The 68,432-nt window shown below is 47.5% G+C and overlaps 8 protein-coding genes across 9 annotated transcripts in view; 5 read left to right on the top strand and 3 right to left on the bottom strand.

Moving 5' to 3' along the window:
* tbx15 (T-box transcription factor 15) overlaps positions 1–6,694 on the bottom strand; it is a 21,648-nt gene extending 14,954 nt beyond the window's left edge. Inside the window, exons 1-3 of the mRNA XM_068746323.1 lie at positions 6,462–6,694; positions 2,339–2,546; positions 718–819 (exon numbers count right to left, since the gene is read on the bottom strand). Coding sequence (XP_068602424.1) covers positions 718–819; positions 2,339–2,546; positions 6,462–6,648 — 497 coding nt within the window. The 5' untranslated portion in view covers positions 6,649–6,694. The remainder of the gene's footprint in view (positions 1–717; positions 820–2,338; positions 2,547–6,461) is intronic.
* Positions 6,695–8,949: 2,255 nt separating this feature from the next.
* wars2 (tryptophanyl tRNA synthetase 2, mitochondrial) lies at positions 8,950–18,198 on the bottom strand. The gene is made up of 6 exons (XM_068746565.1): positions 18,094–18,198; positions 12,895–13,155; positions 12,686–12,766; positions 11,861–11,943; positions 11,321–11,439; positions 8,950–10,027 (listed from the first exon to the last, which is right to left on the bottom strand). The coding sequence occupies exons 1-6, from the start codon at positions 18,196–18,198 to the stop codon at positions 9,579–9,581; spliced, it is 1,098 nt and encodes a 365-aa protein (XP_068602666.1). The 3' UTR covers positions 8,950–9,578.
* A 21,435-nt stretch (positions 18,199–39,633) lies between these two features.
* Positions 39,634–43,297, top strand: LOC137902122 (2-Hydroxyacid oxidase 2-like). The gene is made up of 8 exons (XM_068746180.1): positions 39,634–39,650; positions 40,311–40,463; positions 41,006–41,157; positions 41,233–41,516; positions 41,822–42,043; positions 42,529–42,687; positions 42,787–42,856; positions 43,242–43,297. The coding sequence occupies exons 1-8, from the start codon at positions 39,634–39,636 to the stop codon at positions 43,295–43,297; spliced, it is 1,113 nt and encodes a 370-aa protein (XP_068602281.1).
* A 4,102-nt stretch (positions 43,298–47,399) lies between these two features.
* LOC137902114 (2-Hydroxyacid oxidase 2-like) lies at positions 47,400–49,511 on the top strand. The gene is made up of 7 exons (XM_068746173.1): positions 47,400–47,551; positions 47,643–47,794; positions 48,172–48,461; positions 48,554–48,769; positions 48,898–49,056; positions 49,264–49,333; positions 49,432–49,511. The coding sequence occupies exons 1-7, from the start codon at positions 47,421–47,423 to the stop codon at positions 49,485–49,487; spliced, it is 1,074 nt and encodes a 357-aa protein (XP_068602274.1). The 5' UTR covers positions 47,400–47,420; the 3' UTR covers positions 49,488–49,511.
* Positions 49,512–50,473: 962 nt separating this feature from the next.
* On the top strand, positions 50,474–55,546 carry si:rp71-68n21.9 (kelch-like protein 9). Its single transcript, XM_068745964.1, has 12 exons — positions 50,474–50,480; positions 50,574–50,688; positions 51,243–51,296; positions 51,664–51,769; positions 51,942–52,043; positions 52,139–52,271; positions 52,613–52,809; positions 53,007–53,082; positions 53,164–53,721; positions 53,831–54,010; positions 54,098–54,211; positions 54,778–55,546. The coding sequence occupies exons 1-12, from the start codon at positions 50,474–50,476 to the stop codon at positions 55,272–55,274; spliced, it is 2,139 nt and encodes a 712-aa protein (XP_068602065.1). The 3' UTR covers positions 55,275–55,546.
* A 1,903-nt stretch (positions 55,547–57,449) lies between these two features.
* On the top strand, positions 57,450–58,876 carry hsd3b1 (hydroxy-delta-5-steroid dehydrogenase, 3 beta- and steroid delta-isomerase 1). The gene is made up of 3 exons (XM_068746236.1): positions 57,450–57,600; positions 57,775–57,939; positions 58,068–58,876. The coding sequence occupies exons 1-3, from the start codon at positions 57,450–57,452 to the stop codon at positions 58,874–58,876; spliced, it is 1,125 nt and encodes a 374-aa protein (XP_068602337.1).
* Positions 58,877–60,070: 1,194 nt separating this feature from the next.
* On the top strand, positions 60,071–63,454 carry pla1a (phospholipase A1 member A). The gene is made up of 11 exons (XM_068746647.1): positions 60,071–60,137; positions 60,619–60,838; positions 61,186–61,363; positions 61,465–61,573; positions 61,859–61,960; positions 62,058–62,150; positions 62,227–62,391; positions 62,658–62,747; positions 62,919–63,024; positions 63,113–63,268; positions 63,364–63,454. The coding sequence occupies exons 1-11, from the start codon at positions 60,071–60,073 to the stop codon at positions 63,452–63,454; spliced, it is 1,377 nt and encodes a 458-aa protein (XP_068602748.1).
* Positions 63,455–63,768: 314 nt separating this feature from the next.
* Positions 63,769–67,111, bottom strand: popdc2 (popeye domain containing 2). Of its 2 annotated transcripts, none has more exons than XR_011105728.1 (4): positions 66,386–67,111; positions 65,499–65,607; positions 64,816–65,389; positions 63,769–64,141 (listed from the first exon to the last, which is right to left on the bottom strand). XR_011105728.1 is itself a non-coding variant. In XM_068746358.1 (4 exons), the coding sequence occupies exons 1-4, from the start codon at positions 66,877–66,879 to the stop codon at positions 64,059–64,061; spliced, it is 1,116 nt and encodes a 371-aa protein (XP_068602459.1). In that variant the 5' UTR covers positions 66,880–67,111; the 3' UTR covers positions 63,769–64,058. The 2 variants fall into 2 exon arrangements, 1 of the variants encoding a protein (XP_068602459.1); XM_068746358.1 differs by having other exon boundaries at positions 64,960–65,389.
* Between the last annotated feature and the right edge of the window lie 1,321 nt (positions 67,112–68,432).

Below are 68,432 nucleotides of genomic sequence, written 5' to 3'. Positions count from 1 at the left end.
GCGCTGCTCGGGCCGATGGGATGATGAATACATTTCAATCTCCCCTCTCTGGCTCCGACTTCAGGGACCAATACTGCGGGCCAGAATATCAGTCTTATTGCATAGCCAGAGAGATCCATCACAGGCGAGCCGAGGCCTCCGAGCACATGCACGCTTTAATCACACTCACTTCACCGACGCAAATCGTGGCAGTCGATACTTTTCCCCTGCTTTGCCAAGAAGAAGACACCTCTCGTGGAAGTTAGGAGAAATCTGACCAAAGGAAAGAGGCTGGAATATCTTTGTTCGCTCCAACTGCTGTGAATCCGGCATGAAGGACGGCGTCTGGATGAGGAGAGCCTAACTAGGTCAATTTGTTTAAATGCTCGATCGGATAGCGCCGGCTGCAGCAGCAGCAGCAGCAGCGGCGCATGCAGATGCAGCTGCAGATGCAGCTGTGCGTGTGCATACTATGCACAGCTGCGGGTTTTCAGAAGGCCGCTGTTGTCAGGCAGAGGCTGCTCTTTGACGCCGGTGCGCACCACATGTGCGTTTTGACAGTTATAAAGTTACTCGGCGTGTTCAAATCGATCATCGTGGGAGCGCAGGCATTCACGAGGAATGCCGTCAGTTTGGTTCAGCAGCCGTTTGACGGGATGCATTTCTGCCTTTGAACCGCATTCACAGAGAGGGAGCTCCGGCCATGTGTCGGCGTTCACCCGTTTTTGGGGACCGTACCTGTATCGTTTGTTGTCCACCGGCACGATGTCCATGGCGATGTAGTACTGCTGGTGGGGGTCCAGGCCGGCTATTTTCACTCGCATGGCAGGAAACATCCTCCTGAGAGGACAGAGACGGATGAATGTGATGCAGAAAATGTTCATTTCTGCATCTTCTGTTAAAATTAGGCTGGAATAAAAAAAATAAAAAAGTTATAATAATGCTGAACATTCCAGTATTTTTTTTTTACACTACGCTTTTGAACGACGCAACACTGAAAATATCTGTCTGCTGTTTTATATCATGTCACTCTATAAAAATGCAATCCTAAATTTATCTCCAACCCAACGGCCAAAATAATTCAGCATAGTGGAATTAAAACGAGCTGGGAGCTTCGCTCTGAGGAGCAGACTTGATCAGGATTCAGATTCCGATCGGAACAACACAGTTCACGCCTTTTTTAAAATTTAGTTTCTATAGAATAAAAACAAATACAAACTGAATCGTTTGAGAAAGTTGTCAGTAAATACCTTTAAAGCTGCTAAAGTCTCCTTTTTATAATTTGTTTGTCCCATTGATGGTGGTCTTATATGTGACCTTTGACCTTTAGAGACCTTTGGATCATTTGGAGATTTATTTCTGAAGGCATGTCCTCAAAATACTTTCACTGTGCTAGAATAATCATTTATGGCCTATAAACTTATTATCCTTGAAATATTTTTAGCAGAGAGCTCCTCCCATGTTGAGCCTTAAACTCCTGCAACCCTCATGACAAGTAAAGTAAAAAAAAAAAAAAAGACATTTCAACTTAATTCTTTGTTTTGCACTTCAAACACTTCCCTTTTCATTTCAAGCTCGTAAATCCGGTTTGAGAGGGCCGCTCTCCTGCAGTCTGGATTTATGGATTCATTATGAAGGCCGTGAAGGACGCACGGTGCGCCTTCACCTCGCGTCAGGCGCCGTGAAGGACGCACGGTGCGCCTTCACCTCGCGTCAGGCGCCGACTGTCTGATGAGTGAGTTGGAAGACAATTCTTAAAAAACCAAATCTGTTCCAAACGGAGGAAAACGATATTTGATGCGTCGGTGTGACGTCAGAACAGAGAAGCTGGAACAACGGTTCGTTATAGAAATATGAATATCTGCTACAAAATGATTTATTCTATTAACTCAAATCTGTTTTATTTTAAATTAACCATTTACGCAGATTAATAAAACCCTTCTTCCACTCACTGATAAGCAGAAATAAATTATTTCTTATTAACCCTGCAGGAAATGATGGATTCGACTTTAAGAAAAAAATATATATCAAATGTCAAGATCGTGAATTAAATTGAAGAAATAAAAACTCAGATTAAATCCGCTCGTCGCTCGGCGGCACCGCGCTGCGCTGCGCCGTGTCACGAAAGCACCCCAGAGCTCGGAACCGCGCGTGTGTGCGTGTGTGCGTGTGTGCGTGTGAGCTAAAATATTTTTTATGTTAATTTTGCAGCTCATAACGGACATAATAATAATAAAATAATAATTCTGACATCGCTAAAGATGAAAACGTGCATGTGTTTGTTTCCACGCGTAAAAAGGTTGGCCTGCGCGCCTGAATGGCGTCACAGATCCGTCCGGTCGCCCCGCGTCCGGCCTACCTGCCCGCCTTGGTGATGATCATCTCCGTGCCAATGTCGTGGAAGCGCTTCCACAGATCCGCGCACTGAAGCTCCACCTGGATCTCCTCCATGGAGGCCGGGGGCGACGGTTCGCAGGGGCCGGGGGCCAGGTCGCCAGGTGAGCCGAAGGAACACGACGTCCTTTCGGCCAGGCCCTCTCCGTCGGAGCCGGGACTCGCCTCGGAGTCTGAGGGGGAAATGAACAGAACGGTGAGAAGGCAGCTCTGAAACGGCGGAATTAAGAGGATCACGCAGGAAACTTGGCTCCGGGAGGAGGCGCAGTCCGGCCCGACTCCAAGTCACCTGCAGTCTGCGGCCTGTGGGGGGGGGGGGATCGGGTCTGGCGCCCTGGCGCAGCTCGTCACGGAGTTTTGGGATTAAGTCGAAAGCAGAATAAATGCAGCGTGGCGCTTTGAGAAGCAATTTATATAGAATATATATTAAATCCCGAATGACGGGAAGCGTTCCGCAAAGACTCCGTTTCCTAACGTCCCTTCCAGACCAAGCGCGGGGCGGCAAAGCCACCAATCAGAGCAGCGCGTTAGAACGTTAAGCCTCCACCCGGAACCCGATCCAGAACTACAGAGACCGAGTCCAGAACCCAACCGGGATGACCTCAGTCTCCTTTACATTTAAGCCAACAGCCAATCCGCCTGTAGGCGCAGCTGGGGGGTAAGATAACACCAAGCGAGAGAGTCGTCCCCCCCCCCCCCTCCAGTGACCTCTGTGTGGAGCTCTCAGCAAAATCAGGATTTCCAACATGCATTTATCCGAAATCCAGAATTTATTTTAAAAACGGAAAATTGCTTTTTTTGCTATAACAAAAAAAAAAACACTTTCAATTTTAAATATTTCCCCTTGAATAAATATTATTACAGCACCCTTTAAATGTGTGTTCCTTTCTTTATTGACTGAATTATGGGGGGGGGGGGGGGGGGGGGCGACGACTCTCTCGCTTGGTGTTATGCAAATGAGGATCTGAGAGACTGGACAGCATCCCAGCTTTGAGCTATTCACACACACACACACGCACGGCCTCCTCCTCATTTCACACTCAGCAGCCATGAACAAATAATCATTTCAAAATGTGACATTTTATTTACTCTACAGAGGAGATAAATGATAAATGGTTTTCCTCAGGACCTGAATTCAGTGTGAATATTTGCATCTGAAGCCTTCAGAGGAAACAGACACGTTCCAGAGAGCAAAAGCAAAAAGAGGAGGGCGAAGCCTCCACCTGGACGCCCTGTCATCGGGCTGAAGGACCTGTCTACACACACACACATACACACACACACACACACATACACACGCAAATCAGTCCGAAGTAAGCTGAAGAAATGCGTTTTATATACGTTAGCGTGTTTACACGAGGCCTGGTGATGCACATTTTATTACAAGATAAGTTTATTTTTTTTTAACGTGAATGAATTAAAAGAAACAGGTGAGATTCACTGATGTGCAAAAATGTGCCTCCTTCGAGGCTACACATGCAACTCTCACACACAGTATAGTGCCAGGGCCTGAAGCTTGTGGTTGACCCCCCCGACCATGTCTGGCCTCATTAATGTTATGAGATCAATCCACAAACGCGTTAAATAAAAGAAGCTGTGAATGAATTTAGAAACTAATTTTATATTGTCGATTACCTAAATATGTTCTTTCTGTATTTAATAGGATATCTTTTTTTATATAATGCTGTGGCAGCCGGCAGAAATATTACAACATATTTTAATTAAAAAACATCTTTAACAAAGTTTGACCGCTTAAATCTAAAGTCAAGCTTGCAGAACTTTATTTTGTTGCAGAAAGTTTCCAAATATTTAAATATGTGACGCTAAAATGGTGATAAAAATGCACTGTATTTAATTTAAATAATTTTTTTGAAATTTAAAGTGTAGCATTAATTCAAAATACAGAATGAGGCAAAATATTGTTTGTACTTTACAGATTCTAAAAGCAGAATTCAAGCTGATTATCAGAAGTTAGGGGTTTATCTGATGACTGCTATAAAACCAATAAATGACCTTTTATGGAATCTATTAATCTTTTTAGAATGCGAAGGAACGATGAGAATGAAAAATGAGAGCACCTGTTTCCATACTGATTCATTTTCAAAGACGAGAGAAGCAGCAAAAGTTTGTCAAACTGCGCGCGTAAAATCAGCAGAGAAACTTCCTCTGAGAAAAAACCGAATTACTGATCTACAGTAATCCAGATAAATTGCTATTAACGTATATGACTGGCGAGAAATCAAGTGTTTATGTGGATTAATTACATGCGTAATCTGTGCGTAAAAGCGCAAAGTGACACCTTGTAAATCATAGAGTTTGGGTCTTTGATAAATGACATTAAATCTTAAATTAGATGTAGCTCTACGTCGAATAGTAAATAATACGGAGAGGCGGTTGGTCGAGCTGACCCGTCCAGCTCTAAACGCAAGCCGGGGTCGGATCCGGTGCGTTTCTGGGTCCCGTCCTTGTGTTTGAGGCTAATAAACGTGTTATACGACCAACCGGCTTCCAGCCTGGAGTTGAGTAAAAATAAAATCACTCTGTTAAGGGTTCCTCTCAAAACCACATAATCTGACCACAGAGACTCGCTGTTCTTGCCGCCCGACTCCCCGAAGCGGGGGCTTTAGGGGCTCGAGAAGGACCTGCGGAACCTGCCAGGAACCCGCTAATGAGTTGGACCGAGGGGGGGGGGGGGGGGGGGGGGGGGGGGACAGGGAACTGGGCGATTCATTCATTTAACCTCTAATCCTAAAATTCCACGTAAAAAACCTTCGACATGGTGAACAGAAAAACTGTTTGTGACAAAGGAAGAGAAAAAAAAGAAAGGTTGTTAAATAACTTTAATGATCCCAGTCTTTAGTTTTGTAGATTAGCGTTGGCCTTTTAAAACCAGCCTCTCACCGCTGAGAGGCAGCTCGACACCCAGACATCAGCAGCAGCAACAATCCTCCCCTGGGAGCCGCGCGTAAAGGCGCTGCGTCAGGTCAGCGGCCTTCGGAGGAAAGCCTTATTTCAGCTCGTGTCTGCACTAATACTAGGATTTAATGTCATTCACACACAACACAATTTTATATTGCAACCAAATTCAAATTCAGTGATTAAAAAAAAAAAAAAGACGCAATGGAGCTACAAAAACTTCATTTTCCCCCGATAGGCGAGAAAATTAAATTGTGCCACTGTTTAGAAGGAATTACTCTTAAACTTTGAACAAAATTAAATGGCGGTTTAAAATGAGCTTCTTGTGGCGCAGCTCGTTGATTTATAACAGGAGTTTAAAATGTCTCAGACCAGAACAGGATGAAGTCACGTCAGGACAGATAAAGGAAATCCTCCAGGATTACAGTTCGTCTTGTGACCTCTAAAGCAGCCGCCGTGGAACACGCCTGCTTTCACATGTATAAAAATATAAAATACAATAAAATAAAATAATCACTGGATACCCAAGATCTGATATTGGCGCACCTTATCTGATGTTTATATTAAAGAAATAAAAAAATTCTAATTGCTTAAAGGATCAAATGTAAATTTGAACTCAATAAAACTTCTCCTCAATCCCTCGTTTCTCATGTTGTAAATAAATCCGCATTTTATTCCATTTCACTTGTTCTCTTTGTTTTTACGCGACATTCACGCGGAGTTTTTTCGTCTTTAAACCAACTTTGAACGTTTTTTTAAAAAATAAATAGATATTGGGTTCCCGACGCGGGGTGGAAGCCCATCGCTAAGTTACTTGCGATTCCTTCATTCAAAATGTTAGAAAGATGTTTCCCCTCTGAGAATAAGACGCACCAGACCCTTCACGCCGCGCCAGGGAACCTTCTTGCGTCACGCCCGGGCCTCGCTGCAGGCCTGCGGGGCCACAAACACAACTCTGCGTCCTACTCCGGACACCAGATCGGATCTTTCATGCGCAGGCCTGAAGGCTTCGGGTTCTTAAGATGCGCATATAAACAGTGAAACTATTTTTTAGTGTGTGCGCAGCAGATCGGGATCATCCAACGAGCATCTCTCGTTGGATTTAAAACACTCCAGGTTGCGACGCGAGGCCGGCCGTGACATAGCGGTGTGGTGCACGTCTGCGCACTGACCCGGGTCCATATCCAGACAGTGCGCCGGATCCTCTCCCTCCGTGGCGAGGCTCTCCATGGACAACTCCAGCTCCTTCTCCTCCCAGCCCCGGAGCTTCCTCTTCTTGTTGGAGCCGATCAGGGCTTCCACGGAAAAAGCGTGGGCTCGAGAGCTCAGAGCTGCGGCAGATCGCCTCCTCTCACTCATTTCTCTCAAATCCACCCGACGGGGTGGGGGAGGGGGACGCGGCGAAAGCCCGTCTCCGTCCGTCCAACGCAGGCAATCGAAACAGCAGCAAAAAAAAAAAAAAAACCGTCAATACAGCCGGACGCAAACTCACCGAGTGTCCAAAGTAATCCCAACTGAGACTAGAAACGCTGCGGGGAACTTTTGGAGGCAGCCCGGTTCATCTCGGCTGCGCGTTTGGATGCGTCTCTCCGCGTCTTTCTTTTTCTCTTTCTGTCCCTCAACTTCTCTCTGATTGATACTCACTCCTGGAGGAGTGTTTTTTTTCTCCAGGCGCAAGGGGCGGCCCACGTGACCGCTGTCAAACCCCGCGCATCCAATGAGAAGTAAGGAAATACGGCGAAAAGAAAGCGTCTCGTCCAATGAAAGCGGAGACGCGCGCCCAGACGCGCGGTCGCGTCATCCCGACAGCAAAAAGCCGAATAAAATGACTCCAGAATTCATCCTATATGGAAGAAATACATTCATTCTTTATTTATGTGTCGTTATATTTAATATTCATTCGGATTAAAGAATAAAATGCAGGAAAAAAATCTGTCAAAACGTTTTAAATGACGTCACTGGTCCTGGTTTTAGAGCACCCGCAGGTCTCTGAAGGTCTGTCATCCAGGTTTGGGACAGTCCTCCTCGGCCTCCTGAACGTCTCCTAGTCATCTTGACGCAGTCTTTTGGAGGAGGATTGGAGGAAAACGTCACATTCCAGCTTGATTTTGTCCCCCAAATGCTAAAGACCCGACAGTGCCGGGGCGGGACAGGTGGACTGACCTCGGGGCTGCGTTGTCCGACACTCAGGGGAACGCAAAGATTAGAAAGAGAGGACGGAGCAGCGGGACGGGCCTCCAGCGACAACAACCAACCTGTCATCAATTTATTATATTAGTCTGTTTTAGTTTTATATTTAACGATCAGATATTAGTCAGGAAATGAATTAAAGATTAAAAAAAATCACGCAGTAAAATGTCCCTAAAATAATAAATAAACAAGCTCAACAATATTAATTATTCAATAAAAGAATAAAAATAACGAAAGTGTCTAAAAAATTGGAAAAAATATTGTCTTTATTATTATGTTAGGAAAATAAATAAAATATATCTGCCGTAAATGTGAAGAATAACTTCCAATGAAAAATACATTTCGTTTTGTTTATAATTATTGCTAAATATTCATATAAAAAAATTCTGGTAACGAATTTGATCATGGACCCGATAACAGCAACAACAATAACAACAACAACATTTCACTATCTGCAGGCCCGACGCGGAGGAATCTGCAGCACATTTTCCACCAGTGACAAAACGAAGGGATGAGAAGTGAGTGGCGGAGGATGTTCCTGATGGGGGGTCAGTCAGAGGAGGAGAGGCGGCTTTTCACGCCGAGAAGGCATCGCTTCGTCCTGCAGCACATTTTCAAATGCCACCGCTGATCAAACGAATTACCGGCAGACAAAATACAGCTAAGAATATAAAATATGTTAAACTTTAGAAGTCACTTATGTATTTATTGCGTTTTTAATATTTATGAAAGCCTTGCTTACACATAAATTAATACGAATATTCATGAATGGAAACATTCATGAAAGGAACTTTTTCTAACAAGAAAAAAAAAAGTACAAATTAAGGCAAAACTTTTAAACCGTTTAATTATAAAAATGTGTGTCAAGGTGATTTTACTAATTACCGACAGGCTGGAGAAGCAGAAATTAATTAACGTGACTGTTTTCTTTAAATTAGACTATTTAACTATAATCGAGTTTCAAAATATATATTTATAAATACTCACGTTTGGAGTGATTTTTTGTGGGCTAATGTTAACGTGAGACATTTTGAATACTGAATATTTATGTTTATGCTCTTAAATTTACAAAAATCCCACTTTAGTCATAAACCATAAACCTGCCTGAACAATATTTAATTTGATGTTTTCACCGCACGCAGCAGACAGACAGACAGACAGACATGCGCGCTGCGGAAACGGACAAACCTGAATCTAATTTTCAATTAGCGCGTTTTTGACCCCGCGTGACCCCGAAGATAAAAGCCCGCAGCTAGAAGCAAAGCGACCGAACCGCCAGCAGCGCTCCGGTTGTTGCGCCCCCCCACCCGGAGGAGCAGCTGCAGGAGCCGCGGCCCTGCAGGGAAGGGCCGAGGTCCGCGTCGGGCCCGGCCGTCCGTCCCTCCGTCCGTTGGGTCCGGAACGAGAGCGCGGCTGGTGGGTTACATATTTAATTAAAAATGACATGGAATTAAAACCAAGAGAGACGACTGTTATTTCAAATCACAACTTTTATATATATAAAAAAAACCAATGCGTGACAAAGCGGGGCTGATGTGTGCAGAATATTGGGAATAAATTATTTTATAATTATATTTTAAACATTTATATATAAACGTTTTTAGAAATGGGATGGATTTTTAAATCAAGACTTAGTTTAATTAGTTAAATTTAGAGTTCAGCAGTGCCGTAAAACGCAGCTCCAAGTTGTCAATTTAAAAGAAAATTAAATTCACTGCGTGCATTTGTTTTTAAAAATTCTGTAATTGGAAAAGACGAATTAAACATTTTAATCCTGGGATATTCAACAATCCCACCGCATTCACTGATCCTGCAGAAGGACCTCTCAGTGGTTTGTGAGTTACCGTCTGGATACGGTTCCATCCATCTGATCAACTGCAGGTTATCCATTATCTCAGGTATCGATATATTGGGGGCAGCGCCGTGTGTTTAATTCTGGGGGCAGAGAAGGTGCGATGCAGAGTGAGTGAGAGCTGCAGCGGCAGGAGGCGAGTGCATGGGCCCGAGGAAGAACGGAAGATGGAGGAGAGAACTTAAAGGAATAGTCGGTTGGGAGGAATTTATTTGTGTAATCCATAATTATTGTCATTGAAATTTCCTCAGCAGAGCCCCACCCGCTGGCGGACCTCTCTGAGGACCGGTGCAGCCAGTTCCCGGGCTCTGCGGGTCCCCCGGGCCAGGACCCCCTCCAGGTGAGCAGGGTCCAGCCTCAGCCGGTTGATCTCCTCTCTGATGGGCGTCAGCCTCCGGATCACCGCCTCGCTCACGAGCTTCTTGTACACGCCCGTGTCCAACCCCCTGGCCCGGGAGACCGCCTCCTCCACGCCAATCCTCGCCGCGGCAGCGTGGATCGTCACCAGGTTGGACACGCCCGGCCGCGTCTCGGGGTCAAAGGTGACCTCGGAGGTGAGGTCAGTGACGGCGCGGCGGACCTTGAGGGCGATGTCGTCAGGAGAGTCGGCGATGCTGATGGTCGCCATCGCCTGGGAGTCGGATTTAGACATTTTGGAGGAAGGGTCTCGTAGGGACTTGATCTTTCGCGTGGAGCCTGCGGAAGAAAATCAGAGCGAGAAATCAGGCGTTTGAAGAAGTCGACACGTCTTTAAAAAAGAAAATGTCTCTTGGGATGAAGCACAGCGGCAGGATGAGGAGTGGAGAGCGATAGCTGAAATGAAACGTTTGACTACAACAACATACACCAATCAGAGGGAAGCAGGATAACGTATTTGGCCTGCAAGGCTAAACCAGGGGCAAAAAAAATAAATGAATCCCAACGTAAACAGACGAGCGTTTTGATCAGCGGTGAGCTGTTCTCTGGGCTCGAGTAATCGAGTAAATCTAACGGGAAATACTACGAGAGAAAAGTGTCTCCTTCAGACCAGCGCTAGAAATATAGAAATATGATTCCAGTCACTTCCTGGTGAGTTTTTCAGAATAAACCGTGATGTTTTAAAACATCACGATGCATTGAGTCGACTCTGACGTTCTTTTCACTGCAGCTTGAGCTGATCTAAAGTCAGATTGGGATGATTTACAGCAGCAGCCAGGAGTTAAGGGATGGATCCAGGGTCACACTGCGGGATTAGAGTTTCAGAACTTCCGCCTCGTTGGTGTCGGCGCATGAAGGCCTCGCCTCCCAGCGTGCAGCGATGCATCCGGTCCACGTGCCGCAGCGTGATAACCCCCCCCCCTCGAGACATTCCTTACATCCGCTGAATTAAAAAGGCTTCGGTTGGGTTTCAAAGGGAAGGTGGTGCAACGCCAAAAGATGAGAAGTAAGGATGGAATGCCTAGCTTTTGCCCCCCCCCCCCCCCCCAAACACACACACACGGAAGTAATTCTAAAATCAAATCTAAAATCAAAGCTGCACACATGACTGACTCCATTTTGATCTATTATGATTCTAATGATGATGGAGGATGAAACTGAGATCTCTGAAAATGTTGGCCAAGTGTGAGTATGTGTGTGTGTGTGTGTGTGCGTGTGTGTGTTTTGAATAATTTCAAAATAAAACCAGAATAGTTTTCTGTCAGATGGTTCGAAATGTCCCTGACTTTTAGCGGTAGCGGGTGTTTGTTCGTTTTTCTGTGTGGCCCAGCGATGCACTGGCGACTCGTCCGGGGTGTACCCTGCCTCTCGCCCACAGTCGGCCGGGACAGGATCCGAGAACGGCCGCGACTCGCCAAGCAGATAAAACGGCTGCAGACGAGACGAACGAGGTCGACTACAAGAAAATGGACGGATGGAAACTGGAGACATTTAATGAGGATGTAAATCAAATCCAGCAATCAAACGTGTGTGTCTGTATGTGTGTGTGTGTGCGTGCGTGCGTGTTCTTACCGAGTAGGGCGGCGGGTTCTGGGAACAGGAACCCGAAGCGGCCGTTGAAGATCCGAGCGAGATCCTGAGCCAGCTCGAGATGCTGGATCTGATCCTCTCCGACCGGGACGTGAGTGGACCTGAGTTTAAAATGTCTATAATCAATACCGGACGGTTTAATTCATTGTCTGGCGCGAACACACAACGATCAATCTGCTGCTCAGCAGGATGGCCACGCATGTGCCTGCTCTAAAAAACAAAACAAAAAAAAAACGTGCAATCTATAAAGACGTACCGAGTATTTTTTTTACTGCTTCATCCGACCCAAAGCAAAACAACTTCCTGTGAAGCGAAGTGTTCCATGTTTGAGTTACACATTCGTTCATTTATTTTCCTCACGCTTTTCCGCCCTGCTGTTCATGGGAGGCGCTGGAGCCAATCCCGGCTTGCTACGGGCAGAGGCGGGGCCACACGGCATTGATTTACTATAATAAACCCAAAGCAGATTCGAAGCTAAACACCGACACGGTCATGTTCACGATAACGAACGCACACACTCACTTGTAGAGGAGAATATCGGCGGCCTGCAGGACAGGATACGTGTAGAGACCGACGCTGCCTTCGTTCTTCAGCTTGCTCTTCATCTGGGCAAAAATAAAACAGACAAACAGGAAGGAAGGGAGAATAAACGCCGGCAGGCAAAGGGGAAGAATCCGGCTCGTCTTTCAACCAGAAAAAGACACGACCCGTCTCGTAGGACGGGTTCCACCGCCGCGTTAGAGATCAAATAAACGGATAAACGTACAACATGTGGACGTGAATGCAGCTGCGATTTGAAGAAATGATTGGTCGGTGGAATCGACGATCAATAATGCAGGTTGGATAAAAGGCCTTCAAACAGGAATCTTAACTGGCGACTACTAAAAAAAGAACTCAAGCGTCGACATGGAAACGATTAAAGCGGTGAGATTCTGAACCAGAGAGGAAACGAGATGAGATGCAATGAGAATAATAATAAAAAAAAAATCAAAACACAAGCGAACGACCAGAAAAAAGGCAATCATCATTTTCACAGCTTGCTAGCCGGACGTTGAGGCCAAGTTCTCTGTTCGCGTTCATCTCCAGATGATGCTTAACTGCGAACAGGTCGGTCGTAATGAGAAGCAGGGGGTGGGGGTGGGGGGCAGAGCGAGTTCTCAATAGACTCGAGAACCTCCGCGGAGCTGCTAGAGCGAGGGACTCGAGGAATTTAGGCCGATGCCACAGCTGGCCAACAGGGGGCGAGCAAGCTGGACTCCATGTTAATGGAGCGATGGAAGCTAAACCTCTAGCAAAGAGCAGCCGTTCGTGAAACATGTGCGGCCTAAAAGAGCTCAAATGTCCGACCTTCCACTGCGGCAGGTGTCGGAGGCGGGGCATGCTGGTCAGGCAGCCGAGGATCCAGGAGAGTTCGGCGTGCTCCGATACCTGCAGGGTCAAAAAACAAACAAACAGGTGGACTGAAGTAAATGGTGACACCTGCTGGTATTCCACTGGACACTGCAGGCGTACTGGACGCATGTTTAATGTGTGTAACGCGAGGCCAACGGAACCACCTGGGACTGCTGGAAGAGAATCGCCCTCTCCGGGTCGACGCCACAGGCCAGCAGGCTGGCCACCGCGTCCAGGATGTTGCCTCTGAGCCGGGCCGGGTCCTGAGGCTGGGTGATGGCGTGCAGGTCCACAATGCCGTAGAGCACCGAAGGATACTGGTCTTGCAGGGCCACCCAGTTCTCGAGCGCGCCCAGGTAGTTGCCCAGGTGGGGCACCCCGGTTGGCTGGATCCCAGAGAAAACACGTCTACCTGCCGGAGGCTCCTGGGAACAAAAAAAAAGGGGGGGGGGGGGGGGGGGGTCAATCCTCTCCATTTCAGATTGAACTTCATTTATTCAACGCTGACGGTGATGTAAAAGATAGACGACGCGTTCGGAGGATTTCGCTTCCAGTTGCTAACCGTCGAGTCCATCGCCTCTGATCGGACCAACCGTTCAGAGAGCCGACTCGCGATTGGATCGTGGCTAAGTTTGCTCCGGAGAAATCGCCTCCCCCCCCCCCCCCCCCCACCGCTGAGAAACCGGCTAGCTGGGCTACATCACATTCAAGCTGACAGCCCAGCTGCTCTCCCCCCCCACCGGTGTGGACCACAGCCTCTGCATCTCTTCGCCCCGAGGGATCGAATAGCAACTGTTCCTAGGTCAGCCTTGTGCACGGTCTCCATCTACCGGCCCGAGGGAGCCGGCCGCCGGCCCGGCAAGGGAGAAGCAGGAAGGAACTGGGCGCTTATGTCGTTACCGACTGGGTAATTGCGCTGGAGTGCCATTGATGCTCTTAAGAGGTGTCAGGATTGATTTGGGGGGGATGACCCCCCCCACCCCCCACCCTACCCCCGAGTCTGGCTCATGTGTGTTCTCACCTCAAACTGACACGCCAAACGCATGTTCCCCCTCCACTCCGCCCCCCCCCCCCCAGGGGAAGTCATTAGCAATGCAGACATGGTAATAGCGTAACCCGAGCCAATCGCGTATCAAATGGGAGTCGACGCCGCGGCTAACTAGCCATTGGTTGACGCCACGGTGAAGCCGCGGCATCGCTTCACCGCAATGCCAGCTCCAAATGAAAATGGGAAGTCCTATCCAACCAAAATCAGAAACTCCCAGCCACTCCCCCTTTCAGTGATGTCACAACAGGTGCCCCGGGTTCAACAGCATGATGATGATGATGTCATCACGCCGTTTTCTGTCCCATTTTGAACCGATAGTTGCTCAAATATCCCAGCCTGGATGAAGTGATGCTCCTCGATGCCGAGGCAGGAAACTAAGGAGAATAATCCCGGTCGACAAAAACATGACCCTCACCCAATGGGAGCAGAGCGATGGCGATCAGCATCATGTGCCCCCCCCCCCCCCCCCCCCTCTTTTTCCATCTGTCTCTCGCAGTCCTCTCGGACGCCTGTGGACGACACATCGCAGACGCTGGAAACGCCCGGTTGTTCTTTCCTCATATATTACACCGACAGGCTGTCGTACTACATCGTTGCCAAGGTGACGAAAGCTTTCTTCAGCAACGTCTGACATGTGCTGAACGCATCGCGCCGCACGTGTGCCTGACATTAACGGCAACAAGCTCGGCCAGCCACATGTACCGAAAGGCCGCGTTTTCGCACCTTCGGTACCTTTTCCGGGAAAATGTGTTCACTGGTCTGTGCGTGGATGTGTGTGGTAATCTCCCCCCGGGACGGGGGGGGGGGAGGGTCATGTGAAAACACGTACGTCCACACGTGTCTTAGTCTTTTGCCTACATCAACATCAGCTAAACTGTGAAGGTGTCTTTTCATGAGGGTTTGACAGGCAGGAACAATCGTGGTGGAAAGAAAGCTAAAAAAAAACAAACCGCTAACGTTGGCGCATTCACATCGTTTAAGAACAAATCCTCTTCCTGTGGAATCAACCGGGGTTTCCCCCCACAAAAGAAGTCTTCCAGAACCCTGCTGGACTCCGCTTCATTGCGGGAGCCGAACATCAAGTGTTTGGATTTATCACGCAAGTGGCTGCAAGATACAATTAAATGACATCTTTACCAAAGAATGTGCAACGATGACAAATAGCACAGAGGACCAGATGCACAAGACAGAAATACGCAGACACATTTATTCTTTTATTTGCCAGAGGGCAGTTGTGAAACATGAAAGCGCGGACGCATGCATCGTCTCGGTGCACCGTTTAACTTTCTCTTGTGCATTAAAACAATGTTTAACGGATTCCATCTCGTACGTTTCGATTTGTGATGAACGACTTCGCACCTCGTCGTACCCGAGAACAAGCAGACCTGGAATCCTAATGGGACCTTAATCTCCGAGTCGGGCTGAGTGTAAGGAATGATTTTGCCCATGGAGATGTGCTACGGACAAACTGTGCGAGTCTTCGTTCATCCTGGCGCCCCCCCCAGGCCGAGGCTTTTGTTCTGCATCAGTGCCATTAATCACAGCGGCGTGGTCCAGTTTGGACCTGCAGAACAGAGGATTCCTCTTCTCAGACCCGCCCTGGGTTGCTTTGTTGGGGCTCATACATCATATCAGAGCCTGACGAGTCCCCCCCCCCGACATTCCTCTCACCCAGGGGTTGATGAGCGAGGACGACGATCGCCGCCATTTTACCGTGCCAAATTCAACACATTTCAAACCCACCGCTGGAAGCGTTGCCCGCTGTGAATTACCATCAGCTCTTTGTAGGCCAGGGAGGCGGGGGCGTGCGGGGGGGGGATCCAGTTTTGATCGGAGCTGCACTAAGATCTGCCTACAAAACGCCCTGCAGGACGTCACACACACAAGATCCAGTGTTCCATTTCTGTTCTGGTCGCCCCATGCATCCCATTAACGCCGGCATCACGCTGAAATGCCCCCCCCCCCCCCCAGGATTTGTGTCTCTTGCCCACTCGACCTGTTAACGCCGGCGACCAACAGAGCTGCACGTCGGTGAGGAATCGAGCAGGAAACGGGGTCGATCGTGTCACGCCCCTTTGTCACTTAGCGTGCGTTTGGCCAGCGTGGGAACGCGACTCGGCAGGAAACAAACGCGCACGGGTAAAACACGCAAAGGAGCGAAGACGTGCGGCGACGCACGAAGCGAGAGTCGGGAGAAATAGATAAACGCAAACAAGAGTGGAACTAAAGCCGCTCCAGACTTCTCCTCTCGGAGGGAAAGGCCCGGGAGGAGCGTTTGATGAAATCTGCGGTTGACGTGTGGGACAGGTGAGATTGATGAGGTTCCTCCGAGCTTCATGCTGTGAGGAGAGCAGGGGTACAGGAACAGAACGCTGCAGTGTGGCGGGCCGGGGCTCGGGGGCCGGCTCGGGGGCCCGCTCGCACCGTGGGGTCCCGCCGCTGATTAATGGTACTGGGGGCCCTTCAAAAACAGAACTCCCCGCAGACAAGGCCCGACGGCGCTCCAAAAATAACCACGCAGCAGAGGCGGGCCCCCGGCCTCCAGGCCCGACAGTCTGCAGCTCCTGAACAATCCAGACCTCAATGCTGGGGGGGAGAGGAGTAATGCTAACGCTACCTGAGCTACCTGGGGGGGGGGGAGGGGGGGCAAAACAGGAAGTGAACTCAGACAGTGGTCTGTGGCTCGCGTTGCAGATAATGGCCGATATAAAAACAGCGTTTTTATACGACTACGACAGACCTCATTACACAGAGGGGGACGGCTGAGAATCAGGGGGCTTTTCTGACAGTTGAAAAATAAATAGGGCAGTTAATGAACATCCTCAAAGGGGCGGCCATGTTCCCTCGCTCTCGCCGGCCGCTCCCATGTGGCGCGTGAACACGCTCTAATGGCTTTAGCCGACACCCGAGTAAGTGAATGTTGAGCCGAGGAGAACAGGGAGGCAAATTGGAAGTCACTTCCTCTTTCCTGGAGTCCGGGGTTGACGTGACCGCTATCAGTCAAAGACAGGACCACAGGAAGGAGACGGTGGGGGTGGGGGTGGGGGTGCAGCGCAGGGGAGACAAAACTCCATTCACTGCGTGCAGAAGTAGATGATGGGAATCCTTGTGCATCAAAATGTCAGCAGAAGATTTGTGTTCCAAACGCGTAGGAAAACACTGAGGCTAATTTTCAACTGACAACAACGTGGCACGTCGCAAAAAAACTGCAGGACAGGCCGGCGTTCCAGAGCTCAGCGAGGAGTCAAAGGTCAAACACGGATTATATTCCGCCGCAGCACAATCCACAGAACTACAATGTCTTCAAGGCAAACGGCTGAAAGCAAATGGAATACATCAATCAGACAAACAAGGCGGCATTCCCGACGAGGAAACGAGCACGACATTAACCGAGAGTTTAAAAACCGCGCCGATCCGAGGAGCGTCTGTCAAAGATCACACTTCATCTTTCTATCAGTCCGTCGGGCCTCAGGGAGATTTTAAACACATTTTCCAGAGAACGAACTCCGACAAGTGCGACGCTTGATGTACATCACACCTCCGGGCATTGTTTGCCCCCCCCCCCCCCCCCCCCCGGGCCTCACACTGTGCACTGCAGCCTGAACAACCAGCAACACTGGCTGTAATGAGGTTAACTCATTAGCATCACTGCTGTAATAAAGAACTCCTTTCACTCCGTTTGCTTCTCCGAGGCAGCCTCGCCATGATAGGAAAGGTTTCTACCCCCCCTTCTACTTCTCTGTATTTGTACTCGAAAACGTTCACGTGTCAGTCATTGTTCGAGCTTCATGCATTTTTAAATGTTTTTTATTAAATGTGACCTTGACCTGCCCGGGGTAAAATAGAGTATCGCTCCATCTAAATAAATAAATACATCTATTTTATAAATTACAGGTTCCCCTACAGGCCAGGTTTAACCCAACCTTAACCCAAGGTAGCCAGCTTACCTGCAGCGGAGCGTGTATTGTTTGTATTTTCATATCAATTGGACGTAAAATGTGAACAAATATCGCTCATCTGTATATATTTTATTTTACCATGAAGGTGGGGGAAGACAAGTTCTCAGTCATAAACAGGTTTGTTCATTCATAACCGTGATTTATTAATTTAAACACAGAACTGAGCGGAATAAACTACATTCAACTACATTTCACGCTGTTTCGTAACAAGTACGTTGCTACTGCAGAACAATAAACACACTGACGCTTGTCGCGTGACGTCAGAGGAACTGTAGTCCGGTAGTAACGCTTCCGTTCCTTTTTTATTGTTCGAAATGAGACACGGAAGTTCAAAATGCAGGTAAATATTTTCCTACCTCGTTTCCGGTTCCCGTCCCGGAGCAGAAGAATCTTTTAGGAGGATTAAAACGCTCAATGAATCTGAGGAGACGTTTCAAATTTGTCCGCACGGGGAGCGCCATCTTGGTTTGTGACGTCACACTACGGAAAGGCCGACAGGACAAAAAAAGCGACGGAGACGTTTTGTGAATCGGTGACTGCTGTGTCACATTTATCATTATTTATTCGCACTTTTTTTTTACAAGGTTTCAAACAGAAAATACGCAATAAAATAGGAAATATACATTTTAAATCATTTTAAATTTGACCTCATATTTGCAAAGGATTTTAATGCGATTTTAAATGTGTTTTTATTGCAAATAATGTTGATTTGTTGTTGTTTGTTTGTAAATTATTTCCCCTGTTGAGAGGGTTTTGTTTTCACCATCATCGCCTGCTTTGTTTGTTTGTCGTTAACACATTGTGAAGTTACAGATCACCAGCAATGTACGATAAGATTTATTTTTTTTACAATTTCCATTTATTTTGCACAAAACAACAGATGGATTGTGATGAAACTGAAACAGATGGACGTGAAGCAAGAGATAAAGACTTGGATTCAAGTTGTATTTATTTTTTTCCAAAATCCAAAAGATTTATGGAAGTGTTTTTTTTTTTTTACAATCCACTGCATATATGTCCGTGAATAAAGACTGAAATCATCGCTTAAAGAAAAAAACTGGGTCACGCATATAAAAAAAAACCACATCCTTCTATTTTGCTGACCTATACACCCGCCATCTTTACTGCACTGTGTTGAAAGTCTGAGCCCTGTTCAGCAAGATATGCAAATACACAATCCAGTAGTCTCGAACCGTGTCAGACGATCTTGTCTGAGCTCACTCTGTTAATTGGGTGCTGTTGTGTCTAGCCCAGCGCCCTCCTTAAGAAGTGAGATTTCCCTTGGAGCAGCTGCAGAACTCTTCTATTCCATACCTTCCCTCATTACAGAGTGTGTGGATAACATACGATAAGTGATTATACAACACGCAGGGTCGACTTACCAAATGTTTGCAGGGCATTTTTACCGCTCGTCTTGTTTCTGTACCAAACATCTGCTCCTGATTTTTTTTTTCCCTCCACCTTTTGCATCTGGTTGCATTTGCAGTACAAAATAAAGACTATCATTCCATATTCATTATTATTATTTCCCGAGGCGCTGAGGTTGAGTTCTTTGGTGTGTCTGATTCAGAGAGCTGGGTATGAATGTTCTCTCACGCCTGTAGGAAGGGAAGTGTGTGTGTGTGTGTGTGTGTGTGTGTGTGTGTGTGCACACGCTTATAATGCTCCTGTTTCCTGGCCACCCTAAAGAGTTTGGCCCTTCTGCTCTTCATCCCCTCGTCCTCTTTGTCTGCCTATAAATCAAGATGAGACTTTTCCTTTATGAGAAAAAAGCTTGCCGTAAATAAAAAAGCAGGTCTGCCAACAATGTGGAGTTTTGTGCTAATAAAAAGTTACGTTTATGCCCACTAAATCTTGTATTGCATCATTTAAATAAAAGTTCTTATGAGAATTATAATTATAAGTGTCTTTTGCATCAGTTTTCACCTCAACTTCTCCGTCCTTTTTCATTCGTCCATCGCAGCCAGCAAATTCAGACGTTTTAATATTTGACCAAATGCGATGATTCAGCAGGAACCATAATTCTGTTTTTACATTTTTGCACAATTGTACAATGACTGTAGCTTTCTATAACGGCTGTGCGGTGCCTTTCGTGGTGCTTCTTGAAACCTTTTGAGATATTTTCATCCTGCTTCACTGGGAATTAAAACGTTTAAACTGTCCGTCACTCGAGATGAGGAAACAGAAAGTCAACAGTCGGATCTCCAGAGAGGTGTAAGAGGCGGCCAGGTGACGAGTGAAGACTTAGCGCTTTCATCACGAGGACCATTCATTTTTCTTCTCAATCAGGCTTTCTGCACCTCCTGCCTCGGCTGCTCCTCCACCCTCCCCCCCTCCCTCACCTCCTTATTGATACCTGTCCGTGCTGCGTTCTGCCACACATCCTCCTCCTTGGAATCTGGTGCCGGTGATCCTTTCCCTCGTGTTCCTATCTGGTCCACTTTCTCTTCCTCTCCTTCCTCTCTCCTCTCTCCATGGTCTTCATGATCAGGCACAGATTCAGTTCTTGAATAAACACGCGACATGCAAACGCAGCATCAGTCCAGTCTGAACATGCACTCTAATATTTTCTCACCAGCCACACACAGAGGGGTAACTCTGTGCAGCAGCCCCCCCAGAGATGAGGGGAGACCCTGGTGGTGACAGACACCCCACCTGTCATAATACAGGCAAGGCATGATGGGAAGTTAGGGGGTAGCAGCCAATAACATAATAACCTCAAACCGCATAATTGATTTAAAATGTTATTGAACTTTGTGTGCATAAAGTAATGAGTTAAATACATTATATTATATTATAAGTGATGTATATAAATCTAGTAATCAGCATCCATATTTTAGTGGCTGTAAAGTGTCAGAAGAAGAAATAACCTGACTTCTTCCGGAGTCCAGACCAGTCTGGACTCCGGATGCTGACAGACGTGATGTCCCCTTTGACACCGTGGACATCCAGAGTCCACAGGACGTCCACCACCCAAGTGGATTGATGGATGGATTGATGGACAGATGGACGGCGAGCAGACTGACAAACACACCTTGATAAACAGGCCGAGGCGGCGGCTCAATCGGATGTCATGGTCGGAAGACATGGACGTGCACAGATCGGTGTCCAGCAACGCAGCCGCGTTTGTTCTGTTAAAAACGGCAAATGATTCTGTGGGATCTCCGTGAAGGTGATCGATTTTCCCCTTTCTGTCATTAAATCCTTTTTCTCGTCATTGAACACTTCCAAAACTGATTTGTTCTGGATGAGGAAGAGTCTTTTTGTTTCAGTCGCCACACAACACCGGAATAATCACACAAATAGATTGAAATCACCCGGTACCTTCTTGCTGTGAGGCGACAGCGCTAACCACTACGCCACCGTGCCGTCAAAATAAAAGAAACAAGGTGTGATAAAAAAGAAAAATATGCACACATCATCATAAAAGTCTGTAAATAATGAAAAGCAAATTTGTAATGAAAAGTTAAAATGCTAAATGTTTATAGAATTTTGTTTTTGAGACACAATTAAAGTCGTATTTTATTTTATTCTTCTTGCTGGCGACGTTCCTGATTCCTGTCAATCAGATTCAAATGTGTGTGTGTGTGGGGGGGGGTGTTCCTCAGGGAGGGTGTCTGTGTCAGCACCTTGTCTCATTGGCTGCTGCTGACAGTACAGGAATGTGTGTGTGTGTGTGTGTTGGGGGGGGGGGGGGGGGCAGAGATCAAATATTACTATGATCATAATAAACATACATTCTGTTTATATTGTATAGTTTGTTGTTGTTTACCTGAATGTCTGTTTTATTATTTTTATTCTGCTGGTTGTTTCTTTTGCCCTTTTCTCGTTTCATTATAAATCAATGTAGGGATTAGGGATTGACGAAATACAACCACACCCATCATCAGAGTAATTGAAATGAAGTATTTCCTGATATTTAATGACCTGCGAGTCTAAAGGTCCGTAAATATTCAGGATGTGTCAGAGAGCTTTTCTTTTTTTCTACCTGCCGTTTCCTTCTCTTGTCAGTGTTGGGGTAAAATTCTTCATCTGTTACCCTCCTCCGTTAGAAACTCATCTTTAGCATGAAATAAAAGTCACACAAAAAAAAGCACCCGCACTTGTAATGTAATTTCAATATTTTCTGAAATAGAGGATATATTCATATGCAATATTTGTCATTGGAGCCCACTTCAAAGTCGCTATTAGTCATTTAGTATGATGAAAAAAGTGCAAGTGAAGTGGAACCAGACGTTCTGTGTGTTCCAGGGGTTTCCTCCAGCGAGCCCTCGACCGAGCAAAGGTCTGAGGGAAGTGTCAGAACTGATGAAGACTGCAGAGCTGGCATGCACGTCTGCCGTGTGTATGTGTGTGCGTGTGTGTGAGTGTGTGTGTGTGTGTGTGTGTGTGTGTGTTACCAGTCTCCAAAATAACAAAGGGGAAGAAGGATGAGTGTGTGTAATCAGAGCCAGACCCGCCGATCCATCAATGCCAAGGTGCATCAGAATATGACTGACATCAGCGGAGCGAGACCTTCTCCTGATTCCACCACAGCTGAGACGGCGTCATTAGTCAGCCTGACAAACCCCGTTTATTCACCGTGACATGAAAAATATGTCACATCTCTTTGGATATGAACCCCCCCCCCATCAGCAGCACCAAAGAAACGAGACGTCGTGCAGACGAACTGGGTTTGGACGGCAGTTGTTCCTTGTTTTCTCCCCAGACTGCACCAAATTACAGTCGAGTCTGATGATCAAGATGCAGTCATCCTCTTTCTCTTTCATGAACGGAAATCTGGAGACGCAGATGAAGAAAGCTTTGGTAGAAGAAATTCTGATATGATGCGATGCATGTGTTTCGCCGCTGTGTTCTCGGTCGGGAATTCAAAAATGCTTAAGATATAAATAGAATTGTTTTGCTATTCTTACTGGAGATTTATGCGAGACGTGTTTGCATCACTTTAAACACTTTAATCTTTATTTTACTTTTTATGTACCTGATGTTCTATAATTAATCCAGGGTTGTGCCAGATAGTTGCTATGGCAACTGTATAAGTCATAAAATGAGTCTCAATCTTGAGTTGTATCTTCATCCTGTCCAGGTTTTTGCCATTTCTGTAGTCTCCCAATCATTAATTTAATCATCAGAGATCGTAGATCGATAAATACCTTCACAACATCTAACAAACTGCAAACCACAGCTGATAAAACCTGTCAGCAACAATTTAGCATCCAAAACCCCCGATAAACTAAAATAAATAGTCAACTTCTGTTTGAAAAATAAAGAAAAGAAAATAATTTCATAAAATAAACACGTTTATTTTTTTACTCGGACATACATTATCACTGTAAACTGTAAAAAAGGTGCTGGGAGCAAAAGGCAGAAACTGTCAAGAGCTGAAGCGCTAACAGGAGCCAAAGATTCAGCCTTTCAGAACGCGGCCATGCTTTGGACCCGAGCCGGTTCTGGCGCCGGTCCCTCACCTTCAGATGTTTGCTAACAGAAAGAGAACCTGAAGCAATACATGATCTAATCATTGAAGATACGGGCCAAAATAAACCATGATCTCCAAATGTGGCCCTGCGTGTGTGTGTGTGTGTGTGTGTGTTCTCAGCAGCTACTAAAAAACACCACAACATTATAACACCTAATTTAGTCTCATTTAGAAGCAGGAAAAAGTGAAGGGGAGGTCGATGGCATTTGCTCGGCACACAGATGGGAGACTGTTTTCTGCAGCTTTCAAACGCCGGCTTCAAGAATAAATCTGGTTTTATTTCAGACTTTTTTGGGCTCAAAGTCGAGACATTTGCAGGGAGGAAACTGGTTCGGTTCGGTTTGATGTGTTGGCATCAGTGTTCCGATTATTCCACAGGTCAGTTCATTCTGTTAGCTAGCCCGTTAGCCAGGTTGTAGCTACGACTGGACCTTCGGATCGTTGCTGTTGCAGCACTTTTTCTGACCCAAGATGGTAGAAATCCAGAAAACTAAAGACTTAAGCCTTTAAAGTGCAAAGAAAAAAAAACTTTATGAAAGTTTCATCATTTATCTGGTTGGTGACTTTAGAGTTTCCTATTCAGATACACTCAAAGGGGGCTGAACGCACAGCAGACCATTTTCCATTGAACCCCAAACCGCCGCCATCCCTGCACGCGTCTCTTCTTCCTCGCTTTTCCCCATCCAAACATGCGAGGAAGAGCGAGGCACGGCGATGGCTCACGTGTGAAGTCTGCTTACACGTGTAATAAGATGTGTAATATCGGCCTGGAGGCCTCGTCACCGCTGTCAACGCGTCAGATCATCAGCGTGTGAGAGGGAGGATTGTTTTGCCGAAGTCAAACAGCTGGATCCACCCGTCGTTCCCCCCCCCCCTCAAACCCACTTGTTTTCATTTCTGCTTCAGCCTAACTGCCCTCACGTTCACCGTGGAAAACAGGAAGTGTGCTCTACGAGGCAGCAGCACGTGTGTTCAAGTCCCCGGACGTCCTGGGGATTCCTCATCAAAGTTCGATCCGGATCCAAGCGATAAAACTCCAGATCCAGTGATCGAATTGTAGCGGAAACGGCGCCGATTCAGTTTGGATTTAAAATGCATCAGACCTTAATTAATCGCCGCGTGCCGTCCAGTCACACGATGTGTTAATAATTAAATTCTTTTCCCCAAAATAAGCCGAAATTATATAAATTTAGACACATCCAAGCCTCCACCTGTGCGCCGACATGAGATTGTGTACATGAGCGTTGGCGTCGGGGCATTCATTCCCCTGTTTGTGTGTTTATCCGAGTCAGATGCGTGTCCGCCTGCGTCTTTATGTGTTCGGGCCAACGGGATCCGACCCAGATGGATGTTGATCTAAGTCATAACGGAGCCTCAGCCCCCCTAAAAAACTCCCGTCTCACCCATCGACAGGAGAAGTACAAACAGCCTCTCTCTGCGACCAGGAAGGGCAACAATCAAAGACGTAGAATGATCGAGTTATTTTTGAATCCAACAACCGTCCTCGCGGTTGCATTTGGAAACGATATCGAGACGGATGAAATGCGCTGAGTCGCGCCTCGTTGCTATGAGAGGAGACGCGGCGGCTTCTCTGCAAGACATGTGTACGAGTAAATACACGACTAGGAACAAGACGTTGTGCACAGAGCAACTGAGCAACAATGCACAGGGGAGCCCCGGTGGGGGGGTAACTCCACGGTATGTAGCATCATGCTAACGTCTGATTGTCCCGCCACGTTTCACTCAGATGAGACTTCACATAAAGGATACGGCTGAAGCAAAAAATAAAACAAAGGGGATCCATTTAAATGATTTCAATTCTTGAATATTTCTTATTAGATTGAGAATAAAACATTTAAAGTAAAAATTCATTCCTAATTAAGAATTAACGGGCCGACCGGCAGGTGATCGGCCTTGACCTTTCCGACCTTCCCCAACGCCGCCCTGACATCCATTTCCTCTAATGAGTTTCTCTGCTGCCCTTTTCCAGCCTTCACTTTCCTCTTCTTGGTTTATTCAGCTGCCGTCGGCCTCGGCGACGAGGGATTCACACCCCAACAGTCCGCGGCACACTGCCGAGCCGCCGCTAACCGTCCGACCTCCCGTCCACCCAAGTTAATTATAATTACATTTCCAGCTTCTTCTTCTTCTTCTTCTTTCAGGCCGCTCAATGCAGCTCGCTGTCACTTCATATATTTGCCTGAATCCTGCAGCACTCAATGATTTATCCCCGTCAGGGCGCGATAGCATGAAAAATGTGCTGCAGGAACCGCTGATTATTTTGTTTTAATTGGGGCTTTTCGTAAAGAGAACGGGGGGGGGGGGGGGGGGGCAGATACTTCTCAGCAGTGTTTCCATTTTTATCACCACAAAAACAGGAGGGTGTAGAGCGAGTGGAACACGACAGCGTGGGTCGAGCCAGGACGGAAACACATGCGGGACATTTTTCTGGAGGGGAACAAATGTTTTGCGGTCAGTTTTTGGACCGACTGAGTGACCAGGGAATTTAATGTTGACGCATCAGTTTGGTCTTTGTCAAACGGTTGCACGATTCCAGCTGCAGGATCGCCAGTGGCGCACAATTGCTCTTGCATCGGACTGTACGTTTGTTTATCTGAAAACTGCTCGCACATGTTCTTCTGAAAAACGACGGACATTCACCGAAGTGAGCCCGCAGGACGCTCCATAACCACAGAGACAAATACCTCTTCAATTCCACTCTAGTTCCTTTTAAGTAATCGATATCGGGGTTTTTTTTTTTCATCTCATGCTAATAATGTCCTGCTGCGTGTTTATACATTTTCTTCTACTTGCTAACTCTGCAAGTAGCAAGTATTTCAATAAAAAAATGACTCACAAACCCCCTCCCAAAAAAGAAAAAAGAAAACATAGGAGGGTTGGAAAACATTAAATTCTGAAGCGGGTCCAGATGAAAGGGTGGGCATTTACAAATAGTTGCCTATTTACATATCCAAAAGATAATGGACAACATTTGGTTTGTTTTGGATTTATGCTTTTGACCACTTGAACAAACTTTAGGCCGCTATTCTCTTTTTTTATTGCTGGCAGGGGCTCTTTGAGAGTTTTTTGCTCTCCTGGGGGGAAATATTTGGCTCTTCGGTCGCTGAATGTTCCATCATGATCAGCAGCTAGGTGCTAACTTTGTTTATCTGCTGTCGGAGAAGCTGATTACCAGGTAGAAGGATAAAGAGGTCCGTCTTCAAAAAAAAAAAAAAAAAAAAAAAAACTCTGTAAGAAATCTTTTTAGTCTAATTTGTCCAGGGATCTTAAAAAAATGTGCATCATACATCAAATCTTTCTGGTGAATAGCGGACACCATCCCCGATCTTTTAATGAATACATTTTAATTTCACCCCAGGCCGGTAGTACAAACACACCGGCTCTTACTGTCATTAAAATGGATCAAGCGGACGGAGTGGATGCGAACCTGCAACCCGAACAGGTGCGCGACCCGTGGCGCCGTCTCTCACGAAGAGGCCTCAGCCTCCCGGAGAGATTTTACAGCGCTCATCCTCATCGACCCGGCTGCTCGACTCCGAGGAGAAAAAGACAAGGAAAAACAATTAAGGCTGACGAATGAAGCTAACTATCCGTAAACCACAGCGAGAGCAATAGGTTTAATGAGTCCAGAAGATTGCACCGCGGTTCACGGGTGAACGAAAGGGAGCGAGCCACGCCGATGGAAGCGAAGCTCGCTGATCAGCACATAATGGAAGCCCAGCTTGAGGATTGAATATCATACGGAAAGCCATATGGCGGGAGGTGGGAGCAGAGGCTTTCCTCCAGAGAAGGTGCTTTGGAGTGACACCACATCTGTGCATCAGTAGCGCACTCTTCCACGAAGGGGGACCGGCCTTCTTTGGATTCTGTGCTAATCAAGGCTTGGGTAAGTAAAAAAGAAGAAGAGAAGAGATTCGGGTCATCGAACCAGCAATTGTGAAACAGAGCGACGTAAATAATGTGATCTATTAGTGCCATCTGGAAATGATCGGGCCTTGTTCTCGGCCCCTTCTCTTTGCTATAGGTGAAGGGGATCCGTCGCTGTGTTTATTTGTGCAGCTAAACCTCGTTTTAGTAAAAAAGAGTTCGGGATTTAGGGCCGAGAAGAACAAACGGTGCTGTTAAAGCTGGATTTCTGACGTATCCTGAACAATAATGGATCTACAAGGCCCAAGTCTTTGCCTTTCTCCGCCTCGCAACCCCTTCATTTTGCCAAAAATTGAAACCAGACCCCAAAATATGAGCGCAGCTTCTTCTGCTATGTGTGCAGCGAGAGAACGGGAACCAGATCGGCATTTATCATAGCCTTTAAAACTGAATGGAGAGCGGAGGAGGCAGGAGAGAACTTGCGCTGCCTGTCACTCCCAAACGTTTCCTTTAAACCCCGTCAAAAGTTGATTTCTTTTTCGGTTTTCTCCACAAAATCTGAGCTTCTTGCGAGTTTTTCAAAGCAAATATCAATCAAAGTGTTTGTGATCAGTCATTGTTATTTCCATGGAAGCCCAGAAACCAATCAGGACAAAAGATCAAAGAGAACAGATGGAACGATCTGAGGACGAGATGGACGGGCTGTTGGACCGCAGCTAATGAGTCGATGCTAGCTGTGCTATTGTTAGGCACGCCACAATTGTTTTAAATTCTTCAAGATGCCATTTAACTTACTTTTCTCCGATATCGCAATTAGCTACCCGTTTAGCCACTAAATTTAGCAGCACCAGTTGGGGAAAAAAACCATCTGGGCCAAAACCGCCGAAGCAATCATCTTGACGGCTCGTGTGATTTCTGATAAAGACTCCAGACCTCAAACCAGATGTGAATGTCAACACGAGGAAGGGGCAGCCATCGTGGAAATGGAGAAGAAGAAAAAAAATCGAGAACTGTCAGCATCACAAACGCCGCGAGGCTGAAGACAGGAGATAAGAGATAAGGCAGGAAAAAAGGTGAAGCGTGAAGCTGCAATGGATCCGAAATAAAAGAGAAGAAGATCCGGGTGAAGAGGGGAACGCCGGCTGCTGACACGGAATGAAAAGCGTCACGTTAAAAGGGATGAAAGCATGACACCCTCTCCCTTGATGCTAACAACGGTGCTACTTACTACTGGTCCCTTATGTGTAGTTTCATTATGCTACCATGAAGAGAAAACTTCCTGTATGTTGTACTCAGAGTGAGGATGATGGTGATGACACAAACTGCATGGTAGCAACTTCAGTTATTTCAGTTATTTTAGCCTTGCGGTAATTGAGGCTAAATTAAATTAGCCGTCTGTCCATTTTCAGGAATTACACAAGAACTGCTGGACCGGTTGTCCTAAAACTCGGTGGGAGTGTTGCACACATGACAAGGATGAACCGATTTAAGATCGGAGAGGATCTGGATGTTTTTTAAGAAATTACACATAATGCCCCCAAGGGATTAGCATTAAACTGAGCAGCAGGCTGGGGCGTGTGGCGCAAAAGAGTCCATATAATCTTGGAGTGGATGCAGATAAAGGCACAGATCCGATCTGTCAGTTCCATTACCGCTGAGTGATCAATTACATATCAATAGATTTTGATGAAACCCAAAGAGAACTTGTGAATTTTTAAGCGGATCCAGATGAAGACGTTCTGTAATTCTTAACAGAACCCCGAGGGCAGCCATTTGGGCGGCGCACGTGTCCCTTTTGGAATTTGGGTTTCATTTAATAAAAGGGACTGTTTGTTCCATGGCAGCGGGAACGTGGACGAAATGAAAAATTAAAAGGAAACTATTTGAATTTGAATTGGCATAAAAGAAATATACGAAAGAAATGTTGGAAACAACAACAACAACAACTAACCGCAGAAGTCCAAACTGTCAGCAGTGACTTTCATCACAAATCGCTAAGCGTAATTTGATTATTTCACGTTTTTACAATACTGCCCGACTGTGTGGTCCTGTGCCTTAAAAAAAAAAAAAATACATTGATTAATTGCAATTGGTGCAAAACAAGGCAGCAAGTCTTTCTTTACGTTGCACAAAATATAAGAATATTCAAAGCATTGCACTGGACAGAAGGCCGTTACGTTCAGAGGAAGGAGGTATATCCATATATAACCTCACCTGCTCAACCAACAGAGGCTGATAATGGACTAATATATTGATTTAGTCAATGATAGTAAATATACAACCTGACTTTCATTGAAATTACTACAAAAAGAATTTTGGAATCCTACAGAGATTTCAGTAAAAAAATAAATACATTTGAAAGTACAACACAAATTGATTTTACAAAGTAATAAATCATTCAATTATTTACTGATTTTAGCTTGTTAGCTGGGTTTTGTAGAAGTCGTTAATAACGCATCAGGCGCAGTGACTTCTGGTCCTCTGGTCTGCGGTTAGTCATCATCTGGATTATATTTCTGCACTTTAATCCAGTAGAAGGACAGTGGGAGGAAATGGCAGTGAGCCCGCGGGGATTGAAGAGATATAGAGATAAAGGAGACTAAAAGAGTGTGAGGAGGATGACAGATGAGGCAACGGTTTGCCTTTAATTTGGGTTCCACTGTCCAGCCAAGAGGAAGTGGAGCTGCCATGTCTCCTTTCCTGCACAATCCCTCACCCCCGCTGACAACAGGTGACCCGGAACCCCCCCCCCCCCCCCATGGAGCGCCCTCTGAGAGCAAGGTGCCAGCTTAAATCTCTGCAATTGTTCCTCACTGACGTGGGATCCAAACCTCAGGGATGAAAGTTTAAAATTCACATAATGGTGATTACACAAACATGCAAATGAGGTGAACTGGTTACACTAAATTGTCCAGAGGTCTGAGTGTGTGTGAACGATTATCTGTCTGTGTGTGGCCCTGCGATGAACTGGCGGCTTGTCCAGGGTGTGCCCCCGCCTCTCACCCGTTGGCCCGCGACCCGGTAACGGACAAAGCGGTACGGAAGATCAATGCATGAATGAATGAATGAATTTCTTTGCACACAAAAAAGGACCATTTGAATGATGTACCCTTTACACAATCCCTGCTCTCTGCCACACACACACACACACACACACACACACACACAAACACATAAATATGCATTAACATCGCTCACAGATGGGGAGCAGACCTCTCAGGCAGATTGATGTAGCACCCTGATACCCAGCCTGCTGCCCAGATGTAAAAGACGCTGGTGTGTCTGAAATCAAGAAAATGCGTGCATGTGGGAAAAAAGAGAGCAGCAGGAGGCAGAACAACAATCTCGAGCAGATAAAACTCAAGATGTAGATGTTTTCCGCCGTGTTTGACAGTTTTGCGAGCTCCCCTGTTAAAGCCTCAAACGAGGATGCAAAGAAGAAGAAGAAGAAGACGAGGAGAAATGAGAAAAGATCTGGGCTGACATCAGTCGCTCGTAAAGCCAGCCCTTAAGCCTGTTGCAGCAATACGGCGTGCACGCTGTATTACATCCATGCAGCTCGGGTGTGGGAGCCCGGAACGCCGGGCTCAACATACAAATGTTTCAACAGTTTGTTTTGGAAATTTCAAAAATAAATTTCCACAGGTGGTTGATACTTATCTAGAAAAAATGTTCTTCAGATTGCAAAATTCTGTCCGTTTCATAGAGGAGCTGTTGGGGTTATGGGTTCGTAGACCAATACCGGGCAGCGCCATCTAGCGCTGCCATTGGCCAGAAATCATCAGAAGTCCATCAGGCACTCCCCCTGATTGGTGCTTCAGGCTCACTGGATCTAACAAATTGATAAAGGATCAGATTTCCTCAGAGATTATTTATCTCTTGTCGTCCTCACGATGTTACTTTTAGAAAAGATTATCTAATTTAATTTAATTTCTGATACTGTAATTTAATGATCTTGTCTGCTGCAGCTTGATGGTTTATACGCAAAAGCACGTGAAGACAGATTCTAATTTTTTGTACCGACTGTCCTTCATGATGAGCGGCCATTTCTCTTTACTGAGCAGTAAAGAGAACTTTTGCACGTTCGCTCAGTTTACTGGGACAAAAGTCAGATATCAGCTGGGGGAAACGAATCCCCGTGAGAATTAGAAAATGGATACCAATGCTATCCATTTCAGCTTGTCCGACGACTGCATGGGGGGGAAGACTTCAAAACGTTTCCACTCGGGAAGGGGGGGGGGGGGGGGGGCAGTTCCGCTGTTTGCTGCTGGAGCAGTAAAACTTGGAACTTGCATGACGGCTTCATCTGCAGTTTAAGAAGCAGAAAGAAAGCTTCAGTACTCCCCCCCCCCGTTGAGTCGGGCTCTGCAACGCAGGCAACAACTGGCACACAGGCCGTCCGCCTGGCACAGATGTGGCATACGTATGTCAGATGGATTCCAGTAAATACAAACAAAGCCGAGCCGACGGCAACGCGTCAAATCCGCGTCTAACGGGCCGCGGCGGCCTCGTGAAATGCCGGCGCTCTCTGAACTCCTTCATTGACCGGAGATTCCCTTCCTGTAAAACGTCCACTTCACACCTCTTGGGGTGTCGGAGCGTCTGGCGAAGCTCTGGCTATCATGACAATGACATTTTTACAGGGAATATTGTTTTAGATCCCTTATCAAACGCGCATATTTGCGTGCGCCGAGCTTCAGAGGTTTCCTGTAGCGTCTGATGGGAAATCAAGAAGATCGAGCTGAGGAGCCAAAGGCGTCTCGAGGACGCGAGAACGTCTCAAAGCGGCTTCACTTCCTCTTGTAAATACCGGCGGACTCTAATATCCTCTTTTTTTTTTTTGCCACACTGTTTGCTTTGAGTCAAAATCTGAAGATCTGCTCAACACATGAGCGGAAAACGATAATCGGTCTGAAGTTTTTAACGTTACGGTGCCGGTCGGGCCCTCGCCGGCAGATACAAGCATGTTGAATCTGCCGGCGAGAGAAGTCGCTTTGATTTGTTGGTCGGACATACAAAATCAACGCACAAGAAGGGAAACATTTGTGGTGAAAGCATGAAAACAAGAAGAGTCAAAAGGGCACACACACACACACACACACACACACACACACACACACAACTCCACGCAGTCATTCCAATACACAATTATCCTCATAACCACACAACCATCTGGAACAAAGCAGCCAATGATTGACCGAATCCGTCCAAGTGGAGGGCTAAGACTACCGCCACCTGCTGGTGTGGGGGAGGCACTGCCTCTCTTTCAGGCGGGCAGAGAGAGGAACCAAAAACAGGGCCGCGTTTCAATGTCAAACCGAAGCGACGGTCTCATCGCCTCATTGCTACTCATCTATCGTTGATATATAAATATTGATGTGTTTAAATGATTACAGACAGATGTTTCTCTCAAACCAACAAACTTTGAGTGAAGCAAAAAAGACTCTTCGTAAGTCTTAATGATTTCGGTTACAAATCCATCCCATAAACGATTTTTGCGAATAACAACAGCCTTAAAGGAGAAAATGACTTCTCAGTTAGACTTTCGAGCGACTATTGTCATTCTGGCGTCGGGTCGGGACGGCTGGAACAGATTAGGGCTTAAGCGACGCCATCAAAAGACGCGCTAAAAGCCGAAATAAGTGTAAAACACTCCGCTTGACTTTCTGGATTTGTGGTCAAATAAAAGTAAACAAAAACTGCTGATGAATATGGTGGATGCTTGGTTTGTGGGTAGAACAGTGATGGGTTGTGATGCTTTGTTTAATAAATGCAGCATGGGGCTGCGGGTAAGGAGCGGTTACTGGTCAGTGTCCAATAAACTGTCGATTTGTGGGAAAAGAAGTGCAAGAATGACTAAATATTCATTTGGAAAACGCGTTGTGGTCAAACCGTTCACAAGTATTCAGTCTGTGTGATGAGACCATCATGTGTTTGGATTAGAACCTTAATTCATCAGGATGTTCTCTTGAGATTAAAATGATCTCCTGGCTGATCTGACCCGATTGTTTTTCATTGATGACTTATATCTTAAAGATTACCATAGCTGTCGTGGAGTTCAGTTTATCCACTTTGTTCCTGGGAATATCTGCAAAGACGACGACAAATTGTGTGATTTCCACACCCCCCCCCCTCGAGGATACGGAGCGACAGATTCCTAAAGAGATCCCCACCGGGAAGCCGCAGGCCTTAAACAGCCCATCGTGGGATTATTGTCGGATCCCTTCAGAGCCGGGCTGATGACCTCCAACACATCCAAGCTTCTTTTATCAGCCGTGGGTTTGTGAGCTTCTCTCTCTCTCTCCTCCTTTCTTTCTTTCTCTTTCTTTCCTTCTTACATTTTTTTTTTTTTTTTTTGGGAGGCTGTAAGAGAGGCGGAGAGCAGCGTTCCTTCTTCCCATCAGAAATGCAGAGCTGAGGCCTTCTGCCAACGAGCAGCGCTTTGAAAGTGAAACATAAGAATAGCAGATCAGAGGGGCCAAAGAAAAATGATATCCTCCTCGTTATGACCCCCCCCCCCCCCCCCCACCGGCACCACCGGGACCTTTGTTGTGGGGGCTTCTGCTTTTAACTGGAAACAGGTCGGTGCACCTCCTGTGTTTCTGCAGACTCACACACATGAATATTCATTCGCTGCTCGGTGCAGGCGGTGCCCCCCCCTCGGTGAATGTCTCCATCACTTCTCCCTCCCAATAAAGCCCGGTGACAGCTTGTTAAACCCGATGCCACATGCAGAACCTCGCTCTCTGCAGGATGTTCATCCTCGACTGTCAGGGAGAACAGCGGGTGTCCAGGTGGGGGGGGGGGGGGGGGGGGGGGTGCGTGCTGCTGTAGATGGCAGGTGGAGAGGAAGGGCCACGTTGCAGGTAAGATAATGGAATGCAATGTAGAAGGGAGGGAGGGAGGGAGGCCGCAACATCGATCCTGTGCGAGGATAAATCTGTCGACGCCGTCCTGTTCTCGCTCCCCTTCTGCTCCCGCAGTGAATTTTAAAACCTAAGCAGATTACTTTAATGCTTTCTTTTTTTGATGTTTAGAAAGGAACACGTTTCTAAATGTGCCACGCTGGCGGCTACACAGCTCAGAGCGATCGATGTAAAAGTAATCAGAGTAAACTCTGAGGAAGTGAGTGAGTGAAAACAAAGAGTTCGTCCAGAGCAACTCGCTCAGGTATTATTTGTGTGTTTATGCACGTTGCCATGGTGCCAGCCGTCAGCTTCTTCTCAACAGCATCCAGTTTTCAGTCCAGAAGAAGTGAAGGTCAGCGACGACTAGCAGATGCAGACAAGAAAACCAGATTTGAATGATGGAAACACAGCATCTCCTGCATCCCTCTGCCATGGAGCTAAAATACTCTGCCGTGTCCTCTTCCTCACCTCGACAGCGAGACAAAGAAACAGCAGGAACGGGTGAGGAGTGCGGTTCGAGTCAGACTGGTCGAGTTATTACGCTGCAATTTGCATAATTTGTTCGGAGGGGACGGAGAGGAGCTGATTAGAGAGAATGTCACGGCGGATTCACGTTTCAGAGGCAACTGATTGGACATGAAGCGTTCCAAATGAGCCTCGAGGACGCATGAAAGGTCTTTGGAGGACGAGGAAAGAATGAAGGGGAAGACGGAAAGCTGGAAAGCATTGTTGTCCCATTCCTATTTCACAGAGGTGGGAACTCAAAGCTGGCCGCTTCCTCAGTGGTCACAACGAATCACAGCGGAGTATCCATCACATATTATATGAGACTTATATGTCTTCTTTTTTATTTTCTAGCCTTCGCGTCCCCAAGGCAAGTTCAGGAATTCACCCCAGTGAAGAAGGCTGGAACGTCAGATATGAGCAGTTTTTACCCCCCCCCCTAAACCTTCAAAGGGCTCCTCTTTTATTACGGAATGTTGCGTTAAGAGACAATAAGAGCTTGTTCTGCAGCGTTTCTCTGAGAAACAGAGAGAAACAATGACGGAAACAAATAACAGAGCCACAAAAAGGACAAACAAGGGCTGCATATTTAAAATAATTTCAATCTGTTCCCTCCTCCTCTGCATGAAGTGAGACAAGAGAAATCCAGCGCTGCATTGAGAAACTCATGAAAAAAAGTCTAACGACAACAAATTATATAGTTAAAATGTATATTTACACAATTAACACTTGCATCTCTACCGGGAAGTTGAAGAGCATCTCCCAGATCCTGCTTATGATCCGGATCTGGATCCAATCACACGGCGAGCTCTCCATGCCCGGGTATTTTCATTTGATTGGCCTCTTATTTTTATGATGCCGGTTCCCACCCTTACCCGCATTCACCTCAAACTTTATCAGTTCCTCCTCGGCTGCAACATCATAAAAATAAAAAAGATAAAAAAAGACTTTTTCTACTCATAACTTTTCAATTATACTGCAATACAAAGACAAAGTGCAGTATCTGTATTTTTATTTAATACTTTTTGACTTGACTTTATTCTGTCAGCGCCAACACGTAAAACATGAAGCTCCGTTAGTGAGGGTAGCTTCACATGGAATCAATGAAGTCAAATCCTGGACAGATATTGAACCAATAATCAATACTCAAAATAAAAAATGACAACTGTTGGACACACTTTGTTAGATGTGTAATTTTCATCTGCAAAAGAAAAACGAAAAAAAAAACCGGCAGCTCATTAAACTTTAGTCACGATGCATTTGTGGTCACGGATAAAGAGGAGCAATTTAGAAAACCCGCTGTCAAGAGATGAAAATAAAATCAAAGTGGATTGAAATAAGTTCAACGCCTCCTCCTGTCGCTCCGACTCCTCGCCTTCCAAACGCCTCGTTAGCCCCCCCGTTTCAAGTCGGTCCAACTAACCCTCTCTCTGGAAAATACACTTGTCTAACCAAGGATTTATACTTAAAGTTGCCAGGTTCCTATTAACACGACGGGATCCCAAACTATCTCTGGACACAGCATAAAAGGAGGCTCTGACATTTACCGCCGAAAAGGCCAAACTTAAAACGACAGAAAGGAGCAGCGAGGAAGGAAAGGCGCTTATAAAGGAGAACGGAAAACTGGGCTCCAACTGAACGTCCTTAATGGACTCAGGGAGGAGTTTGACAGTTGCCGCAGTCCGCTTTGGTACGTTTGCGTGTCCTTTGGGGAGGAATAAGTCGCTCACACACACACACACACACACACACACACGAGGCTACGTCCTCTGCCTCTCTAGCGGAGGCCGTAGCGCTGAGCAGAGTCCTTCGTTCACTCTGGCCCTCGGTAGAATCACGGCTGCCTGCGTGTATGGATTGAATCGCAAGAGTCTGAAATGGCGTGACTACAGGCGGGGTCTCTCTCCCAAACATCAAATGGACTGGGCACCCATCACTCAGCCGCTACATGACATTTATAGCCACTGATGTGTTCGTTCCTCTGCCTTCGCTTTGGCACGATGAACAACGCTCTGCAGCGAGAGGCTGCGGCGATATGTTCCCAGATGCGTTTTTATACCCAGCTGCTCCATAAAAACGTGGAATAACTTCAGCTAATTTAGAACTCTAGCTTTGGCAATCATTCCAAACGCACGTCTTATGTAGCGAGTCGCCACTTCGATGTTCAAATCCAATAGCTTGCAACGCAACGACGCGTTTAGAGGTTGAAAGAAGGCTGAACGTCTGTCTGGCCACGTCGCTCTCGGGTCTACAGAGTCTTAAAACTATAAATAGAGAGATCATCATCAAGATGCATTCTTAAATCAACCAGTAGTTTGCTGATCATTTATACTGATTCAGTTGTCTTGGGAACATTTTAATAAGCGTTATGCTAGGAAACGGAGGGAAGCACCGTTAGCTCGTGCAAACGGCTGCGTCCTGCCCTTGTTTATGTTTGAAAGGCTGATAATTAAAATAAGGGCTGAATGTGGGACATTTCTTAATGCGTCGGTTTCACCACGCCGGCGTACCCCAGCCCAACACGTTGGATTTATGCGACTTGCATTGTCACGCTCACTTTAGCACGCGGAACTATCCAGATAGAACGCGCTGCAGCGTGTGAAAGACTTCCATCCATCCTCATCGACGGGGCGTCTCGTCTCTGACGCTCATCGAGAGAGACATTTATTGGATGGGCGGCTTTTTTTTTATTAGCACGAGCTACGGTCTTTAATTCAGTCAAGCCTTCCCCCAAAGTCAAACTCACTCAATTCCCTGTAACCGTAATTTAGGGTTGCTTAATCCATAACAGACAATCATTTCAATCCAGATTTTATTTTTTAAAAAATTACAAAAACAAATCATTCCCAAAATGTTCCAGTTTCTCTGGAAACTCAGCTTTAAAGCCGTGATGGACAGCCATCAAGAGGGGGGGGGGGGACTGCAGAATGTCGGGGAAGTCAGTACAAACCGGGGAGAGCCTCGCAGAGCATCGCCGCGGTAACGCCTTGGCAATTCAACACACATGTTCAGGACGGACTGGACCGCAGCCTCGGGGCAGAACCTCGACCAGCATGTGGAACAGGTTTTCCACGGCACGTCCAGAAACCCCCCCGGAGGCAGATCTGACTCGGTGGCGTTCGGCATTGGGTGTGTGTGATTAACACAATTTAACACCTCTCCTCTGCGGGGAGGTAGAACATCCACCCGCCAACAAGGAGGCCGCGACTCCGCCACGTTTGGCTCCATCTTTAAAATATACAAATTCAAGAAAAGGCACAGAGAAAACAGGTCTCGTGTTCCGCGGGTTTCACATTTACGGAGAAGTAAATTCAATTCAAAGCTGTAATAAATATCAGCAGCTTCTCGTTTCGCTTCGGGGCGCCGTCGGCCCAGCGCTTATTGATGGAGACCAGAATATCAGAGGCCTCCGGTGCGACCGATCGGGACGTCTGTGTTTTATATCAAAGAGGTTGTAAGAGGAACATTAAGAGTCGCTTCTCTTATGTGTTTATCTGTCTGTCTGCCTATTAGCAACATAACACAAAAAGGTGATGGAATGGTTGTGGGAATGTTACCAGGAACAGATTATTACATTTTGGTGATGATCCAGAAGAAATTATAGATTCTGGATCACTTTTACATTTTAAAATTTTCATTAACGTTGCAGTCAACTGAGGTAAAAAAAAATTGTTCCTCAATATTTCGGTTATGGAACGATGTTTACGGAATTTGACACGGTCATGTAGGGTGGGGGCCTCTGTCTCACCACCGAATCTCATCCGGATTGGATCCGGATTGCGGATATTATTGAGATGTTCCCAGAAATAGGGGTACACTTGCGTTTCGGACCTGCTGTGCCTTTAATATTAGAGATTAGAGATTTGTAACAAGCGCCGTCTTTTAGCTGAGTCGATTCCACATCGGAGCAGGTCAACGGATTTGTTCTATCTTTAATACCTGAGGAAACAGAACCAGGTGAAATCGGGGTGAATTTTCACAAGACAAGAGGAAGTAAAGGTGGACAGAAGAAGGGGGGGGAGGAAAAAGCATGGAAGGAATAAAGAAGGAAAAATGGGGGCAATTGTTGCTCCCGTGAACGACTGACCTGGGCGAGCTTTTGGTGTAGCGTGGCCCACAGAAAGGCCCGGACACAGAGTGCTGACAAGGCGCTGGCGCTGGGCGGAGCATCACACTGAGAGAGAGGGGGGGCAGAAGGCCCTTTGACATGACCCTGTACATGAGAGGGGGAACCAACAACACGCACTGTGGGCTGTACTCATGCTAAAGGTAGGACACTAATTTTATCTGTGGGGCTTGAAAGTGGACCGGTTCTGTTTACCTGTAACCCAAATGTCGCCGCCCTGTGGTACCTCACCAGATTAAATCATCACCAGGATGCGCTTTCATTCTGTGGGGATTAGCCGCTCCTCCTCTTATGAAAGCGTGGCCTGTGCGGACAAGCCGGCCGTGTGTAACAGAAGCTGGTTAAACGGCTGCGTTTAGCGTCACACAATAAAAGAAACTAATAGCAGGTATTCCAGAAAATCACCTGGACAATGTGCCGGCGGCTGCCATTCAGACGGTGGTAAACATGTGGAATCCATCCAGATGATATGTGAAAATGAACATAAAAGAATAAAAGCAACCTCTGAAAGTAACACATAAAATAAGCAGGACGGTTTTGACTTTTAATGATTAGGTTTGAAGTATTTCATCTTTTCGGCCCACTCATGTCGGGACTCTATTCAGTGTTGCACTGCCATCAAGTGTCCGTGTTGAAAAACTGATATTCAAGTGCTTGAAAGGTTTTTCAGGACGAGTGTGTATCTGTAGAGGCCGTTGTACTGCGTCTAAAAATAGAAAATACTTTATGTCATGAAGTGTTTTTACGAGGGGCAGATAGTAGTTTTCAGTGGCGCCGGTATTCTGGTTTTAGTTGTCTGAGATTTAAGATCGCCTCAGATACTCTCATCTACAGCCGAGATGTGCTGCTTTGTTGCAGCAGTATTGAATTGAATAGCAGCAGCGGTACTGTGGTGTCGTCCGTAGTCATGGTAACCCCACCACTTTCTTTTTATGTTCCTGTTCTGTTCACAGGTAATGACTCTGACGTTAGAGAAGCTGTTCCATTGAGAATGAGCATTTGTAATCGGTGAGTACTGGACCGATCCGAATGTGTTTATATGTGGAAGAAATAATAAGAGACTTTATCAACCCCCCCCCCACACACACAAACACACACACACACACACAAGAGCCCACATGTATCCCAAGGTGGAGACTCCAACTTTGTAAATGTCCTTGACTTTTGTAATTGAGCCGGTGAGCTCAACGTGTGCTATAGCGTGTTAGCCTGTAAATACGGCATGCGGTTGTAGACCAGCTGACCTCTGGGGTCGAACGCCTCTTGTTCTCCGTGTAGCTGGAGTCGCCATCAGCACATTTCCAGCTTGTGTAAAAAAAAATACAATAAAAGCCAGGGGTCATCATCGGGGGATGTCCGCCGACGGTGGCTTCCATAGCAGTTAGCAGTTATTTTAAAACACGACTTGTTATCGCACCTCTTTCCTCCTCAGTTACTTCTGATTTATGATCAAATCTGAGGTGCACATTTGCATAAAAAGGTGTCCTCGTGGCCTCACAGTTGAAAGGTTATTGATGTCTCCTGCGGTCTGGTTATGTTATCTAATAAAGATAGGATAGAGGCTCCATGAATATGGTTAAATAGCTATGTTTGATTATCATCTGCTATCACATTGTTATTGATATCAATAAGTATCGTATTGAAAAGCCGATGTCTGTCACCACACAGGGAGGGAGGTCAGTGTGCAGAGATGGCGATGGTGTGCCTGACTGACTTCGAGGAGTACGCTAAAGAGCATCTCTCAAAGGCTACCTGGGATTATTACGCTGCTGGAGCAGACGACTGCTGCACCAGGGATGACAATCTACTGGCTTACAAAAGGTACGGCGGGGAAATTAAACATTTTTTAGGTACGAGACGGAGTAGACTTTGCTTTACAAACTTTCTCCAACCTGGCGGTGATGAAGCTAATGGGAAGTCTTGTTTATTTGTGACACGGTCGGTTCTGCTGTACCGCTGACATCAAGCTTACTTTATCTGCTGACAACACTAGCCATTGTTTGTTGAACTTGTTGAAGTGGAAAAGAGAAACAGCATGGAAGAAACTGCTAGCCTCTACCGCCTGCTTGGCGGTCATCATGTGTTCTTCCTTTGTCTATAGCTGTTGCAAACAGCCTGTAGGCATATTACCACCACCTTTTGGGCATAGCCACCAAGTCTCAATGAAGTCTCATGAAGATAAGGCAGGCCGCTGGGTAGCCCTGTAGCAAAAAGGTCCCGGTTTTAAATCCACCCGAGGACCTGGGGCTCTTGTAACTGCCCCTACCCCACAGATTCCAGCAATAAATATCAACATAGACAAGAAACCCATCAGCGCCTACCTGCTCTTCTTCTTCACCTGGTCTCATCCGTCCGTGCTTCAGGATCCGTCTGAGGCCTCGCATCCTGCGGGACGTGTCGGTGAGTGACACTCGGACCACAGTGCAGGGGACAGAAATCAGCTTTCCAGTCGGTATCGCACCGACCGCTTTTCATTGCCTGGCATGGCACGAAGGAGAGATGGCCACTGCTCGGGGTGAGGAGTGTGTGTTTCGCTAATCTTCTCAAATGTGAATCAATCTTTCAAATAATGTCGAAACTTTCCCCGCAGCCGCAGAGGCATTGAACGCCTGCTACATCACCAGCACTTACTCCACCTGCTCAGTAGAGGAGATTGTGGCGGCAGCGCCAAACGGCTACCGCTGGTTCCAGCTCTATGTGTACCGGGACCGGAAGCTGTCAGAACAGATTGTGCACCGCGTAGAGGTGCTTGGGTACAAGGCGCTGGTCCTCACCGTTGATGTTCCCTACACCGGTAAGCGCCGCAACGACATCCGCAACCAGTTCAGGCTGCCGCCACATCTCAAGGTCAAGAACTTTGATGGAGTGTTCCAGGTAGGACCTTTGACCAGGTACAGTCCACTTACCACTCGTAAAAGGATTCAACACTTCAAACCAAGAGATGAGACATACAAAAGATAGGAAGGCACATAAGAAAAGACAAGAAAATACTGCATATCTCTAACACTATTCCTCAATTTGTCATTTGGGTATCTTGGGGGATTCTTGTTTTTCTGCTTGTAGAATTACAGTTACTGATTTTCACCTTCGCATACAAGAGAAAGAAAAAAAGCAGCAGTATTAGTCCGGAGAACTTCGTAAGGAGATAATGACAAAAGTTGTATGACATGCACCACCAGCAGGAGACGGCAGTCCAGGATGAGTACGGAATCCCAGCCAATAGCCTGGACCCCTCCATCAGTTGGAAGGATGTGTACTGGCTGCAGTCCATCACCCGCCTGCCCATTATCATCAAGGGGATTCTGACCAAGGAGGACGCCGAGTTGGCCGTGGAGCACGGCGTCCAAGGCATCATCGTCTCAAACCATGGGGGGAGACAGCTGGACGGAGGCCCGGCCTCGGTACTGATCGACCATAGGCAATAAATTTACCAATATAATTACCCCCCTCAAGTCGTCACCAAATGGCATGCCAGCCCACACACACAGTGAAGAGCATGGCAGAGTGATGAAGTGACGAGCAGCTACATGCCGGCCACCTGGGAGCAGCTTTTAGTGGGTCGGTTCCTTGCTGAAGGGCACCTCGGCAGTATCCAGGAGACCAACTTGCACTCTGGTGCCCAGAATTAGTATATTTGCTTGTCACCATAATTACTCCTCAAAGCAAATTATGAGCCGCTGCACAATCGCATTGTCCCGTGAGGGATCGCCACAGCAAACCAGCCTTCTCCACTTCACCCTGTCCTTTGCATAGTCCTCCCCAACACCAGCCACTCACTCTCATGTCCTCAAACTACAGTAAACCCCACAGTTTGTTGGAATGTAATTCTGAGTTAAAGATGAAATACTGATGTTGTTCGGGACTTGTTCTTCCCCGTTCGTAACAGATTGACGCGCTGTCAGAGATTGTGGACACAGTGCAAGGACGGATTGAGGTCTACCTGGATGGAGGAATCAGGACAGGAAGTGATGTTTTGAAAGCACTGGCCTTGGGAGCCAAGTGTGTTTTCATTGGCCGTCCAGCAGTGTGGGGTCTTGCATACAAGGTACAAAGAACGAAACTGATCAATACTTAGCGTGTTGGAGATTTATCATGGCCCCATTAGTTTTTTCTTTTTTTTACTACTAACTACTATTACTTTCAGGGTGAGGAAGGAGTGAGGGAAGTGCTGCAAATCTTAAATGATGAGTTCCGTCTATCCATGGTTTTGTCAGGTGAGAGAAATGAAGTAAGGTCACTCAAAGTAAAGTATAACCGGTATTTTATATCCATCCATTTTCTTGTAGATGAGACAATTGTCTCTCATCTACAGCCGTTTTTCTGCTTTGCGGGTCGCTGGAGCCTATCCCAGCCCGCTATGGGCGAGAGGCTCGGCACACCCCGAATGCATCGCCAGCACATCACGGGGCCACACAGAGACAGACAATCACCCATGCACGACGGACAATTTAGAGTAATCAATTAACCTAAATTGAATGTTTTGGATGAAACCGGAGAAAACCCACGCCGACATGGGGACACGCTCCTGTCACATAGCACACCTGATACTTTCCTCCACCTGTTCCAGCATACTAGTTTGTATTTTTTTTCCTCATTCAGGCTGCAGGAACGTGGCAGAAATCAACAGGAACCTCATTCAGTTGTCTAAACTCTAAAGTACCTGAAGCACCGAGGACACAGAGGACATCTGCTGAACAGAAGCCCAAAGTGTTGAGCAGGAGTCTGAGACGCCGCCGCAAGAAACTGGAAGATGTTCAAGTCTGACCAGCACTTATTTATACTAGAGTGCATGATGGTGACGGAATTTAAAAAAGGAATAAAGTCCATGAAACTATCTTGTTCTGGATTTATCTTTAACATAGAAGTAGACTGAGATAATTTATTTGGACAGTCAGAGGGACGACACCAGGATCAACAAATGAATGTTACAACAGATGGCTTGTGAAAGAGAACATTAAATGCAAAAATGCATCCACACTTGTTTCTTTTATGACACTGGGAGATGAACCACCAGCTCATATTATGGCGACACCCATTTATTTCTGGCAGGATATAAAAGTAGGATAAAATAAAATTAGCCCCAAAAGTCATCCAGCCCCAATCTTCCTCAACATGAGGCGTTCATGAGAGCAACAATGAGAAAATAAACATACCTGGCAGGATATAAAAGTAGAATAAAATAAAATTAGCCCCAAAAGTCATCCAGCCCCAATCTATGAAACATACACAAAATCAACAAACATAACAGTAAAATATATAGTTAATCACAACATAGGATACAAATAAATGCTAAAATAAAGATAAAAATAACTTTAAAATAGACGATGACAACAGATACTAAAATAGCCTACCTTCCTCAACATGAGGAATTCATGAGAGAAAGCGGAAGGGGCGGGGCCCGCGTTTTTATAGCGGAGCCTCCAGAAAACCAAAGAAGAAGGTCGGAGGACTAAACCAAAACCAGAGAAGAAGAGGGCGGAGGACTAAACCAAAATACAGGGCAATTAAATAAAATACAAATGCCAGGCAGCCAAATCAAATTGCATAAATACATTTCTAAATATCCACAATAAGATATAGAACAAAAACACAAAGACTAAAATAACCAGCCTTTGTGACAGGCACTGGCCCACAACTTATTGGGATTTAACCAGGCCATGTGTAGCGTTGGGCAAATGGGGCCAAACGATTGTTGCCAAAGCCGACAACGCCACTTCAGGACTTTCAACCTGAAGATCTATTTAATTTGTTCCTTTGGTTCCCAGCTCGTTTTAGCAGGTTTCCCCACCCACAGGTCCGCTCACAGTGATGACCAGCACGGCATTAGGAATTCAAAACATTTATTAACACTCTAAAAACAAAACTAACAAAAGAAAAGGAGAGACACGGCAGTGACAGTCTACGGCAGGTGTGGGCAAACTTTTTGACTCGCGGGCCACAATAGGTTCTAAAATTTGACAGAGGGGCCGGACCAAGAACAGATGGATGGAGTGTTTGTGTGAGCTAAATGACTAAATGACACATGAAAGCTATTGCATTAAAGGATTTGGCCTTTTACAGGTAGAATTACAGGGAAAAGGTCAAATGAATGAGGTTTAATTATAATACAATTACATTTAATGATATAATTTGGACAAGTTCGGCGGGCCGGATTAAAAAGACCAACGGGCCACATATGGCCCCCGGGCCTGGGTTTGCCCATGTCTGGTCTACGGCCAACCCGCCTTTGAGACGGGGAAAACACAAATGAGGACCTGGAACGAGGGAGGGGAAGCACCCATATACACCCCCCCCAATCAGTGGCAAATGGGCCACAGGTCCTCCCTCCCACACCTGCCTGCCCAATTAACCCCAATCATCCGGTTACACATGGCAAACCCGCTACACGAGCTCAAGCAGAAGAACCACACTGGAATTGAGCTTGTGTCAACAAGTGCCTTTATCGCGACACAGGATGACCCTACTGCATGCGAATGCTGCGCTGAGGACATTCAACGCAACACCCCTCTCACTCATGGTGCCAAAAGCACAACCCAGTCACTCCCATGATGCATTGCGCCTCACACACACACAGTGACCAGCCCTCGTGATCGCTACACCACTCTGCAGGTTGACGCTTACCTGTTCCACAGGTTACCGACCCAGGGTGTGCGCTCGTTGTTCCCCAGCTGCTTTGACGCTGGTTGATCCTCTGCAGTCTGGTGGTGAAAGCAGCAGAGTCGACTTCACTGAAGAAACAGGTTCGTACTCAGCTTTTTCCACCGCTTTACATTAGGCCTCACATTCACCCATTCACACACACATTCACACTCCAGTGGGCGACTGCTGCCATGCGAGGTGCGGCCAGACCCACTGGGAGCAATTTGGGGTTCAGCGTCTTGCCCAAGGACACTTCGACATGCAGACAGTCAGAGCTGGGATTCGAACCACCGACCTTCTGATCACTGGACGACCCACTCTACCTTTTTTTTTTATCTTTTATTATCAAAAATTTCATATTATTTACAGTTTTACAATATATACTTTGATAAAAACTTTTGTCAGCAGTCCATACATGCGTACTCCAAACCGGCACCAAAATCATAATACCATAAACATAGCAAAACATAAGGGTGAGTAGGCACGAGGCCTCTCACCAAATCATAAACACATAAACTCAGGAAACATAATGGTGGACAGACACTTGGCCTCCCACCAAATCAAAACAAATCAATAAAACCATACACGTTTCTACACTCACGCTACACACATCACATTCTTTCTTCACATTCGCATCAAACCTACTAATTATTAAATCAAAATCCACACTCTCTCCGCAGCCGGTCTCCTCACCTCATTCGCCCTCAAGCATTTATACACCATTCTCGTCTTGACATTCTCCAACCTCACCCTCCGTTCACCCTCACCCACATACATCTCGATCTCTCCTTCTTCACACACTCCGGCCTCCTCCTCCTCAATCATTCTCACCCATTCGCACGGCATTCCACTCTTCATTCTCTCCATCACTCCTTCCGCCGTGCCCCGCCAAATCTCTTCCTCCCTTTCCCTCACCTCATCCACTATCACCTGTGCCCTCATAAACCCCGGTACATATTCGTAGACTATATCCCTGATCTTCCTAAACCCTGCCTTCCACATGACCCTGTTGTACATTGTGTTCCCCTCGTGTGTTATTTGTGGGTTAAAGAACAGTGGTTGCTCCCATACCTGCTTCACGTTCGCACACTCATACTTCACATGCTTCACAAACTCTCCCCATGCCGCCAGTACTTCCTTATAAAACTCACTCACTCTGTTCATTCTTGCCTTCTTCAGTGCCATGTACACTCCGCTCTCCCCGCACCCCCCACATTTATTTATCGCCTCCCTCAAAAAAACCTTCCACCGACCCACTCTACCAACTGAGCCACAGCCGCCCTCAGGCAGAGACGGGGAAGGATAAACAGCGGGAATGTGGTGACCTGCATACCAGGTTAGATCGTAAAGAGGGAGAGAAGGATCTGTACAGGCTGGCCAGACAGAGATGTCAAACCGGTTAGCTTGAGATAGCGAGATAAAGAGACAAGGCAGGTAAGAGCCCAAACGCACGACAGTAGCAGGAACTGAGCTTTATTGTTTGTTACCAGGTAGTCAGTCCAAACCAGCAGACAAACCCAGACAGAGACAGGGGCAGGCAATGAGGCAGTTCATAAACCAGAACGAACTGTGTGACTTGAAAATGTTTTATTTGATATAGTTTTTAATTGTGTAGTATTTTTTCTTTATGTATTTTTATTTATTTCATATATATATATATATTTAGGGTGACTTAGAAGCTCTGTCCAGGGACAATGGACAAAGAAAATATCCCTTTGGCTAATTCTGGCACATTTACAGAATCCCTGTTAAATAAGTGAATAGAATGTAGAGTCAGGGCTGATGAGAGATTAGCTGCAGGTGAGCAAATGAGCACAGGTGACCGGCATGAGCTGATCGCCGACAGGAGAATTTAATGCATGGAAAAGCACAGGCCCACCTCAAACTGTGACAGCAATGAGCTCTGTGAGGTAAGGTGGGGCCTGGCTGTTTAAAAAATATCAAAAATACAGAAAACATGGTACAGATGGATGAATCTATTATTATCAGGGCTCATTCTTACTCATTTATTGAGTAAGAATTTGAGGACGGATTATCTCCTTCCTAAATTGCTGCTGTTTTGTGTAAACTGGGATCGATAAGGATCGTATTGAGAACTGATCTCTGTGGCCACACAGGGAGGGAGGTCAGTGTGCAGAGATGGCGATGGTGTGCCTGACGGACTTTGAGGAGTACGCTAAAGAGCATCTCCCAAAGGCTACCTGGGATTATTACGCTGCTGGAGCAGACGACTGCTGCACCAGGGACGACAATCTACTGGCTTACAAAAGGTCCGGCAGGGAAATGCAAGCTCATCAGCTCCTACCTGCTTGTCTTCCTCTGGCATTAACGCCATCATCTGTGCTTCATATTCGTATTCAGGATCCGTCTGAGGCCTCACGTGCTGCGGGACGTTTCACAGACTGACACTCGGACCACCGTGCAGGGAAAAGAAATCAGCTTCCCAGTCGGATTCTCACCGACTGCTTTCCATTGCCTGGCATGGCACGAAGGAGAGATGGCCACTGCTCGGGGTGAGGCTTAAAATAAAGGCACAACGCTTTTGCTTTGTTGCGGGATTGATATTTAAACCGGACGGATCTCTCAGGCGAGGTCATTCGACTTCCGAGTTTGCTTCTGTTCCCATGGTAGACTCTGATTGGCTAACGTTTGCTGCCTTGGTGGATCTGAGTTGGAAAGATTGAGTGATGAGGGGTAATGATTGGTTGCGCTCAAAGCAAGACTATGATACCTAGCCAATCAGAAGTAGAGCTGGGCGGGTCAAGACTGTCTCTTAGGCAATCCCTGCTGCAGGGAAGGGAGGAAATTCCAGATGCATTGACTATCCTACTCCGACATTGAACATGTCAGATGTAAATTCGATGTTCTAAATACTTTCTCACCTTCACAGCCGCAGAGGCATTGAACACCTGCTACATCACCAGCATTTACTGCACCTGCTCAGCAGAGGAGATTGTGGCGGCAGCGCCAAACGGGTTCCGCTGGTTTCAGCTCTATGTGTACCGGGACCGGAGGTTTACAGAGCAGCTTGTAGGGAATGTAGAGAAGCTCGGCTACAAGGCGCTTGTCCTCACCGTTGATGTTCCCTATTTGGGCAAGCGTCGCCATGATATCCGCAACCAGTTCAAGGTGCCACCACATCTCGGCTTGAAGAACTTTCCTGCAATGGTCGAGGTAAAAGTTCATGTCCATGGAAAAACCAAGTTCACGAGGAAGTAGAGAATATTTGCATTCCAAGTTGATGCTTATAGTCATTGTACTTCGTGCACTAGAAACAGGATAAAGAGGGGTACATCATCCCACAACTCACCAGTGACCCCTCCGTCACTTGGAAAGACGTCCACTGGCTGCAGTCCATCACCCGCCTGCCCATTATCCTCAAGGGGATTCTGACCAAGGAGGACGCCGAGTTGGCCGTGGAGCACGGCGTCCAAGGCGTCATTGTCTCAAACCATGGGGGGAGACAGCTGGACGGAGTCCTCGCCTCGGTACTTAATGACCACGGTTTGATCCTGGATGAATTATGAAACGGCAGCGTGAAAGACATCTGCTGTACTTCCAGTCTTTGCAGTGTTGGTGTAAAGAGGTTGGACTTGTTCTTCTCCGTTCTGAACAGATTGACGCTCTGCCAGAGGTCGTGGACGCTGTGAAAGGACGGATCGAGGTCTATGTGGACGGCGGAATCAGGACAGGAAATGATGTATTGAAAGCACTGGCCTTGGGAGCCAAGTGTGTTTTCATTGGCCGTCCAGTAGTGTGGGGTCTTGCATACAAGGTACGAACGAACCTTTTTAAAAGCATGGGGTTACAAAATGTCTTTGGCAGAAATGGATGGAATGGAGAATCTGACATCAGCCCAAATCAAATATTTATTAATATAATATTTTCAGGAAAAATATGCAACTTAAATGTGCTTTTTTTCTTTTTCTTATTCACTAGGAATAAATAACTACACCATAAAATCTGATCTGTGTTCTTTCAGGGTGAGGAAGGAGTGAGGGAAGTTCTGCGACTCTTAAAGGATGAGTTCCGTCTATCCATGGCTTTGTCAGGTGAGAGAAATGAAGTGGTCACTCAAAGTGAAATATAACCAATATATTATCATATTCTGTCTCGACTAAAACACTAGTTTGTATTTTTCCTCATTCAGGCTGCAGGAATGTGGCAGAAATCAACAGGAGCCTAATTCAGATGTCTAAACTCTAAAAGTACCTCAAGCACCATGTCCGGAAACTGCTGTCCAGTATGTCCCTGTATACAAGCGTGTATATAGTACAGTACAGGAGACGGCAGAATCGACAGATGGCTGATGAAACACTACAGACTGGAATATACTGTTAGAGATGCAGAAAGTGCTTATGATGAAATAAAGACCAGCCGAGTTCATGAAACTATCTAGTTCTGGATTCATTGACACGGATGCAGGCTCGAGGAATTTATGTGAACATCCAAAGTGGTTATGGCAGGAATGACAAATGACCTCGTCGTGGTAAGAGAAGTTGTACAATAAGCTGACAAAGACGAAGCGGTACCAACTAGGAACGCACTCGGAGAGCGCAGACCTCCGCCGAGCAGCTCATTCCCCTCTTAATTTAATTTTACACCGTCCACACGGTGACCTGGATCATCACCAAAAAAGGTCCCAATTCTATTATCGCCAATCAATATTATCAACAATCTTGTCTTAAGTGATTTACAAAATCATCTCAAACTGACGCGGCCTTCGCTATCATCCAGCAGAGGGCCAGGGACGGTCTGCACTGCAAAGCAAAGAATGAATCTGTCGTTGGTTTTGTCTATATGCCAAAGCAGCCGGTCTCACATCCAACCCACGAGATGACCCCCCCCCCCCCCTACCCCCATTAGAAAGCACAGATTCCAGAATCCCCAGAATTCATTCTGTCAGTGTTTATGGTGAAATAAAAGGCAGCTGAGGTGAAGAAAATATGTTGCTCTGGATCTATTCTTAAGCTAAGCCCGTTGCTATTTTTAAAATGGATAGCAGAAGTCTGGTTTATAGTTGTTTCCTGTGGAGTTCGGGTGCAGAAGACGTAATTGCCACGTCTTCTTTTTTTATCATGCCAAAATGAATGCAAATTAACAAGATGATAAGGTTTAAAAATGCTTTAAAATGCAGCGCCTGTTCCTTCCACGATCACGCAGGGGTGAGGGGTGGCGAGGCAAAGAAAGTCATGCATGGTGAGGTAGAGAAGTAGCACAGGAAGTAGCTGTGGTCTGGGCGAAGGCAAAGAAACAGCGATGCTCCCCGAGGCGTCTCGACTCTCCAACCAGCCGGCGGCGGCGCAACAGACGTTTTCTCCTCGCCGTTTCCACCGAGTTCGGTTGGTTTGCCGAACAGACTGGAGGGAGGCCTAGGGTCGGGTCTGCTGAGGAGGATTTCTAGCAGGTGAGTCGCCCTCAGACGTCTCCATGAGGAGCGCAGTCGATTTGGTACCACACACACACTCTCATGTGAGGGCTCCTGCTGTGCGGTGGAATAAATACTCAGATGTACAATTGCTGTAAAGGCACTGCAAGAAAAAGTTTATTTCAGTTTATTTGAAATTTCAAATATGTAATTTAGCGATTTCTTTTTTTTACTTTGTGCCAAATCACAACCTCATCCCTCAGTTTATCAGACAGTCCAAATTCAATTTCAATTTCATGTTTTATTTCTGTAGCGTCAAATCAGAACAGAAAGTTATCTCGAGGCACTTTACAGGTGAAAGCAGGAAAAGACCTGCAGGGAAGGATAGAACCCAACATGTCCCGCAAAGAGCGAGCACTTCGGCGACGGAGTCAAGTAAAATCCAAGACGAGTCATCTTGATGGAGAAGTGATATTCTTATAACAAAAAGTGAACATATGCGTTTAGTCATCTGGAGGTCAAGGCTCTTTTACTTTTCTTCTTCTTGGATTGAAACGCCTCACTTCTGAAGTTCCTGTTTTGTCTCAACTTAGGAAGTCTCGCCAGCGTAACAACAGCCCCCGACTGCCGGAGGGCAGGGACATGGGGTAAGAGGCTTTATTCAGATTCAGTGCAGCAAAAAATGGTTTAGGTTAATAATATTAAATAATAATACTCGCTTCAAGTAATAATTTCGCTTCAAGAAGATCGTTCTGTGTTAGCATTCTGTCAGAGAAATATTGGATGGGTGATTAAATTAGGTCGGATATTTCATTTTTGTACGAACTCTTCCTTTAATCTATAATGCGACCTTGCGCCGCAATTAATTTGGGATGCAAAGTGAAGCAATAAATCATAAATCATCGCTGGCATCCCTCCGTCTGTAGAGGAAGTGGAGATGACAGCGGGCTGGGGAGGTTGAGCCGAAGATTTTCCCGCATGAGCGGCAGGAATCACCCGAGACCTCCGGCTCAGCCGGATCAACCTCCAGCTCAGCCGGAACGACCTTCAGCTCAACCGGAACGACCTCCAGCTCAACCGGATCGACCTCCAGCTCAGCCGGATCGACCTGTCCAGCCCGGTGTGCATTCCCTGCCTCTTTAGCATTGATTTGTAATCATCAGACATCAGACGGAACGTCCAATCACATTCTTCCTCTTCTCAATTTGGGATTGGTAGGTGACAGGCCTTCTCCACCAGCTCCAGCTCCAGCTCCATCACAAGCCCCAGTTTCTCTCCCTCCACCTACGGAGACGCCGGCAAAAAGCCCCGACAAAGTCGCCAAGCCCAAACTGCCCCCCCGGCCTCTGTGCACAGCGTTCAGCAGCACTGGACATGGAGCGGCTGTGCTGCAGGTACATTTGTCATCACGCTACGGTGGAGATACAGACGCTCTGCCTTCATTGTCGTTTTAGTTTCAACACGTTTTTTTTGTTTTTTTTTACTGCAGGGCTTTGACAGCTTCAGAGAAAATGAGATTCTCTGTGACGTCGTCTTGGTTCCTGGTGACGGCGAGGAAACGTTCCCGGTCCACAGAGTCATCATGGCTTCCTCCAGCGACTATTTTAAGGCTATGTTCACTGGTGAGTCGCTCTGTTTCACTGCGTTGAAGCAAAGTTTCAGCTGTACTGAAGCAAGAAGAAACAAAATACAAGCAACCTTTTGTTAAATTATGGAATCAACTTATTTGCTATTTCCAGGTTGCAGCTGCTCCATAAAAGAGGAAGAGCTTTTTCCACTTCCTGTAAAGCAGGAAGTAACTAACTGCAGTATTTGGCCGTCCTCACGTATTAGCCGTGTCCTTCTCCGTCTTGCTGACTGTGCACTTTGAAATTATGCCCGCACAGCACAACACAAATCTTCTGATCATCCGTTCACCTTGTCTTTTGTCGCTTTCTCCTTGATTTTTTCCCCCCTCGTTCAGGAGGCATGAGGGAGAAGGAGATGACGGAGATCAAGCTGCATGGGGTCACCCAGCTGGGATTGAAGAACGTCATAGACTTCATTTACACATCAAAAGTCAACCTCGACATGGGTAATCTCCAGGATACGCTGGAGGCGGCCAACTTCTTGCAGGTCATGCCCGTGCTGAGGTTCTGTAATCAGCTCCTGAGCAGCGAGGTGAGGTGTCACCGTGATGTCAGTGGAGGTTCGCCTCATTAGGCTGTCAGATCCCCCCCCCCCCCCCCCCTGAGGCCTTCGCTGCCCTCTCTCCAAGCATTAATTAAACTGTGCAGAAGTAAATGCGTGTATGACCTCTGAAGAAAATGCAGTGTATATATATATAGATTTAATGTATTCTTCTTTCTTTGCCGCAGATCTCCATCGATAACTGTGTGGAAGTGGAGCGCATTGCCAGAGATTTACTTCTGGAGGACGTTCAGCTGAGTATAGGTGATCCAAGAGCAGGCCGCTAATCAGCTTGTAGACGTATTTAGACGTGGCACAATGGTTTTCTCTGTCTCACCTCCCCAGGTGAGTTCGTGAGCCAGCATCTGTCGGCGTTGGTGGCGTGCGGCCGATACCTCCAGCTCTCCGAAGCCACCATGGCCAGCGCTCTGGCCAGCAACACCTTAAAGGGCTTTTCTGAGATGGAGCTGTACCACGTCGCCAGAGGATGGCTGGCCCACGACCATCCCAGCCGGCGCTCCTCAGTGCACGCCTTGATGCGCCACATTCGCTTCCCGCTGATGAGCCCCGGCGAGCTGATTCAGATCTCCCAGGAAGACGAAGACGGAGGCGACTCCGTGATGCGCTCGGCGACGACCTGCGTGAGCCTCCTGCTCGAGGCCAGCAACTACCAGATGATGCCTTTCATGCAGCCGGCCCTGCAGACCGAGCGGACGCGGATACGCTCAGACTCCACCCACATCCTGGCGCTGGGAGGGGTTATGCGACAGCAGCTGGTGGTGAGTCGGGAGCTGAGGCTGTACGATGAGAAGACCGTGCACTGGAAGGCCCTGACGCCAATGGAGGTGCCGCGATACCAGCATGGCGTGGCTCTCCTGGGCGGCTTCCTCTTCATTGTCGGAGGTCAGAGAACAGGTCAAATTAATGTGAAAGAAAACAGATGCACGACCCCCCCCCCCCCAACCTTTAGAATGCATCAAGTCATCTTCTCTGATTCTCCTCGACTTCTCAGGCCAGAGTACCTACGACACCAAGGGCAAGACGGCCATAGACAGCGCCTACCGCTACGACCCGCGCTTCGACAGGTGGCTCCAGATCGCCTCGCTCAACCACAAGAGGACGTTCTTCCACCTGAGCGCTCTGAGAGGCAAACTGTTCGCAGCCGGGGGAAGGAACGCCTTAGGAGAAATTGGTGAGCCGCCTTTACGGCCTGTAAAGCTTTACAAAGCTGCGTGAAGCTGCATTAAAAGCGAATCCTCTCGTATTTCCACATGGCCAGACACGGTGGAGTGCTACAACCTGAAGACAAACGAGTGGGCATTTGTGACCAGTATGGTGGAACCTCACTATGGACATGCTGGAGCAGTTCACGGGGACCTCATGTACATTTCAGGTGAGGTAGCGCTCCGCCCATTTTCGTATTGCCGACGACGTGCCAGACGGAATCTGCACGAGAAAGCACAAGAGACTAAAGCTACTGAGAAGGTTTAGCGGCTTTTCTTGCAGGCATGTCCGCAGAAGACGAAATGAATTGCCGAGCGAGCTGAAACAGATGACCTATTAGAAGCCACTTCCTGTTTGTCAGTCGACTCTCGCGTGCTTCGCCTCAGTCAGGTTTCGCAGTAACCTCGAACACGAAGCTCGTTTCTCAGTTTCAGAACGGAGGCATGTTTCCCGAGCAGCAGGAAATGCAGAGATGTGCGGTCGACGACAATACGCCCGAGACGCAACATAATGTTTTAGATCTATCATGTAAAATAGTAGAAACGCCTTCTGGAGCGCAACGTAACCTGTAGCATCCAAAAGAATCACAAGCTTTAGATTAAACACAGATTCCATCTTTTGAGGGTCAAAGTTTTAACAAACCACAACCTCAAAATACTCACCAGTGTATGATAAACATCAGCTTCTAATTTTAGCTGCATTGTACAATGTGTGATATTTGTTCAATTGATGCAGGTGGAATCACTCGTGACGCCTTCCAGAAGGAGCTTTGGTGCTACGACCCGGTCGGCGACACGTGGCGCCAGCGAGCCAACATGTCGGAGCTCCGCGGCCTCCACTGCATGTGCGCCGTCGGGGACAGACTCTACGTCATGGGCGGGAATCACTTCCGAGGCAGCGGCGACTACGACGACGTCCTGGGTTGCGAGTACTACAGCCCAGAGACCGACCAGTGGACGGTCGTGGCGCCGATGACGCGGGGCCAGAGCGACGTCGGCGTCACAGTGTTTAATGGTCACATCTACGTGGTGGGGGGGTACTCCTGGAACAGCAGGTGCATGGTTGATATTGTGCAGCGGTACGATCCGGAGCAGGATGTCTGGGACAGGGTGTTCAACGTCCTGGAGCCCCTGGGGGGGATTCGCGCCTGCACAATGACGGTCCACCTGCCGGAGGGGTCGGTGGATGAGGATGAGATTCAGGACTGTCCGCTGCCCACGGCCATGAGCTGATGATGCAGCAGAGTCGAGGGGGAGTTGGGCTTCTGCAGGCCGGATATAACAAGCCGCACGCGGAAGCTAGCTAGCTAATGTTAGCATTTAACCCTTTATTGCCTTTCAGGATTTTGAGACTTCTACTTCCGAAGTTTGATTTTGTTATTGTTTTCGCTGATAGATACAAGCCGCCAACACATGCATCTGAATTTTCACAAAGCCCGTGACAAAAGCTAACCAGCAAACGACACACAAGACGAAGGCCAATAACAGACGACGAGGAAACCTATATGGAATAAAAAATATAAATTTTCTGAAAAACATTCGATCACTTTTTATGTATCCAATATCCAAAAAAAAATTTGTTGAGCGACTCTAAATCCACAATGTGTTCCGGAGGATTTCCCTTTAGACGTTTTTCATGGTGTTTTATGGCAGAAAGAGCCGGAAAGGGCTTCCTGTCTGCGATTAATACGGACGTAAGAGAAGAAGTTTGAAAACCAAATCAAAGTTCACTGTTTGTAGAAGCACAAACAGATTATTTGGTGCAGCCATGGGAGCGACGATGAAACCGTCCTTGGAACGACATCCTTCACCTCCAGATAAGAGCGGCGTCATCAACGGCTAATCCAAGGCCTGGAAAACAAGATGCAAGCGGGTGCAAAATCTGTGAGCTAGACCGTCTACCAGAAAACCATGTCAGGACTTCACCGACTTGTACTTTCCTATTTCCTTCCAACCCAATGACCCAGATACAAAAAAAAAAAAAAAGCTAAGTACACAGAAAACATGGGCCAAATCAACCCGAGTCACATGAACCAGGTGGCTGATCGCTGAGCAAACCGTGGCTAACTAAATCATCATCGTGTGATTGTGTAACTATCGGTGCATCTGGCAAACAGATGGCACCTCAAACCAAACGATTGTTGCTCAGAGAAAGAGCCATCTTTAATTCTGCCCGAGCATCATGAGATCGGTTCATCTCAAACATCTCGTTGAAGGAACCCCGTGAAAAGCAACGCTGAACTTTGTCCCGCGGCCGTGCAGAAGGACGCAATTACAGACGTTCTGTTTCAAATGGAAGCAAACGATTTAAGAGAAAAGAAAAGAAAAGAAAACGTCCCAGAAATAGTGGCTGGAAGAATTTATACGCAAACCCGTTAAGGGCCGAGCAAAGGATCTGGACCCAATAATGCAGAGCGGGCGAACTCCAGAGTAGCTTTAAGGGACTAAAGAAAACTAAAATACTGCTCGACAGGCAGTCGCCTAAAACTGGTTTAACTGCAAACGTCAGAAAGAGGACAGGTGAACAAATCACAGCCAAACAAAACAACAACATCAAAAGGCAAAAGCTGGAAAGTACTGGAAACAAGTAGTAGAACAACAAAAGCCCGGAACATCCGACAACGCAGAGAAGATATTCTGGAGAGGAGCCGTCTAGTCGGGTCGAAGTAAGGAGCTGATTAGGTGGGACGAGGCGCAGGTGCGTCTCGGTCAGTTCCATTCTGCCCCTGCAGGGGCAGAAATCCTGCATCAAGAGGCAAACATGGCAACCATCACACCCGTGAGGGTTTAAAGTAATAATAATAATAATAATATGAAAAATGTCAAATAAAAAGGTTCCAAAACAATCATTTTGCTTTGCTTTAATTTTAAAGGATGCATCATATTCTACTTGGACGCCCCCCCCCCCCCCTTGGTGTTTGCGCTGTTGTCTAATCTGATCAAGTTCAAGGTGCGTTCAGATTCCATCAAACAGCGGCCGTGACGTCTCGGCGCCGCCGCTGAGGCCGCCCACCGTCTGCAGCGGGCTTCTCTTCCCACTTATCTTTCATCAGCAGCTGTCCTTGGCAAATAAAACATTCCAGACTCCACTTTCTCAAGCCCAGGAAAGCTCAATATTCTTCCATGTTGTAAAATAGCCCATCCCCCTTTTTTTTCCAGCGATGACTTCTTTTTTTTCTCCCTCAAATACATTTTCTGAGCTTACACAAAGTGGAACAGCCGAGGCTGGGAGCGCAGAAGGTCCCGTCGTTCTTCAGCAGGAAGCCGAAACTTCCACTCACAAAACTTCATTCAGCTTTTTCTCTGCTTTGAGGGTGGTGGTGGGGGGGGGGGGGGGGTTCTTTCTTTCCAGCAGGAGGAGGAGAAGTGCGTCTTTGTCTTTTCATTCGCAGAGGGAATTGTCCGGTGATGTCTCTGAGAGGCGATGTGTGTTTGGTGACGGGAGCCTGCGGATTCCTGGGAACGAGGCTGGTGAGGCTGCTGCTGGAGGAGGAGAACGCCGCTGAGATCCGGCTGATGGACAAACAAGTGCAGCCCACATTCGTGCAGTCTCTGGAGGGTAAAATCTGGCTTCGGCAAAGAATAGATGAAATATTACTGGCTATTAATCTGACAGTGAAGTCAAAGTGTGTTTTGTTTTTATACTCTATGAATGAAACTGAATTGAGGGGAGTATTCTAACCAAAAGAACATTGCTATCTCGAGGCCTGATCCATTCTGCCGTTGCTCTTAGGCTGCCGGGGCGACACGGCGCTGAGTGTTTTCCAGGGAGACATCAGAGACGGGGATTTCCTGAGAAAAGCCTGTCGAGGTGCGTCGGTCGTCTTCCACGTGGCCGCCATCGTCGACGTCACGGACGCGGTGGAGTACAGCGAGATGTACGCCGTCAACGTCAAAGGTGACAGATGCACTTTTTTTAGGGCCTCCTAACGTAACTGATCGATTATTGACCGATCGCATTAAGGCCAGAGCCAAACTGATTCCTCGCCGCCACGTCCTTCACCGTCGTCCTCTTTGATTTTGTAGGAACGCAGCTTCTCCTGGAGGCGTGCCTTCAGGAGAACGTGGCGTCCTTCGTCTACACCAGCACCATTGAGGTGATGGGGCCGAACGCCAAGGGCGAGCCCGTCGTCAACGGCGACGAGGACACCGCCTACGACGGCGCTCTGAAGTTCAACTACAGCAAGACCAAAAGGGAGGCGGAGCAGAGGACGCTGCGGGCCCACGACGAGGCGCTCCAAAACGGAGGCCGGCTGGCCACCTGCGCCCTCAGGTGCATGTACATCTACGGGGAGGGGTGCCGCTTCCTGCTGCACCACATGGGCGACGGCGTTCGGAACAAAGACGTTCTGATCCGCATGTCCTTGCCGGAGGCCCGAGTGAATCCCGTCTACGTGGGGAACGTGGCCGCGGCCCACCTCCAAGCGGCCCGCAGCCTGAAAGATCCGCAGAGAAGAAGCATCGCGGGAGGAAAGTTTTACTTCATTTCAGACGACACGCCGCACGCGAGTTATTCAGACTTCAACCACGCGGTCATGGCGCCTCTGGGCTTCGGCATTCAAGAGAAGCTCATCGTGCCTCTCGGCGTCTTCTACGTGTTCTGCTTCATCATGGAGGTTCTGTGCGTGATGCTGCGGCCCTTCGTCCGGGTCACGCCGCCGCTGAAGCGCCGGCTCCTCACCATGCTGAACACGCCGTTCAGCTTCTCCTATCAGAAGGCCAAGAGGGATCTGGGCTACGCCCCCAGATACACGTGGGAGGAAGCCCGCAAACGCACCACCGAGTGGCTCGCCTCAGAGCTGCCAAAAGAAAGGGAGAGACTTAGCGTGAAATAAGCGAGGAAGGCGAAACATGCTAATGCTACATGCTACACACATAACAGCATAAAGCAACTTATCTACAGTTGCTGACATCATATCATGTATTCGTATACCGTAACGTCAGAATAGATGATTTAACGTAAAGTATTAACTCAACACGGAGAAGTAAAGGAGGCTAGGAACAATTAAACTTTATTATTACCTGTTGGTCTTGTGCTGTGTGGTGCAAACTATTAAAGTTTATAGGGGGGTAAACTCCATCATTCACTGTGGCTCGTTTATCTTTATTCTGCATTTTAATTGGGTGATTGTTAATGATAACTTCTGAATTTGAATTTTTGTACGTGCTCTGCAAAAGTTTGAAGACATTTTCCTCCTCTTTGCGTTAGCTGCTAGCTGCTAGCTGCTGCTGCTACCCCAAAGCGGCTTTATAAAAGCGGCGAGTGTTAGTTTCGATAGCTTAATGGGCTAATTTTTCATTTATTGTGCTCTCACGCGCTAATCACTGTCTAATAAACGTTAAATGCCAACTGCAGAATCTTGACTTCATTTCCTGTTTGTCATCAGCAGCCTGGAGGTGAGATCCAGACAAACCCACTGTGTGTTCAGAACCAACAACATCAGCCGGAAGATAATTGATTAACTGTGCTAAGCACAGGCTAATGAATCGCAATGATGAGTGAGAGTATTGATCACGTAAAGGAGTATTATCTGCGGAACGTCCAATCAGATAATGATTGATTTCCCCTCGTGGCTCCTCGCTTCACGTGAAACACTTCTGTGTGTACTCAAAACGCATCCTGGTGCACCCACACACACACACACACATACCGGCGGGCAGAGTCCAGCATTCGGAACAAACAGCCGGTGAATACCAATGAGGTCATGAATTCCCCGCCAGGCAAACACTCGTCTGGCTCGGCCCGGGAAGCAACTCGCTGTCGGGATGAGTGCTTCGACGGGGCGAGCGGAAGGTTGCCGAGGATCCACTGGAGCTTCACGGGTAAAGAGGAGCGGTAAGATGATTACAAAGCAGATTTTTCTGATTGTTAAATGCGGATTCCAGGCCGGCTCCCTGACTACGGTTTTTCAGATAAAGGCTGAATAGTCGTTTTCTCACGCTGGAGGCTGATCTCCATCCACCAATCTGGGGCTGCAGAGAGCTGCCTGAGGACAAAAGCTCCCATTCAGCCCTGCAGGACTGCACAAATGCCAGGGGAACTCAAACACACCCTCCTCTGGCTTTTGACAATCTGCGTCACCTCTGTGGCGGTGGGTAAGTACAAAGGCTCATAAAGGAGATCTGTCTTCTTCTTCTTTTTATATAAATAAATGAAAGGTTTTATTGTCATTTGTTCAAGCATAATGAAATTAAATACACAATGATGCTGTGATTAACTTAAAGATGCATCAGGAAATGATTCAGGTGTTAAAGCAAATTCACCAGGAAAAGCGAGGCACAAATTTTGACGCTCAATTGACCGCAATGTTAATGAAAATCTCAAAGTGATCCAGAACCCAGGATCTCTTCTGGATCATCACCAAAATGTAATCGTTTGTTCCTGGTAACATTCCCAACATTTCCTGAAAATGTTATCAATATTCATCTGTAACTTTTTGAGTTATCTTGCTAATATTACTAATATTTTATAAAAGAATTTAAATATGAAAATCCAACTTTAATGAAGGTGTTTTATTCTGACTAATTGTGGTTATTTGCAACAATAATGTTTATGCTATGTGACACTCGAGCCCAGGAGTGGAGGAGGAGCTGAGGGACGAGTGCGCCGAGCTGAACAGCACCACCTGGCTGCAGTACCGGCGGCATCGAACCGGGCTGCGGGTCCGGTACCTGCTGCTGACCAGGAGAAACCCCGACTGTGCACAAGTGTTCACCGAGGAATCGCTCGCCGACACCCGCGAGCCCTCCGGCTTCAACGTCTTCCTGCCGACCAAAGTCATCATTCACGGATACAGGTGACGATGTCACGTCCTGCCAGGAACCAATCAGCATCAAGCAACGTTTTTCTACGAAACTCTGATTTCATATTTTCATCATAAATATTTATTGTTCTTGATGAATATACCAAATTTAAAGGTGTGAACCAAACTTGTGTAAGTATAAACCAGGTTGAGACTCGTTTTCTGATTAAATGCTGAAGGACTGTTTGGCCTTGGGGGGGGGGGGGGGGGGGGGCTGCGCTCGGGGCCGGTCCGGGTGTCACTATCTAGGGTTCATCGTCGACCTTGATCCCTTCATTGGCCTGCCTACATCCTTTGCTCCATCATCCATCATCCCTAACCTCCGCCCTCCTCCACCGCAGAGCCACGGGCAGTCGGCCCTCCTGGGTGAAGGAGCTGGCCCAGGCCCTGCTCGGGGCGCAGGACGCCAACGTGCTGATGGTGGACTGGGTCTACGGCGCCTCCTTCGCCTACAACCTGGTGGTGCAGAATTACAAGGAGGTGTCGCTGCAAATCTCCGTCCTCATCAACCAGCTGCAGGTGAAGAGACCCGGTCGCTGCGTCAATGCCACGCTTAGCTTTGCCCTTGAACGGAAACGGTCGATGTCGGGAAATGTCGGACTTCCGTTTCTTCCCGACAGAAGCACGGATGCAGGCCGGAGAGCTTCCACTTCATCGGGATCAGCCTCGGGGCGCACGTGGCTGGGTTTATAGGGACTCTGTTTGAGGGGAAGATAGGAAGAATCACAGGTCGGTGTGGAGATTAAGCTGCAACTCTAGCCGTGAGAACTTCCACCATGTCACTGGTGAAAGTCAAACTGTCAGTGTGTCCAGCTGCTGCTGCCTCTGACAGCGTTTCACTCGCGACCTTGGATGAGTCTTCGGACTCTTTTAATGATAAGGCCTCGGTGATAAGAGCCACTTTAAAGCGATGCGGAGAGGCGGGACGCAACAAACCGCTGTCAGCCTCAAGGGCGCGGCGTAAAAATAGTCCTCCCGCATGACTGTCTTCCAACCATCGTCCTTGTGCTGCAGGCCTGGACCCCGCCGGGCCCATGTTTAAAGGCGCCGACACCTCCGACCGCCTGGACCCATCTGACGCTCAGTTCGTCGACGCCATCCACACAGACTCTGACTGTGAGGCGAGCTCATTTTGTTTTACCTTTCGGCCTTTAAAGCAATTCCAAACGGCTAATTCGGCCGGTGGCGTTGATGAGTTTGTCTCCTGCGGCAGATTTTGGAATCTCCATCCCCGTCGGTCACGTGGATTTCTTCCTGAACGGCGGGAAGGACCAGACGGGATGCGCCCGCTCCAGGTTCGCCTCCGGTAAGTTCGGCCTTCGTTTAAAACGCGACGCGACCCCCGGGTTTCGCCCGCAGACATCGGGCTGTTTCTTCTTCAGTGTACGGCTACGTGATCTGCGACCACATGAGAGCGCTGCACGTGTACATGAGCGCCGTCAACGGCTCCTGCCCTTTGACGGGGATCCCGTGTTCCGGCTACGAGGCCTTCCTGAGGGGGGACTGCGTGACCTGCGGGGTCTTCAAGGGAAGCTGTCCAACTGTTGGTAAGCCGATCTTGAATTCTCCAATGAGGTTAAAGAGAGAGGCTGTGCAGAAATGTGCGAGTGAAGGAGGAACAATAACGGTAATAACACAGTTATTATTCCCTGTTTAATGGTAATAACAGGGATTAATGGACAGGACTGAGAATAGAAGCTTAAGAATGTAATGCGTTCTCGTTTTCCTCCTCAGGGTCACCGGTGGATCCGGTTCTCGTCACATGACAGCTTTTCGGCAGCTTCTTCTTTACGTGGCTGCTGTGTGTTTTCAGGTTTATCAGAAAACAGCGGGATCACCGTGTCTCCGCTTCCCAAGGAGCAGAAGCTCTTCCTCCTCACCTCGTCCTCGCCGCCTTTTTGCAGTGAGTTGTATTTGCACCACGGCGTGGAGGCCTCAGAACGACAACCCATATTATAGCTTTCGGGCTAATGCTATACTTTTACGTCCCGTCTACGAACACGGCTCATCCTATATGTCGTCCCCGTAAGCCCCATATTGGGCCCGACTTTTTTTTTTTGTTGGTGCTGCTCAGCTCATCACATCCTGCTGGAGCTGGAGGTGTCCCCCCTGGGTCGGAGCGCCGAGCTGGAGGTGAAGCTGACGACCGGGACCCTGGAGGAGGAGCAGCGGCTGAGGCTGTAGGTGGCGTCCTCGACCTCGGGGGTGTTTCTCTTCTACTCTTGTGCGGTTGCATCGTTTTGCACCGTGTGTGTCGCCCCGTCGCAGTCGGACGGACGCGACGGCGTACCGGACGGTGTGGGCCTACCCCGTGGCTCTGTGCGAGATCGGCTCCATCCAGGTGAGGAACACCGGCGCCCGGTTCTACCGGCAGGGAGACGTCCACGTGAAGTCCGTCTGCCTCTCCGAGCTCCCCTCCCCCGGGTAGGGCACCTGGGTTCAGGGCGCCGTAAAGAGTAGACGCTTTCTCTCGACTCGTTCAAATGTTTCAAAAACGTGTCGCGACGTTCGCGTTTCAGGCGAGAGGAGCCGCTGTGCGTGAACAACGTCCACGTCAGGCGAGGAGCGCCGTGGTCACACGACTACGTGCAGGTGTGCGGCGTCTTTTAAACGGCTGCGGCGGCAGGAGAGGGGTGGCGAGAAAGGAGCGCAGCCAGACGCCAGAACACCGGCAGCGGGCTCACCTGGTTGCTGGGTGAGGCGCTGACGTCACACCTTCACTTGTCCGCAGGTTCTAGTTCATGTGTTCATTTTAACTGTTGCTGTGTGAAGCTAATAAACGGCTAAAAAAAAAAGATCTGTGTTCTTTTCTCATGACAAGAGCGTGCATAAATACAAGTCAGAGAACGACAGGAAGTAAATGACGAGAGAGAGAGAGAGAGAGAGAACGACAGGAAGTAAACAAAGAGAGAGAGAGAGAGAGAAATCCAGCTTTATGGAGGAATTGTTGAAAACACTTTGGATCGACACAAAATTTTAATTAGTTCAAACCATCTGCTAATATATCAGCATATAGAAGAAGTCGCAGGGCAAAGAAAATTAGTATTATTATTGATCCGTACAGATAATTGATTGAAATTCCACAACATCCACAGGTTTCATGGATCAGAATGGACGTGCTGGGTCTTGACTGAATGATGGAATACTTTTTCTCCCTTACTCTAAGTAGAAATGAGCGGCTTTCATACTGCCGCGCCATGAGGATATCGCGTTTTCACAATTTGGGAGTGTCGGTGGGAGCCAGCGGCGCTCTGGCCCTCCGGGACCGCGGCGGGAGCATCCGGTCAGCTTCGCCTCCTGCAGGAGGAGTCAACATGGAGCGTCAGTCGGTGCATCCGTCACAAAACTGCAGCCGGAATGTTTTGCATTTATTTTTGCACAGTTTTTGAAGTGATGCCAAAAACCAGACATCTATTTTAGATTAATTTATGCTGAACTGTATCAGATGTGTGTGTTCCAGCGGCCTCCCAGCGGAGCTCCTGCAACCCAGACGTGACACTGACTCCGCTGCCCCAGCTATGAAACGCAAAGCTCCACCCGCTTTTAGGACGGCAGGAGCGCAGGCATGCCGCAAGGATTACTCGTAGGCCCCTGAATTTTTTTTATTACAAATACTTTTCTATTCCCATTTTCTGTTGTTTCTGTTTCTTTCTTTTTTTTTATGGTACATGTGTGATGTCAATTATTTCCGATGAAGCTGTTCCAGCGGCTCTTCGTGCACGAAAGATCTACCGATATTATTGGATGCAAATCATAATAGTAACCAATCAGAATGATTTGTTGAGGGGTTTTATTTTTTGCTGAATACATCATGTTAAACTTGATCGTTTGTGTTTCCTGTTTTCTCTGCAATAATTCCCTAAATCTTATTTGAAATTTAAACCTTTAGTCTACTTTATGACACCACTTTTCTAGCCAGGTTAGTAAGAGCTGTGCACCCAACCCCCCCCCCCCCCAGGTGAGGTACTTACATGTAGCTTACGGGGTGACCCAGTGAGTTAGCTCCGGCACCCTACCCCCCCTCTACCTCAAATAATCCCTCTCACTGCCATAGTCCATTAAGGAGCCCGCAACATCAGCGAAGTCCTCCAGAACCAGGCTGGTGGAGTCCTCACCGGAGGGCAGCTCCGGGTCGGTCGCCCAGGGGTGCTGGTAGCGGTCCTGCAGGGGGGGCTGGGATTCATCTGCACTGGTCTTCCTTGGTCCTTGCAGGTGTGGCTGTAGGGGGTGAGATTGGGTTGGGTCAGGCACCTGGTAGGCTGGAGCGAGGTCCCCTTCCTCCTTTTCGGTTTCTTGTTCTTTGGCGTCATCGCCGCCCTGCGAGGCGGGGGCCAGCACGTGGTAAAGACTGGGGAGTCGGATGTCCAGCAGCATGCCACTCTTAATGTAGAGCTTGTTGTTGAGGTTGTAGAGCTTCTCGGCGATGTCGCAGCCCAGCATGACGGAGAAGATGCGGGCGATGTAGCGCTCCTTGGATATCAGCAGGTAGAGACGCCGGCGGCGCCACGAGACGTAGCGGGAGTCTTCCTCCGCCGTCAGGGTCACCTGGGGAGCAACGTATGAGACTCCCGAATGTCAATGATACAAATTGAAAAATATATTCTTACTTACTCATTGAGGAAACCGGAATCAATTGCATTTGGGAATTCCATACCTGGAACTTTCCTTCCTCGTTGGGTCTGAGAGATTCCCACTCCGGGGAGTCCAGGAACTGGTGGCGGTGGATGTAGTGCAGGAACTGGCCTTCCAGAGATACATTAATCCTAAAGACAAGGCAGACGGAGGTCAGACCACTCAAAAAAAAAAAAAAAATCATCATCCGCTTACAGCTTCTCTTTTGCGTGGGATCCGAACTTGAAAGCGAGTGCAGCTCTTCTTTTGAGGATGTTTGGATGAAGAAGTGCAACACTTCCTGTGGCGGTTACTGCCAACAGCATGAAAGGGAAGTGAGGAGGTTCTACCGCCACTCTGAGAGGAACTTATCTCAATAAATAAATCCCACTGTGCTGCTGTGTGAGTTGGACACGCTCCGTTTCAGTCCCGAGTTCAACTAACGCTAACACATTTAAAATGCTGCTGAATTCCACAGAGAATGAATTCAGCTTTTCCAATTTGGATAAAGACTTCATGTACAAACTGCAGCACCTTATAAACTGGATGAAGGATGAAAACTGGAAATTAAGTATTAAATTAAATGGTTTTATTACATAATAAAACACAAACATTCTAAAAAAACTGCAGCAATGTAAACATTTAGCTGAGAGAAAAGCTTTTGTTTGTTTTGTTTTTGATGACCTCTGCCATGAACTTGAGAGCTTCCTGTAGGGGGCGTGTCGGCACGCTGTGACGTCACTGCTGGCGACTGCTTTCATACCAGCGCAACAAATGGAGTAGTTTTTGTATGCGAGATGTGTTTACAGTTTCCATGGCAATAAAATCCGATCTACTTTTAATATTTTACCTCTTTTTACTAAAGTGTGTGCACAAGTTCTGTGGAGCGTTAATGCGCGCGCACACACACACACACACACACACACACACCTCCCAGACAGCAGAAAGGACAGCTGGTCGATCGGCGTCTTGCCCTCCACTGCGTACGTCTCTCCGGCCTTCAGCTCCACCACCCGGTTCTCAAAGGCGCCGGTGACCTCCTTGAACACGTGGACGGGAACGGCCAGCGGCAGGTAGACCGCCTGGTAGAGGCCGGTCAGCTCCTCGTCGTGGATCCCCTCCTGGTGCAGCCGGTAGAGCAGGTGGCAGATCTGAGCCAGGCAGGCCAGCAGCAGGAGCAGGTTCCAGGCGAAGACGTCCAGGCCGCACATGGTCAGCCAGCCCCACAGGGTCAGGCACAGGAAGGCGGGGCTCAGGAAGCCGAAGAGGAAGAGGCCCCCGTAGGCCCCGCTGCCCCCCATGTAGCCCAGGAACAGCAAGGTGTTGCCCAAATGGTAGATGGCCCCTTCGGTGTTGTTGCTCCAGCCATCACAGAGCGGGGCAAAAAGCAAGCCGCCCAGCAGGGTCGAGTTGTCGGCGCTCATGTTTGAAACAATCAATGGAACCCGCTATTCCCGTCCCAACATTCACGACGACAGGTTCTGTTTGAATACGAGCTTTGATCCAAAATAAAAACAGCCAACGCAAAAAAAAACAGAGGTAAATATTTGTTCCCTTGCCACAAAATGGAAAATTCTTCAATGTGAAGCAGCGCTGGCGGCTCCGTCCGTCCCAGAAGCACAGCTGGAATGGCTTTCTCCCGTCATTCTGCGTCCCTTTCCCCGCTCCTGTCCCCTGTCCCCCGCCGGAGTCGTCCTCTCGTCGTGCTCTTCTGGTTGTGTGTCTCTCTCCCCCCCCCCCGGCCTGGAACGCGGAGCCAACAGCTGGAGGAGAAGGGCCGAGGGGAGGGGGGGCGTGCATTGACAGAGCCCCTAGATGGATAACCATGTTTGGAATTGAAACCCAAGGAGGAGAGAGCGGTGGACAGAAAGCAGGCCTGCTACTTGACATGAGAGAGAGAGAGGCAGGAAGCGGGAGGGACGAGAGACAGCTCTCTCTGTCTAGTAAAGTAAAAAAGAAAGAATCCATCTAAAAGGCTTCAGAGAACTTCACCCAAACTTTAAAAGTCCAGATCAGACTCGGGAATAAACATTCGGCACAAACCCAGCTCTGACCCGGGAGGACTCGGACGAGTTCCTACGTGGATTCTAGCGTTGGCTAAAACGACAGCAGAACTGAACGCGATTCCCGTTTACTGCCAAACGCTGCGTTAGCTTAGCATTTCCAGGGGGGGGGGGGGGGGGGGGGGGTTCGCTGCGTGGATGCACGTCCGTCCACTGCCGGTCACACCTCGGCATCGGTGACACACGACGGCGGAAGAATGCAGATATGCCGAGTAGTGAGTTTGCAGGAGGGCAGGAGTTATTTTTAAGTCTAAGTGCATGCCGGGGACGGCAACCGTGCACAAAGTGAGCCTCGGACGCAGTTATTGCATAGGTCTTTTATTCAGTCAGACAGCATTTCAGATTGATATTTTCTTTTACCCCAGTATTTCCCTTCCAGAGCCGAGGTATAAATAAGAGGGGGGAAGAAGGGAATGTCCAGAGAGGTCGTCCACTCCCACAGCAACGCTGCGGCAGGAAAAGAAAGCAGTTTTAGTGGATTCGTCTTCGTGATCCGGATTTAAATCCGCACGTAAACCAGAAAACAGGTTTATATTTCTGTCACGGCTCTTTGATCTGAATCAGGAACGGAGCCCTCGAGGCTTCTGGCGTGTTTGCGTCGTCACGCTAGAACAGGAGACTCATCCGGCCCGTCGTTACCCGACGCTCCGCTCCTGCGGTCAGAGCTCAATTCAAACGGCAGCGCTACTACAATTACATTTTCCGACCAGCTGAAGGATAGACAAACGCTTCCACGGACTTTACTAACTTCCCACAATGCCGTTTGACATGAAGAATTATCGTTGAAAGCCGCGCAAACTTTACATTCCAGTTAATCTAGTTTCTTTTAAGTTGATCCTCCATTCTCATCTAGTAGTTCAGAATTTACTTGATGACGCCGGACGGATACAAGAACGCAAAGCAAGGAAATTTAA

This window comes from Brachionichthys hirsutus, chromosome 12 (genome assembly GCF_040956055.1).
Source record: "Brachionichthys hirsutus isolate HB-005 chromosome 12, CSIRO-AGI_Bhir_v1, whole genome shotgun sequence".
Lineage (NCBI taxonomy): Eukaryota > Metazoa > Chordata > Actinopteri > Lophiiformes > Brachionichthyidae > Brachionichthys > Brachionichthys hirsutus.
This window is presented reverse-complemented; position numbering and strand designations above follow the sequence as displayed.

Bases quoted from the DNA above. Each gene is read 5' to 3' on its own strand.
- wars2 (XM_068746565.1), bottom strand. From the start codon at position 18,198: ATGGCGCTCCCCGTGCGGACAAATTTGAAACGTCTCCTCAGATTCATT. The intron at 11,944-12,685 runs GTCGGACATTTG...ATTTTTGCCCAG, and splicing joins GACACCTGCCGCAGTGGAAG to ATGAAGAGCAAGCTGAAGAA. The intron at 10,028-11,320 runs GTAAGAACACGC...TTTCTTCCGCAG, and splicing joins AGAACCCGCCGCCCTACTCG to GCTCCACGCGAAAGATCAAG.
- LOC137902122 (XM_068746180.1), top strand. The intron at 42,044-42,528 runs GTACTGATCGAC...CGTTCGTAACAG, and splicing joins TGGACGGAGGCCCGGCCTCG to ATTGACGCGCTGTCAGAGAT. The intron at 42,688-42,786 runs GTACAAAGAACG...TATTACTTTCAG, and splicing joins TGTGGGGTCTTGCATACAAG to GGTGAGGAAGGAGTGAGGGA.
- LOC137902114 (XM_068746173.1), top strand. From the start codon at position 47,421: ATGGCGATGGTGTGCCTGACGGACTTTGAGGAGTACGCTAAAGAGCAT. The intron at 47,795-48,171 runs GTGAGGCTTAAA...TCACCTTCACAG, and splicing joins AGAGATGGCCACTGCTCGGG to CCGCAGAGGCATTGAACACC. The intron at 49,057-49,263 runs GTACGAACGAAC...GTGTTCTTTCAG, and splicing joins TGTGGGGTCTTGCATACAAG to GGTGAGGAAGGAGTGAGGGA.
- si:rp71-68n21.9 (XM_068745964.1), top strand. The intron at 52,044-52,138 runs GTACATTTGTCA...TTTTTACTGCAG, and splicing joins ATGGAGCGGCTGTGCTGCAG to GGCTTTGACAGCTTCAGAGA. The intron at 54,011-54,097 runs GTGAGCCGCCTT...CCACATGGCCAG, and splicing joins GAACGCCTTAGGAGAAATTG to ACACGGTGGAGTGCTACAAC.
- hsd3b1 (XM_068746236.1), top strand. From the start codon at position 57,450: ATGTCTCTGAGAGGCGATGTGTGTTTGGTGACGGGAGCCTGCGGATTC. The intron at 57,601-57,774 runs GTAAAATCTGGC...CGTTGCTCTTAG, and splicing joins ATTCGTGCAGTCTCTGGAGG to GCTGCCGGGGCGACACGGCG. The intron at 57,940-58,067 runs GTGACAGATGCA...TTGATTTTGTAG, and splicing joins GTACGCCGTCAACGTCAAAG to GAACGCAGCTTCTCCTGGAG.
- pla1a (XM_068746647.1), top strand. From the start codon at position 60,071: ATGCCAGGGGAACTCAAACACACCCTCCTCTGGCTTTTGACAATCTGC. The intron at 60,839-61,185 runs GTGACGATGTCA...CCTCCACCGCAG, and splicing joins GTCATCATTCACGGATACAG to AGCCACGGGCAGTCGGCCCT. The intron at 62,392-62,657 runs GTAAGCCGATCT...GTGTGTTTTCAG, and splicing joins GGGAAGCTGTCCAACTGTTG to GTTTATCAGAAAACAGCGGG.
- popdc2 (XM_068746358.1), bottom strand. From the start codon at position 66,879: ATGAGCGCCGACAACTCGACCCTGCTGGGCGGCTTGCTTTTTGCCCCG. The intron at 65,608-66,385 runs GTGTGTGTGTGT...CCTTGTCTTTAG, and splicing joins TCCTTTCTGCTGTCTGGGAG to GATTAATGTATCTCTGGAAG. The intron at 64,142-64,959 runs GTGAGGACTCCA...CTCCTCCTGCAG, and splicing joins CGACCCGGAGCTGCCCTCCG to GAGGCGAAGCTGACCGGATG.